Raw genomic sequence first — 72,089 nt, 5'->3', positions numbered from 1 at the left:
AAAAAAAATTTTAAAGATCACAGACACAAGTAATAATCTTAAATTTTGCTTCTTACTTCTCTATTCTCCCTAAAGTTTGGTAACTCTTACTTAGCACTGCCTCTCCCCATTGGAGACTCGCCCACACACAGGAGATTCTAGCTGTCTGTCTGTCCCATTTCCAGGGCCTTGTCCTTTCCCCACCTTGTCTACCTGCACTACCAACGGTGAGTCTCAACAGAATGGCTGGGACCCACCCAGCTCCCTGTGGAGGAAAAGGGCAGAGCCCCAAGAAGCAACCTTCTGCCCATGTGTTACACATGTAAGTACCGAGAGCAAGCATGCCAGGACCTTATGCCCTCTCCAAGGAGCTGTTTACCTGGGTGAAGTACTGTTAACTGTTGAGTATTTTTAACTCACAGGTGGCCAGGTATGTAGAGATCCGAAACTTCTCTTTCTTCAAAACTCTAGTTTGAGAACCTTGATCTTTGATGGCAGGGGATGTGTAGTATTCTGAGTCACTGAAGAGAAAAACAGAGTCAAACTCTGGCATACATAATATGGAATTTTCATATGAGTGAGTGAATGAGTGATTAGGAGAGTGAGTGAGTGAGTGTGTATGTGTGTGTAGGCCAGAGGTCAGCTATGGATCTCTTCTTTGCCTGTTCTCCACCTTATATATTAGACAAGGTCTCTCTCTGTCTCTGTGTCTGTCCCTCTGTCGTCTCTGTCTCTGTGTTTGTCTCTCTGTCTCTGTCTCTGAACTTGAAGCTCACTGTAAGCATTCATCTGACGGACAGCCCATAGGTGACAGGACCTTCGGACTTCTACCCTTGAACCAGGGTGGTTAGGAGCCGTGATTAAGAGAGAGAGAGAGAGAAGGAAAGAAAACCAAGAGTAAGTGTTCCATTGTCAAACATTAGAGACTCACAGAACATGACAGGGTCAGCTATCAGGTCACAAATGTGCAATATGTCCCCATTTAGGCACAAGGGTTCTGATGCTAATCACACAAGTCATATGGCTGCTGAGAATGGGTTAGAAAGATGGCTCAGTCAGGAAAGTGTTTGTCACTCAAGCATGAGGACCTGCGTTCAGATCCCTCGTGCCATTGTGAAAAGCTGAGAGCACTGTGGCACGTGCCTATAATCCTAGTACAGGGGATGCAGAGATAGGCAGAGCCCTGGAACTCATTGGCCAAATTTGGCTTAACCAAACCAGTGAGCTTCAAGTTCAGTGAGAGAGAGAGAGAGAGAGAGAGAGAGAGAGAGAGAGAGAGAGAGAGACCGTGTCTCAAAAATAAGGGCTGGAGAGATGGCTCAGTGGTTAAGAGCACCGATTGCCCTTCCGAAGGTCCTGAGTTTGAATCCCAGCAACCACGTGGTGGCTCACAACCATCCGTAATGAGATCTGATGCCCTCTTCTGGTATGTCTGAAGACAGCTATAGTGTACTTAGATATAATAATAAATAAATATTTTAAAAAAATAAGATGAATGACTAGAGAAGAGACCCACTGTTAGCTTCTGGCCTAAACACACAAACACACAGACACACACACACACATACATACACGCACACACACATGCACTGCTGATAAAACAAATTCCTTCTTTGGGCTAGAGTTCCGACCTAGCATGTTGGAGGTTTGATCCCCAGCACCACAGAGAAAAGCAATCTTCTTTGGTGAAAGTCATCATGAGATTTGGAGGAAAGTTAAGCCTCCAGGTAAGTTCACTCACTCATTCACTCTCTCCTTCTTTTAGTCACTCTCTCCAGCCACAAGTCTTTTTCAGGGCATGGTCCAATGCTCTCCTCCAGCTCTTCTGAACCTATTCATTCCACACCTGTCTGTGGTCAGCTCTGAAGAGAAACTTTAAGAGCTATGATCTACTTGCATGAGACATAGATTGTTAAGCCCAGGAAAAGTTGAACAACCAAGACAAAAATCATAGTGTCTTGAAAAATGAAAGTATCTATCTCTGGCCAGTTTTATTATTATTTCCTAGGTCTCTTGGCAGCCTACTCAAGATTCCAGGATTCCACAGAGCGCAATTTAAAATCCTTTGTCCTCTGTCAAGCTGACCTTCCAAAAACAGAGGTGAGCACACTTCTATCCTCCAGGCAGCAGTAGCGGTGAGGTACATCAGAGTGAAGGGAACTGGGTTTCATTATAGGTGCTCTGAGCCCGAAATGTGTCTCCCAGAGGGTCCATGCAGACTTATAAATAGTTGCAGTAAAAGAGTAAATAATGAATTTGTGCAATTGGAGGGAAAGCAGGGAAGCATTTCTGGTGATGGGGTGACAAGCATTTTAAAGACGGCCCACGCCTGGACCTGCGCCTGCATCTCACCCTACAGATGTAATAGCTTCATATACATTCATGAGCTCTGGCCTCCCAACCCTTCTTCCTCTTTTTCCATCACAATCGTAAAAGACAAAAGAAAAGTGAAGAGCGGCAAGAAAGATAAACTTTAAGGGTCCGAATTGCAAACATAACCTGCAGTTTGTAATTGCTTGGAGACCTTTGCAGGGAGAATGAAGAAAATGAAGAGGAGAACATACAGGAATATTGCTGTTTAGGGGAAAGCCCCGTGCTCTGGGCATAAAGCCTTGTCTGGAGAATGGTTTCGAGACACTGACTGAGATGTGAGATTGCTTTGAAGAAAGGACGGGCCTGATTCTCCACTCGCCATTCTTTCCACCCGTCTCCAGTGGCCACCTCCAAGGTCATTCACTCGTGGAAGCTCGGAGAGTCTATGGCTTTAGTTATATTAAAAAAAACCAGGGGCCTCCGGAGTCCTTGCTATGTTTGCTGGCCTCTGTTGCCCCCAAACCCTCCCAGGTAGATCTTCCAGGAGTCTAACCCACAGCAAAGTCAGAGGTCCTCACACTTCTTTAGTGCGAGTCCCATTTCAGCCATTTTTATATAACCTACATTTTCTTCCAAAAAGGATTTATAGTCAACTGCAAAAAAAAAAAAAAAAAAAAAAAAAAAAAAAAAAAAAAAAGGCTTTTGGATTCTCTGCATGTGTGCATGAATTGCTTTGTAATTTAGGTAGGGAGATTTATTGGTTGTAGACATAAACCTAAACACAGAGAAAAAGAGAGAGAGAGAGAGAGAGAGAGAGAGCGCTGGCTGCCAGTAACATGATGTCAAGTGAGCCTTACACGCTGGGGTCCTTGTTCTGAAAGGCAAGCGCATGTTGCTAGCTCCAGCCAGAAGGAAAGCTGCAGTACAGCTGCAAAAAGAGGGAAAGATCACAGGCTGCCGCTCCCGCACCCGCACCCGGCTGTATGCTTCCACCAAAGGGGATGGGAGGTCAACTCGCCAGCTCAGCCAGGTCATCGGGCTGTGCTGCCTCTTTCCTGTGAGTGACCCCAGGCCCTAGCAAGCTGTTAGGGGGGCTCAGCGCCGCCAGAGGAGCCAGCCTTACATCAGAAGGGATGTAAGATGAAGGTCGTACCCATTCACGGTTAGCCCTGGCCTCGAGGTGGTTCTGCGAGTCCTTGGCTCAGGGCCAGTGTGGATAATTACATTTCACCTGCCCGAAGCCTCCTGCGCTTTCCCTCGGAGACCAATTCCTCTTCCGCGGCTGCTGTGATCCGGAACATAAATACTCTCTCACAGGCCGTAGTCTATGCCCCAGCAGCTGAGGCTTTGTTCCTTGCAAGGAAAACCCTCTCTCGGAGCCTTATTCCTTCAGCAAATGTTTATTATGCCCCCACTTAACAAGTGCTAAGCACCGTGCTGGACATGCAAAGATAAATAAGCAAGTCAGTCCATTCGGGGCCCTTGAGAAGCTCAGACTAGTAGGAACGTCATCAATAAGAGTAGTAAATGCCTCTTTTTTTTTCTTTTTAAGGTATATAGACTATTTATTAACAGCAAAGGCCCAGAGACTCGTTTCTTCTTGGATACACCTACAGTACGGCCCCTGCAGCCAGTGGTCTTGGTGTGCTGACTGCGGACGTGAAGGCCCCAAAAGTGATGCAGCCCCCTATGGGCTTGAATTTTCTTCAGCCGCTCCAGGCTCTCACGCAGCTTGCTGTCTATGCTGTTGGCCAGAACCTGGCTGTATTTCCCATCCTTCTGTCTGTTCAGGAACCAGTCTGGGATCTTGTACTGTCGTGGGTTCTGCATGATGGTGATCACTCGCTCCACCTCCTCCTCCGTGAGTTCTCCCACACTCTTGGTGAGGTCAATGTCTGCCTTCCTCAACACCACATGAGTATATCTCTGCCCCATGTCCTTAATGGCAGTGATGACGAAGGCTATTTTCCTCCGCCCATCGATGTTGGTGTTGAGTGCTCACCTCAACAGGAGGTAGGCCTCCCGTGGAAGAGTAAAGGCCTTTTAAAATGAAGCACTGGGAGGGTGTGAGGTCATGGCTCAGCTTATAAAGTATTTGCCAATCATAGGACATAAGTTCTGTCCCCTATAACTGGTTGCTGCTTCTGCTTCTTCTTCTTCTTCTTCTTCTTCTTCTTCTTCTTCTTCTTCTTCTTCTTCTTCTTCTTCTTCTTCTTCTTCTGCTTCTTCTTCTTCTTCTGCTTCTTCTTCTTCTTCTTCTTCTCCTCCTCCTCCTCCTTCTCCTTCTCCTTCTCCTTCTCCTTCTCCTTCTCCTTCTCCTCCTTCTCCTTCTCCTTCTCCTTCTGCTTCCGCTTCCGCTTCCGATTCTTCTGCTTCTTCTGCTTCTTCGTCTTCCTCTTCCTCTCCTTCTCCTTCTCCTCCTCCTTCTCCTTTTCTCCTTCTCCTTCTCTTTCTCCTTCTCCTTCTTCTTCTTCCTCTTCTTTATCTTTATCATCAACCAAAACCAAAACAATAGTATGCACAAATCCCTGGAGCTCCCAGGTGAGTCAACCTAGCCTACTTGGTGAACCCTAGGCCAATGAGAGACTCTGTCTCAGAAAACAAAGTGTGCAGCACCTGAGGAACAACAGCTGAGGTTATCCTCTGGCTTCCACGTGCACACATGCAGGTGAGCATGCGTGTTGCACACACGCACAGATGTACAAACACACAGAGAGACACACACACTTGCATGTACACACAAATAAAATAGAACATATCTGGGAAATACTAAGATATTCTAAGTTTTCTTTCGAACAAGTGAGTTTCCCCCCAGGGCTTTGTGATGTTGCAGCTGAAGTATAAACCGAACCCCAAGAAGCAGAGATGGGGAAGAACATCAAAGCATTGGGCAGCTCCGGAGCAAGAACACGTGAGAGTGTGGAAAAGGGTGGAAGGCTGGAGGCATCCTCGCTGGGGAGGTTGGACCATAGCCGGAACACCTTGGGCAGAAAGGTGTTTATAGCAGAGCGTGGTTTCCGGGATCCAAGTGGAACGACTGACCCTCCACTACCAGTCCATCCACTGTCGCTGTGTGGAGCGATCAGACAAACTGTGGAAACCCAAAGCCAACAGACTAAGCATTGGGAAACGGAAGAAAGCAGGCTCTCAGTGAGAAGGAAAAGAGTCTACAAGACCGGATGTTGGGAGTAAAACCAAGACGGTCCGAAGAACGCAGAGTGAAGGAAGGGGGGACTCAGATGAAGCCTCCAGCAGGCAACTGGAGATAAAGGACTGGATCGTGAACTTCCACACACGTCTTCTGCAGTGACCACAGACCGCAGCTTTTCAGTCATCTCTGGTGGCTCTAGGCCAGTGGTCCTCAACACACGCCTAAAATACCATTGAAGGGCTCGTCTATGGGGCTTCCTGATCCTCAGCATCTATGACTCAGTGAGTCTAAGGGATTTCTAACAAGTTCTCTGATGGTAGGGTGTAGTCAGTGCCGCCCAATGGCAATAGATTGAGCCATTTTCTCCACATGAGCTGTGAGTTTTCTCATAGTGACTGACAAAAAGGGCCAATGCTGGAAGACATCATCAAAAGAACACTTTTACCCATAGATTCCAAACATTCTGTTCTAACCATTAAAAACAAGTGTTTGAGTCAAACGACAAGTTAAAAACAAACAAACAAACGCAACTTAGGCTCAGTAAGTGCTCGACAACAAACCTAAAGTTCAATTCCCAGGTCCCATGTGTGGGAAGGGGAGAACTGATTCCATCTGTGGTGTTATACATACACAAAGAAATGTATCTTTAAAAATATTTTTAAACCCTAATCCTATAAATATAGGGGCAGGTACTTTGTCCTTCCTAGTTGTATCACTAATCCTATGGGAGTGGATACTATACTTTTGTCATCTCCATTTCTCATATGAGGAGACCTGGTCACTAAGCAGCTAACGTAACTGAAGGTGCAGGCATGCTGGCACATGCCTTTAATCCCAGCACTTGGAAGGCAAAAGCAGGCAGATCTCTGATATCAAGGCCAACCTGATCTACAGAGAGAGAATTACAGAACAGTCAAGGCTACACAGAGAAAAAAAGCAAAAACAAACCAATCAAACAAACAACAACAACCAAAAAATATATATATCTTAGTCAGATGTAATAGCACACACCTTTGATCGCAGCACGAGGGACAGGTGGATCTCTGTGAGTTCCAGGATAGCCTGGACTACATAAAGAGAACGTGTCAAAAAAGAAAGAAAGAAAGAAAGAAAGAAAGAAAGAAAGAAAGAAAGAAAGGAAGGAAGGAAGGAAGAAAGGAAGAAAAGAAGGAAGGAAGGAAGAAAGAAAGGAAGAAAGGAAGGAAGGAAGGAAGGAAGGAAGGAAGGAAGAAAGAAAGAAAGAAAGAAAGAAAGAAAGAAAGAAAGAAAGAAAGAAAGAAAGAAAGAAAGAAAGAAAGGAAGGAAGGAAGAAAGAAAGAAAGAGAAAATAAAAAGTGAAGGTCAGATTGCCTGTAAATGGATGCTCCACACACAGACTATGCTCATGTTCTGCAGTGCACTGCTCCTTTTATCATCTCAGCTTTCTCTCTATAAAATAGCCTCATCTATTCAAAGACGAAAATCTCCCTCATCCCATTATATCATTAACCTACGATAGTTTCCTGAATCTGTTTGCAAAAATCTGCCAGCACATAGCTGGCATCCACAATGGAGCGTAATAATCATCTTTCAGCTTCTTAATAACCCTCGTGCATTGAACAATCAGAAGAAGGAAAGGGTCAAGTGGAAGGCAACGCCCTGTAGTGCTATGAATGTGTTTGAGGCTTCTCTGCGGCGATGTCAGGGGGATACATGGGCATTCTTGGCATATGAGCATGTAAGAGCCCCGCAACATCTGTTCCAACAACATCTCCAGATAGTACACGCAGTATCCTCCTTAAAAGACAATTTTCAGAAAGCCCTAAACAATTGTTAAGGTTTTTTGTTCCACCTCCAAAGAGAAAAGCAAACAAAGCATACGATTTACGATCCAGTTCTCTCTGTGCAGCCTACCGGTGGTTACTCAGCTCCTGGCTACACGTCTGAGGAGGGCTGTATCCTGTGTGAGCACAGGACATTGAAAGTATTGACCTGCATCCTAACCCCATTTTATTGTAAAGTCCTAAAAGCTGGGAAATGTGACTGAGGTTGCATGAGAAAGACCTGGGTACCAAAAGCCTGCCTGCCCATTCACCAGCCCACTTCTGCAAGAGTAAGCTCTATAAAAGACAGAATGGCATGCCCTCTATGAAAGCTCGAGATTGTTTTAAAAGCATATTATCAAGAGAAACATCCCCTCAACTTATCTCTGAGCCATTCCTGGCCCTAGTCACCCTATGCCCGCAACAGAAGAAACCTGGTATCAAGTATGGCTGTGAAGCCAAGGTCTTACTTTTTATACTAATGGCCTTTCTTGCTTTTGTAGATTTGTTAAATTGATTCTTGTGAACAGATGTGGAAGTTACCTTTTTATAATAATTAGAAATGCCTGAAACTAGGCAGTTAACCTAGTTTGAAAATGTTATATAGGGAGTCCTGAGACGCATCTGGTATGTGCTCTTCCTACAAAATTTATGAGATGTTTGAAACTTAGGCCTATGGACCAGCTGAACTCAAAGGAGAAGATATAAGAGGGGAACATGGAATATACATCCTGTGGTCATGGCTTATTGCTATATTTGATTCTGTATGGAATAGGTTCCTTGATCAGAATCAGTGCTAGCTAGAGGGAATACCATGATGGCATAAGGCATTCTATATGCCTATGTATGGGTATGAGTTTTGTTAGAAGTACTATATGCAAAGATGTCAAATCTGTATCTAGAGAAAATATCTATTCTGCTAAGAGCACAATGCTGCCCCTTCCATAACAGATGTGGCCTAGTGTGATTACCTAATGTAAATATCTGATAACGCTGAGAAATGGATTTGGGGACTTAGTACTGGCAGATCCAGCACTTATTAGTGGTGAAAGCAGATCAGCCTCTGAGATATCCATGTGGTTGAGCTCATCACACAGCCTCCATATGAATTTAAGACTGATTTTACCATTACTGTAAAAATAAATTATTGTTATTTTAATTGGGATTATATTAAGTCTCTATATTGCTTTGGGAAGTCTGGCTATCCTAGCAATAGGAAACTGCCACACTCACTCCAGTGAAGTCTGCATGCCAAGCCCAAAAGCTTGGACGCAGTCCTGAGACAAAGTGTTTCATGGAAACTTTTCTCCTGAAGACTCAGCATCCCATAGCATGAATGCTCCAGATTTGTCCTCATGATAGTCGGTGTTATATTATAGGTAATGCTACTCATGCAGACGTAATGCCTTCAGTGTTGATAGACAGTGAAAGAGATCAGACGTTGCAGTTTACTGGGTAAGAGCTAGAAATCTCAGGGCAAGTTCTACAAAGTAAACTTAGAATTACAGCAGAGTTACTCCCATATGCAGGAATTCACGACCTAGGAAGAAGGAGGGTTGTGGTTTAAGGAGGAACTACAGTATTGCATTATTCATGAAAAGGTTAGCAAGAGCAGAACCCCCTGGTGCAAGCTTTCACAAGCTTTCACGGTGTGAAATCCTCACCTGGCTCCCTAATGGCTGACTTTAGAAAGGGACGCCGTTTGTTTGTTTGTTTGTTTGTTTTGTTTTTTCGAGACAGGGTTTCTCTGTGTAGTCCTGGCTGTCCTGGAGCTCACTCTGTAGACCAGGCTGGCCTCAAACTCAGAAATCCCAAGTGCTGGGATTAAAGTCATGCCCCACCACGCCCGGCAAGGGACACCTTATATCTCAGTTATAACCACTGCCTAGTTCCTGCCAGTCTTTATGTATGCATTTCTCTGTTTTGTGTCAGATAACTTCAATGTACCTCATCTGATGTGTCATCTAACTTCCTTGTTTTCTTCTGTATTATAAGTCTGATGCTTGCCTTGAGACATTACATTCAGATACAGCACTCTCCCTGTGCCAGTATGTTTGTCACTTTTCACCGACTTCTTGCCCACCTGAGTACTGAAATCCTGGTTCCCCGCAGGTTGAGGAACCGACTGAGTCCAGTCCACTGCAGGAAACATGCCATCACATGAACATGGGATATCCTTTTATGTCTCTAAATCTTTTTATGTATGTTAGTGTGTTTTGTTCACAAGTCTTTTATAGTATTGATTAAATTTATTTCTCACAATTCTATTCTTCTTGATTAGTAAATGAGGGTGTACTGAGGATAAAAACAAACATATGCACAGAGAGATATTTATTTTAAGGAATTGCCTATACTTTTATGGAGTTGGCATGTTCAAAATAGCAAGATAGACTGGAAACTCTGGAAGTGGTTCATATGTAATCTTGAGGAAGAAGCTTTTGTTCCCTAGATGAACTAGTTCAGTTCTTAAGCCTCAAAACTGATTGGATAAGGTCAACCTCATTATGAAAGGTAATACCTTTTGTGTAAAGTCAACTGGTTAGGCTAGACTCTGATGGCTACAATGACGGTATTGGTCAGAAGGCAGTAATATCTATGAATATCAATCCCAACATAAAATGTGTGTGTTAATCTTCAGTGCTAGGTTACTATGTATAGAGAGCTATTTGGGAGTTACAGTTCAAAGTAGAACAATGTTCAGAACAGAGGAATTTAGATGAGTCACAATAAGTATACGTAAGAGTTAACTTCGACTTCAAGGTAAGCTAGACCAGAAATTCCCTCAATATACTATATATATAGTGTTGCAAGCATAGAAAAATGAAGAACTTCAGAAATTTGCTAAGGCAGTGTGATGGTTAGTGTTCATTGTCAACTTACAAATTCTAGAATCTCTAGAAGATGGTCCTCTGGGCATATCTAAGAGACATCACATTGATTACATTAATCATGGTTGGAAAGCTCACTCACTGTAGGTGACACCATTCCCTAATCAGGAGAACCTGGACTATGAGAATGGAAAAAGTAAGCTGGACACAAGCATTCATATGTTCATCCCTGTCTTCTGACCGCAGGCTGAATGTGCCAAGTTGCTTGGAGATTTTGGTGCTTTCACTTTCCCACCATGATAGATCATCTTGGAATGTATGCTAAAATAACCCTTCCTTTCTTAAGTTGCTCCCCTCCCCCCAAAAAAAGTATTTTATAACAGCAACAAGAAAAGAAGCTAAGGAAGGCAATGACAGGATACCTTGCAGCTATAGAGAAAGAGATAGGTAATGCATAGAAAGGAAGCCAAGTTTAACACAGCTTCAGTTTTATGAGTCCTCAAAGTGGAGAGAAGAAGCAGAAGACTCTTCCAAGTGTGCTAGAAACTGAACCTTCCAGAGTAGACAGTTCAATGAAAAGATCCCCCACCAAAACTGAGACTGCCTAACCCATAGATGAGCAAAAATCTTCATCCATGGACTGGGATAGGCAAAATACTGCATAAAGGATCACAAAGGTTTACTAATGAAATAATCAATGACCTCACAGAAGACACAAATAAGCTAATGAAATCAATCAACGACCTGGAAAAGAGAGTTAGCAGCACAGAAGAAAAATTCAAGATGGTAGTTGAGATTTCTTAAAATTTGGGGTGTGTGTAATGAGATCTGATGCTCTCTTCTGTTGTGTCTGAAGACAGAGACAGTGTACTCACATATATAAAAAAAATAAATCTTTTTAAAAAGGAAGGAAGGAAGGAAGGAAGGAAGGAAGGAAGGAAGGAAGGAAGTTAAATACAATTATCTACGTTCTCTAAGAAACACATCTCACTAGTAAACTCAACTCACCTAAGATATTTACCTCTAGCTACAAAATATATGTACAACACCTATATTAACATTTGGTTAAATAAATGAATGCTCTATTCTAATCAAGTTGTCACATAAAATTGTTCATCATCACAGTTGAATTGTTTGAACATTAAGCTTGAGGATCAATGAATATGCAGTTACCATTATTTAATATTGTTCTGAAATTTTGGGATTTTCTTCCCTATAATGGTAAAACTAAAATCAATAAGAAAACAAAAGATACCCCAAGGCCCACCTGCTGTGTGATTCTAGATTCTATGAAGTTGACAATTAACAGAAATCATCTCGATCCAAAACACATAGTGTGCATGTGTGTGTGTGTGTGTGTGTGTGTGTGTGTAATTTTAAAATTAACAATCAAAGAAAAGGCCTCATGATCAAACTTGGAACATAGAAGAAAAGCCTGTGAAATGGCTATTGGCTTTTGTTGTTAGGGAATTACAAGTTAAAATAAGTTACCGCTGCACACCTGTCAGAATGGCTTCCATCCAAAACCAGACAATGCCAACTGCTGCTGAGAATGAAGAATATCAAGAACTTTCATTTATTGCTGATGGGTTGTAAAAATAGTATGGCCATTTTAGAAGACAGCTTGGCAGGTTCCCATAAATCTAAGCTTAGTCTTGCCATACAATACAGCAATTAGCAGGTATTTACCCAACGGACCTAAAAATGTGCACCCTGTATAAAAACCTGCACATAAGTATCTATAGCAGCTTAAAGTAAACAGACTGTGGTATGTCTAAACAGTAGAACAGTATTGAGAGATGAAATCAGCCATTAAAACTATGGAAATGTACAGATAAATATAAATGAGTATGACCTACATGAAAGAAGCCAGCTGAGAACGGCTACAAATGGCCAGTTCCAACCTCAGAAAAAAAAAAAAAAAAAAAACAAATCCTAGCAATGATATAGGAAGGCGATATAGGATGTCAGGAATGCAAGGGCCACAGAGCTGAATAAGTGAAGCTCAGAGGTTCAGGAAGGACTGGTGACAGAAAAACCATTTTGTAGGATACTATAATGGTGGATATGCAACACTATACACTTGTTAAATCTGTGCAAACTTACAGTACAAAGAGTGAGCCCTCATGTCAGCAAATTTTATAAACCATAATTGAGGTCAGCAGACTCTGAAATTGTATTAATGAAAAACTAACATTTTGGTGGTAGGAGAAATAATTGAAACCAGAATTATCCTGATTCCCAAACTTAGCCAATGAAAGATGTCATGTAGGAAGTTCATGAAAATACAGATCTGTTTGTTTCCCTAAAAACACACGGGCAAGTCCCCTAATGTTGGAGAAACAACAGCATAAAATAGTGAGTTCTACAGTCTCTGGTGATGGAGACATCATCACAGTGAATTTTCTGAAGTTTTGCAGAAAATGTGCACTTGGGAGAGAGTGCTTCCAGGAGAGATTGGCTGGCCTAGTTCCCAGTGGGCCTCACAGGTGGCGTTAAAATGATTAATTTATCACGGTCCTAAGTATGCCTCTCAGTCTTACAGGCCTATAAATCTGACTGAATCCATTTAGAGGCAGTCTCACACAAACCAAGATGCTTGATAAAACCAGTCAGCAAGTTTACCAATTAAAAATTTAAATTATGAGCATTACAATCGACACTATGCAAAGTGGCTTAACTAGTTCATTTTCTTCCTTTAGGCATCCGTATAGAGGGAATAAATTGTTATCAGAAGTTGACTTGGCAAACAATAAATTAAATAAGATAGCAAGCAACAAATTAAAGAAGAGTCAACTGGATTGCATTCACAAGTTCACTTTGTGCGATATTCCTCTGGGTATACTTACCCACCATAGTTACTGCCCAGCAAAAAATAGTAGCATTCAGACTAAGGTGAAGCAGCAGTAACTCACAACTTAGACTCAAATCTTCACTAGAGGCTCTGATCTAATATGCTTCAGTGAGTCAAGAAAAAAATATAGGAAGTGCATAAAAAAAATAAATGAGCTTTACTTGTGAACAACATACTTATAAATCAGGACATTCTAAGACTACACTAATGCCCTTCATCATACAGTACGATACGAAGTAACTCAGAGTGTGTCAAATGCTTAAATATAGGAGCTAGAACGTGGAAGCTATTCTTTAGAAGGAGGCATAAGTAAAGACTCTCATAATTTTGGATTTAGGAAAGTTGTCCAATAAAATACCCCAAAATATACACAATCTAAGAAAAAATAAATTGATCCTCATCACAGTTTTAAAATCTTTGCTCTACAGGTGTAATAAAGAGAAGGGGGGGTGGTGACAGGAGGGACTTTTACATGAGGAGAGGACTGAGAGGGCAAGACAGGAGAGGCTAGGAGGGCATTAACAATGCTAAAGATGTTTGAAACTCATACACATGCATATGAGTTTATTTGGGTTGTCCTACAAGGGATTATGCTCATCCCAGAAGAAATACATTGACCATAAAAACACCCAGAGCCAGCATCTGATACCTCTCCACCTAGTTGTTGGTCAGAGTGCCAGAGACCCCAAAAAAAAAATTAAAAAAAAAAAACAAAAACAATACATGCTATGGCTATGGCTCTTGGTTGCCCACACGAATTTGATGGTAAGACACTATTGCTGAAGCCGAGAACTCAAGTTGGTAGATGGTGGTGACCAGGAAGCTTCCTTCCTGCTGGCTAGCTTTCATACTACTGGAAGGTTCTAGGTAAGATGCTGGAGCAAACGGTCCTCATCTGGTTTACCCAGCTCTGAGTCCTGTGAAAGACAATAATAACCAGTGTGGCTGTGGCAAGACATACCCACGGGTGCAGTTAGGACTTAACACAAATGTTATGGAGCAAACCAACCACATAATGATTCAGCAGCCATATAAAAGGCTACTGGCTGCTCTTCCAAAGGACCCAGGTTTGATTCACCCAGCACCCTCTTGGTGGATCACAACCAGCTGTAAATCGTGTTCCAGGGCATCCAGTGCTCTCTTCGGGATTCCATGGGCACATGCAGGCAATAAAATCCATAACTCTAAAAAAATACATTCTCTGTGATGTTTAATTTTTCCTATTGTGTACGTGTATATAATTGAATTTTGGCCATTTTCACACACACACACACACACACACACACACACACACACACAGAGATGATACCATCTGTCATCCACCTCCCTCTCCCACTAAATCCTCTTTTTCCCAAATATTTCTGTGTTTTTACAAGTTTTTCTTTCAGGATTTGGTTGTTTTGTTTTGTGTATGCTTTGATTCTATGACCCATTGAGTTGAATTAACTCACGTGCACGAGCTTGAGTAGCAAGTGTTTACTAGAACACCGGTAGCTATCAACAGCTTTACCACTAAAGAGAGCCTTGCCTCCTCCATCCTCAGGAAGGGCTGTGGCCTTAAAAGCCCCTCCCCTATCTGGGATGAAAGGCTGATGGTCCCAGTGTTGTCTAGGTCTTATGTGGGTATCTCTGTGATTATTTAACCAGACAAATACTTTTGAACTGTGCACTAGTCAGAATGTTAGATACCCATTACAAATTCATAATGCAGATGTGATAAAGGTTCCTTTGAAGATATGATACCCTTTCTAGAAGAGAATGCTTGCCTTGATTTTCTCTCATTCTTGCCTGAATTGATCTCCTTTCGCTTCCAGGAACAGGGTGGTGTTCTTTGAGGGGTGTGCCCTGACAATTCTGTAGGTGATTTTGTGTCTATTCTTAGTGATCTGTCAGTTGCATTTTGAGATAGTCAGGCTGCTGTGAATTTGTTCTTCCCTTTTCTGAGAAGGCTCTCAAGTTTGTTCGTGTTCCCTAAAAGTAAGAAATCTGGGAGTAAAAAGTAGTATTTCAGAAAGGTAGAGGGTGTGACTAGAAACCCTGAGGTAGGAATGATGAGTATGGCCAGTACAAGGAGAGGAGGCTGAGGTGAGCAGGGTTGCAGACCAAATACTCTATTAGAGTGAAACTAAATACTCTATTAGCAAACAAAATTGACAGTGGTTTCATGGCCTTACAAATTATCTCCTGTTGCTGGAGTCACGGAGGATGAAGATGAGCTAATGCGGATTCTGGGTGTGTACCCTGGAGGCTGCTGTTAAGTGAAGCAGCCAGTTGCTGAGAAGTGCAGGGAAATCAAGGCCCCTCCATCGCCCCTGACTCAGTGAGTGAGAAAACACCCTGGCACTCTAGCAGCAACTGAAGTACAGGAGGAGGCCTTTAACACCTCTACTGGTACCAGATCCAGTACTTACAGGTAACTGCCAGCTGAGGGAACAGCTGTCCTCTTGGAGACTTCCTGGCATTGTCCTAGAAAACTCTGTGTTGTTCCTGCCTCTCATATCCTGTCCCAACATTTCTCAACTCCTTTATTCCACCAGCTATTTCTTCAAAACCTACTGGCACAAGCCAATGCCACCTTTACAGAGTAATCATTGCTTGTGAAATCATTCTAGCCTCCCATGGGTTTGGCTGGTTGGAACTTCTGAAGTTTTAATCAGAAGATTCTGGTGTTTATCCTTCACTGTGAGAAACATAAAAAACATCAGTCAGGTCAAGGAGACTGGACTAACCCTGAAGTTCCTGGACTATACAAACCATACAGATCAGAGGGAGGGAGAAGAGAGCTTTCTGTTTAATAGGTTTAATTACCACAAAATCCATGGCTATATATATTGAACAATTACAGGGAAGAATAATGTAGGCTCTTGAGACTCATATCCAACTGAGAAGGTGAAAGATCAGACATGGGACGTGAACCCAAGAGTAACACATGTGATTAAAATGATAGAATTATTGAATTCCCTTATCAGAATACCCTACTGAGGGCTTCTATTAGCAGACCATCCCCACAGCACCATTAGAATAATCATAATACATGAAATGGTATAACGAGGAACACTAACTTCTCAAGCTCCCACCCCTCTTGTGAAATTCAAGTATCTGTTGCCATAGATGTGCCCAGGACACATGTGTATATGACCTTACATACAAGATTTCAACTGTTGGTTAAATTAACCTTTCACTATAAAATCCTGTTTCTAAAACCTGTCCACCTTTTCAAAGTATGCTATAAATTACAAAGTTCACAGCCCAATTATGCATAACTCAAGGTCCTGAGATGCCAGACATCCCACTGGGACCTAAGGTCAAGCTGAGGGAGTCGCTCCAAGGTCACTATCTCATATTAATGAAAATTGAAGATGTGGACTCTCACTGGGTATACAAAAAGTATAGGCAAGCTTTTTAAGATTTCTTTAAAAACTGAGAACTTAGCCGGACATGGTAGCGTACGCCTTTAATCCCAGCACTTGGGAGGCAGAGGAAGGCGAATTTCTGAGTTCGAGGCCAGCCTGGTCTACAGAGTGAGTTCCAGGGCAGCCAGGAAGAGAGAAACCCTGTCTCAAAAAAAAAAAAAAAAAAAAAAAAAAACAACAAAAAACCAACCAACCAACCAACCAAACAAACAAACAAAAACCTGAGAACTTGAACTTGAAAAGTGAGAAACTAGGAAAAAGTGGGAGAAACCCCCACAAGTAGGTAGGAGAGACTTCTAAAAGAGGACCAAGCCATTGAGCTTGTCCTGTGATACAAGCCTACAGCACAAGCACGGGAAAGGTGGCCACTTACATAGGTCTGCAGAGCCATCAGGAAGGCATGAGTGACTTCCTGAGTAATAAAGCAGTTCCTCGCGTTGTGGTGAACTCGAACCATAAAATTATTTTGTTGCTACTTCATAATGGTAATTGTGCTACTGTTATGAACTATATGTAAATAGCTGATATGGAGGATATGTGATATGCAGCCCCCAGGGGGGTTGCCACTCCCGGGTGAACAGCTGTTCTAGAGACTGTTATTTGGGGTTCCTCAGACTGGCATGTGTCTTCTTAGCATGAATCAAAAAGGAGCAATAACAATAAAAAGAAAATGTGTAAAAATTAAATGTCTTTAAAAATTTGAAGTCTGGAGCTGGATGCACGTCTTTAATCCCAGCACTTGGGAGGCAGAAGCAGGAAGATCTCTGTGAGTTCGAGGCTAACTGGTCCACAAAAAGAGTTCCAGGACAGCCGGGACTACATATAGAAACCCCGCCTTGAGATACCACCCCCACAAAAAAAATTGTTCATGAAAATATATTAAAATATGTTAGTGCCATACGCATTCTGCCTCTCCACCGTGGGTGCCCAGGCGCCACGGCACATTGCTGAGTGACAGAAACCAGAATCCATGCCTCCCCTTAGATCGTCCACCCTCCAGGTGGAGAGCGGAGGCAGAGCCTGGGAGAAGCAGACACACTCTGACTCAGTGGCCAAGAATCCTGGAGGGGCTGGAGGGAAGAAAGCCTTCCTCAGGAGTCAGGTCCAGCTCTTTAGTCAAGGAACTTCCCCGGAGAGATCCATTAAGGGGGCAGTTCCCTGAGACGGTCCTTACTTGTTCAGACTGATTTATTTGATGGTGGATGTACACGGATACATTTTTGTAGTCTCCCCTCCCCCAGCCTGAAACCTGCTTGCTCAGGGGTGGAGCTTCCCGCTCAATCGTTCTGCCACGCCCACTGAGCCATACACGTGGTCACCCTGCAACTGGACTCCAAGATTATTTGGCGGGAATCCGGTCCCTCCCCATTCTTCATAAATGAGTGTCGGAAATAAAAAGTTGAGCTTTGATCAGAATGCCTGTTTTAGCTGCATCATTTTCTTGCCCACCTAGCCCTTCTTCTCTTCCAGGTTTCCAAAATGCCTTTCCAGCCTAGAACCCAAACATGTAGTCGGCTGGCCAGACACAACACACTTTATTCAGGGTGAACCAGGGATTAATACCCAGTAAGGGAAGCTCATTGGCTGAAGGCGTGGAGCTATCCCAGTCCGCAGTGGGGTGTCATGGTTCCGGAGAAGGTGCACAGACAGGCAGGAAGCGGCTCCACTCCTACCGGTCTCAGATTCCCGGGGTCTGAGCTCACTCAACCTGTCCAGTTCTCACGTCTATCTGGTAACATGGTTCCACATGGGCGCAGATAATTCAGAGGAAGGCAGTCAGATGGTCAACAGACACTAAGTGTTCAGAATCATTAGCCGGAGTAACGAAAGCCTCAGGCCCCAAAAAGCATCCCCTAGAAATGGGCAAAATTAAAACGTTGACAATACTGAGACTCTGGCTAAGGACACAGATCAACTAGAACATTCAAGACACTGTCCTGGAGCATTAAATGGTACAATCACTTTGGGAGGAAGAAAACACACAAGTTGCTTTGTTTTTATAAAATCAAGCATGATCCACCATATCTTCTACCATTTGTCAAAAAGAACATAATTAACAAAAGCTGCACAAAAGTGTTCATAATTGTTTATTTGAAACACCCCAAGTTAGAAACAGCCTGATGTTCATCAGCAGGGTGACTGAATGGTGGAACTTAAGTAGACTATGAGCTTTGGATAAACACAAGTTACAAGCGTCTAAAAATACGTTAAGTTTCTAAGATAGCTACATGAGCTAAGATTCCTTTTATATTATGTCCCTTGGGAGAAGGAATTGACTGGATATTAATTCCCTGGAGTCCTTGTAATATTCACGTTCTGGTCAGGAGTTCACAGCCATTGGTGTTTGTTTAAACTCAATTTCTGAGGTGAGGGTAGAGTGGTAGGTATAGTGTTTGCAGTGAGAACCCATGTTCAGATCCCCATCACCTATGGAGAGAGCTATGATACCAGTCCAGGGATCGCAGGGCTTGCTGCTTAGTGTAGTCGGCCTGGTGAGCTCCAGGTTAACTGAGACCTCATCTCAAAAAGAGGATTAGGGAATCGAGACAGCTCAGGGGGTAAAGGAACTTACTGCCAAGCCTGAACCCAAGTTCACTCCTGGTCACCCACCTGGTGAAAAAGAATAGACTCCTGGGGGTGGGGGTGCTGGAGAGATGGCTCAGAGGTTATGAGCACTGACTGCTCTTCTGAAGGTCCTGAGTTCAAATCCCAGCAACCACATGGTGGCTCACAACCATCTGTAAAGAGATCGGATGCCCTCTTCTGGTGTGTCTGAAGACAGCTACAGTGAACTTAGATATAATAATAAATAAATATTTAAAAAAAAAAAGAATAGACTCCTGGAAGTTGTCCTCTGTCCTCCATACACACGCCATGGCACACCCATGCCCACACATGCACACCCCCAACCGTGACCTCTACCCTCCATCTGCACACCTGCACAGACACAGGGAGGAATCCTGAGGTGCACAGGCACTTACCAACTTTACTTCATGTAAAAGATGGACAGTAAGAATAAGTTGTGTTAGCTAAGCAGTCCCAGCACACCGTAAACCAGGACGGGGAAGCCTGGAGTTCCAAACAGTCTGTACTACATTCAAAGTTCCAGGCCCTGTGCACACCGACAGTCTCTGAATTCAGTCCTGTTAGGTCAGGAAGACATGTACCCTGTCATCCATCCCCTCCTGAGGGGACCTTACAGTCTTTCTACCTCTTCTTCCAAAACATCTTAAACACGGTTCAGTTTTTAACATTCTTCTCTATTGCAATCAACTTGTGACTTGAAGTAGATATTTTCCCTTAAGTCCGTTTTAATTAGAAAGTCACGGTGTGCTGAAAGAAACAGATTGCACCCAGTGAGGTGTGCACCCTTCACTCCCTCACTGCTCTCAGTCTGGAAAGGCCACTGGTCCGAGTTCCCAGTGAAATCCACCTAACACATACCTGGTCTCTCTCTCTCTCTCTCTTACTGAAAACTGTCAGCAAGGAAGAATGAAGAATCTGGTGACCTGGGTTGAAAGTATTTAGGCACATTCTGCTAGGGGCTCCATCACTGCCCCCAGGGGGCCATGGTCCAGCAGCTTCCGAGCTCCCCTAGGTGAGACTGGGCTGTGTGAAGCTGGCCTATGGACCACATCTAGGATTCCCGGTAGGGAAGGAATAAAGAGCTGGTCTCTGAGAGTCGACTGCCTGCGCAGATCCAGGGTAGGAGGTCTTAAGCCTAATCCATTCTCAAGTGCCATGTCCCCTTCAGACTGTGAGTCACGAGTATCAAAATAACACAGAACTCTGAACTTCTTCCTCAAAACAATACCAAAAAAAAAAAAAAAAAAAGAAGAAGAATACCCCTTGCATACTAAAATACTTATTTTAATGAATTTGTTTTTAATACAAATGAAAAACAAGATTCTTACCATTTTAACTACAGTTAAAACCAGAACTGGTCAATAACATATTAATTTTGCAAAGTTTTTAACTACAGATTGTCAAATATATAATAGAAAATGCAATTTAGTGCTTTTTTGTCACAATATCAAAAATAAGCATTTTTCTCGTACGTAGGTTATCAAAAGTGCCACTCAAAATCTTTTTCTTAATCAAGTAAAGTATCTGCAAGTGTGCAAGTTTGCTAAAAATTAAAAAAGGAACCGTCAGTGCTATTATATAGAAAAACCCTGTTCTGAAAAACAAAACAAACACAAAAAAAAAAAACAAAAAAGGAAAACTTTATATATTGAATATCACTTAAGTGCTTCTTAACCAACCAAAAATGCCTAACACAGACGGCAGGCCCACGTCCTTAGGATGAAAGTCATCCTACAGAACTGTAATGTTGTAACATGGCAGTTATGCACCAAATCGAGCAAATAGAATCTATCACTTAGTATGTTTGCTTGCTTGCTTTTTACTTTGTCCACGAGACAGCAGGTTTAATGTTGTATTGTCTCAGTCAAGTAGTCTGCCACATAAGGTTAGGTTCTGTGGTTTACATCAAATGTGGGAAGACAGTCCTCAGGAGAGCTGAGCATTTTCACAGGAAAACAACTTTCATTTCAGATAAAACTAGAAATACACGCACATATCTATTGAGCAGAGATACCAAATGCAAACTTGCAAGAAGAGACAGTCAAATAAACTCGTGAAGCAATGATCGCCGGAAGAGGTGCAGGACACCGTTTCAGCCATGACAGTACTTTTTGTTCAGTCACAGAGACATGCCACCAGCCTGTTCAGACCAACTGAGTCAGGAGAAACATACAACATGTGAAGACTATCTCTCTCCAGCTGGTGACACAAAACAGCCCAGGTTCCAACCACAGGATTATTAACAATAAAAACTACACCGCTAGCCTGGCACGGTGGCCCGGACCCATAATCCCAGCACTTTGGAAGCTGAGGTAGAAGGTCTGTGGCCAGCCTGGGCTACAGAGTGAGACTCCTGTTGCAAAAAGAAAACAATACACACAAATTGTAACCCTGCTTTTCTAAGGAAAAAGTAGTTTTTAAAACAAGGGCAAGAAATAAACTTCAAACTGAGACTCATATTAAAAATAATGAAAAATAATACTTGAAACTAAAATAAATTTCAGGTTTTTTTTTTCAAGCCTACAGCACCCGGTATTCCCAGGCGGTCTCCCATCCAAGTACTAACCAGGCCCGACCCTGCTTAGCTCCAGAGATCAGACAAGATCGGGCGTGTTCAGGGTGGTATGGCTGTAGACAATTTCAGGTATTTTTAATGTGTGCAAGATATATAAAATAAATAACTGTATACACCAAATGTACACTATTAGTTTATTTTAGGTTAAAAAGTATTTAGGAAAAGTTCTCCATGTTCAAAATTAAATAGGAATCGTCTTCTATATACAGGAATTATACTGGAAATATGAAGTAAAAGTTTAATTCTGCAGAATTAAAACACAATTATAGTCATTCAAAAGGTAAAAAAAAATACTGAATTTTTTGTTAAATTCTTAGAATTTTGCAGTAACAAGTGAACTTTTTGTAACATTTAAAAAATTATTCTTTTATCAATATAAAACTATCCAAATAATTATGAGAATCTCTTACACCAGAAAAATAAATTCACATGATACACTCGTGACCCCAAGAGCTACGACCAGCAGAGCGAGCGGTGTCCCTGAACCAAAGCACTTCCTCTTTTGTCTCCTCCACCCTTACACATAAGCGCTCTCTCACATCATTCACAGAACCACGGGCACACTCTGAGAGAAGTAACTCCTCCTCCTGCCTCCGACGCCCAGGGCGACCCTCAGTCTTCTTTCTTGGCGTGTCTCTTAGCACCACCCGAAGGCTCTGCTCCCCGCTTCGATGCACTTGAGGCAGAACCATTGGAAGACGGTTTGACTTCAGTTTTCTTTTCACTCGATGAAAACTGCTGCTGCTGCCGCCGGCCAAAAAGCATCCGAGTCAGGGTGTCCTCAAAGGGAGTGAGAGTCACAGCAGTATCCTTTGTCATCATCATGGTTACCTAGGGGGAAAAATTAACTTTGAATTTCAGTACAAACACTTTTTGTTTCTTAAAACCGAGAGAGAAAAATAGTGGGCAAAGGGATTCAAATGTATTTTTCATTTAATCTGTAGGAGAAAAAAATATGGTAAATTCTGGGAAAAATCTCAGATCGCTAAGAATTTAAAGATTATTCATTAAAAATGTACCTGATACTGGTACACCAAATGAAGTATAACCATTACTACCAAAACTTAAAAAGAAAAAATAACAAGAGAGAGAGAAATAGACAGATGATAGACAGACAGACAGATAAGGAAGTCAAGGGAAATGAGATATAATCTTTTTTTTAGATGAGATATAATCTTATCTAGCATCTACACATACAGCCAATACAGCTATCATTACTATATGTCTGGCATGGGTCAGAATTGTAAATACTTTATACTCCTCTCTACTTTGAACTTAATGCAACAATTAATGTTGCCTTCATCACAGAGAGGAATAGTCACAGCTCTGACAGGTTAAGTAACTTGCCCCAAAATAAAAAGCAAATTGAATGGAAAGCAAGACACAATACAGACTTGGGTTCAACTACTACTTAACAACACACTCTGGCCAATGGTGCAGGCTTTCAGGAGCTGCAGAATATATCCCAAAAAGACACTACAGAAAGCATCCTCCCACCAATCTTTTCTGCTTGAATTACTTAAGTATAGACTAACAAAGACATCAGAATTTGGACTGAAAAGTGGTTCCAATCCTTTACCTCATAAATCACACTGCTCAGCAATGTCCAGACTTGATCTAGAAATGAGACTAATCCCCTAGTGGATATGCAGAGAGAACTCAGGATCTAGCTTAGTTTCAAAGCCCTAAGACTCTGTAACAGTCAGCTCTTCCAGATCACAGGGAAAAAAAAAAAAAGAATCAAACTAGAAACGTTTGCAATGACATCCCTAAAGGAGGCCCCTACACAACCCACTTGCTTGGGGTGCCTGATATCAAGAATAATGTATCATTCAGTGTGACATCATCTAGGGGCTGCGAAGTTACAAAGAGTGTGTGCCATGCAAGTTAAAGTAGCCAGAAATAATGGTAAATAATTTAGACCACGTCAGATGAAAAGGGCACAATATAATCTACAGGATACTAACACTACCACATATATAAAGCAAAGCTCACTTACACAGAACTTTGTGACGGTCAGACGGTCTGAAATGTGTACTATGAAACAGCTACTTTAATAAAAACAAACCCACCTTGTCTTATTTTTTTAACTTTATTTTATGAGTATTAGTGTTTTGTCCGCATTTGTCTGTATTTCACATGAACCAGTTACAGATAGTTGTGAGCACCATGTGGGTGCTGGGAATTGAACCTGGGTCCTCAGAAGAATAGTCAATGCTCTTAACCATTGAGCCATCTCTTCAGCCCCAAAGCAGCTACTTTTATAACATATGTGATGTCTGACTGGAAGAAGAACCCTGGGAGTAAAAATGTTGATGGAAGGAGGAGAGTAAGACAAGGGATGGAGGTTGTATGCAATTTTATGAGTAAAATTAATATAGACTTTGAAAGTACTCTATGTGGGTAAATAAAGCTGTTTCCTGAGCCACAGGGTAAGTGCAAATTCCAGTGTCTGGGGTGGGCTATTTCCCTACAAGCTGGTGGTCAGAAGTGTCTGAAGTTCCTCCCTACCACATCTCCTGACAAAAATACAAGCTAGTGCCCCTGCTGTTGGTTGCCTCTAAAAACTAGATGGTGAGACCCAATTGCTAAAGACACCATAGACTCTGGTCACAGAACATGAAGAAAGCAAGCTTGAACCAGCCATGAGTTTTCTTGATGCTTGCTAGTCCTCATGGTGCCAGAAGGTATCACAAAGGCTAATGAGAGAGTCTGACATCAAGTCCTACTCAGCTGTGGAGTCTCGAGATATATTACTGAATGGTAAGGCAAACTGTGCCCACTGGGCAATCCAGGGGCAAACAGCAGCTTTCTCATTAAATCTGAGACCCACTCCACAGGAGGGGATTTATTGACATCTCATACTATAAAACCTGATCAGAAGCCGTTGGCCACAGAGGTCATAAGACCTAATGGGGAGGCTACTGCTTTGGTTTTGCTAAATAGACAAGGTGTGCTTATCACAATAGCTGTTATAACCACAATTAGTGCTGCTGTGAGCTTCAGTCTGAAGCTTCCTTTTCCAAAGGGAAGTATTAAGTGCAGGGACTCATAACTGGTCATAGTAATGACAATAAGTGACTGTTAAATGTTCAGAAAAACTGGGGCATCAATCCTATGCCAAGACTTAGAAAACCTCCGAAAAGAAATATCAGAAGGAATGTAAGAAACAGAAAAAGAGGGGGAATGGTCTGGCGTGTTGGCATGACGTGTGATATGGCTGCTGCAGTCTTGAACCCACAGCATCTGGGATGGATTGCACAAGATTTACGTAAGACTGGACCTGCCAGCATCCTGCAGTGGAAGAGGTAGGTGCTCACTATGTCCCACAATTCCCCGAGGATTTATATGTAGTTAATGGTTACTGGAAGAGGGAGAGACATTTACTTCAGTGGTATAGTCACTGGTAAGGCACCTGTATTCTTTTAAAATTTTTTAAATTTATTTACTTTATTTTATTTTTTTACATATGAGTGTTTTATCTGCATACATGTGTGTGTTTGATGTCTAAGGAGGCCAGGAGAGGATATAAGTTATCTGGGACTGGAACTGCAGAAGGCTGTGAGCTGTTACATGGTTGCTAAGAACGGAACTTGGATCTTCTGGAAGAGCAGCCAGGGATCTTAATATAAATATGTACTCCCTGAATTGAGCAGACCTTAGTACACATAAATTATTCTACTAAAAAAACTGATTTTTAAAAAATGTAGAAGTACTCATTCCTAAGGATCATGTAAAAACACACTGATCAGTACTTTGAAATGACCTTGAAAAGCTGGTGTCTATGCCACACCTGGGGTCTGGGTTGTACCAACAGTGGAAGTAACAGGCCACAGGACAGTTGAAGCTGCTCTCCCAGGACTGCTCCTGTTTCCACTCCCCACGTCCCTTTAATCCTGTACACTCCTCGTCCTCACTTTTATTTACCTCAATTAGCTAAAACCATTTTACAGTTCTACCGGTCTTTGAAACTGCTTTTACCACAGTCATCATACGTGGCTTAATTTTTAAAACACACAGTTTCTTCATAGTTCTTTTTTTTTAATTAGATATTTTCTTTATTTACATTTCAAATGCTATCCCGAAAGTTCCCTATACCCTTCCCCCACCTTGCTCCCCTACCCACCCACTCCCACTTCTTGGCCCTGGCATTCCCCTGTACTGGGGCATATAAAGTTTGCAAGACCAAGGGGCCTCTCTTCCCAGTGATGGCCAACTAGGCCATCTTCTGCTACATATACAGCTAGAGACACGAGTTCGGGGGCACTGATTAGTTCATATTGTTGTTCCACCTATAGGGTTGCAGACCCCTTCAGTTCCTTGGGTACCTTCTCTAGCTTGGGGGCCCTGTGTTCCATCCTATAGATGACTGTGAGCATCCACTTCTGTATTTGCCAGACACTGGCATAACCTCACTCGAGACAGCTATATCAGGGTCCTTTCAGCAAAATCTTGCTGGCATATGCAATAGTGTCTGGGTTTGGTGGGTGATTGTGGGATGGATCCCCAGGTGGGGCAGTCTCTGGATGGTCCATCCTTTCATCTTAGCTCCAAAATTTGTCTCTGTAACTCCTTCCATGGGAGTTTTGTTCCCTATTCTAAAGAGGAATGAAGTATACACATGTTGGTCTTCCCTCTACTTGATTTTCTTGTGTTTTGCAAACTGTATCTTGGGTATTCTAAGTTTCTGGGCTAATATCCACTTATCAGTGAGTGCATATCAAGTGACTTCTTTTGTGATTGGGTTACCTCACTAAGGATGATATCCTCCAGATACATCCATTTGCCCAAGAATTTCATTAATTCATTGTTTTTAATAGCTGAGTAGTACTCCATTGTGTAAATGTACCACATTTTTTGTATCCATTCCTCTGTTGAGGGGCATCTGGGTTCTTTCCAGCTTCTGGCTATTATAAATAAAGCTGCTATAAACATAGTGGAGCATGTGTTCTTCATAGTTCTAATCATTATTGGTCAGCACCTTTGCTCTATTTCATAGTAACTAGTTCACTGTAGTTTCTTCAAGTGAACAGCCAATACCTAATACATGTTTCTCAGAGTTCTTCCAAGTATCCACTGATGGAAGAAGGGATCCAAATTTGACACAGTTCAAAACAGACAAAAGATTTATCTTAAAACTTTTTTCTCATGTCAGAAGGCTGCGGAGATGGTTCAGCAGTTAAGAGGGCTGGCTGCTCTTCTAGAGGACCTGGGTTCATTTTCCAAAATCCACACGGCACAATTACTGTAACTCCAACTCCAAAGAATCCAACACCTTCTTCTGGCCTCACTGGGCACCAAACATATACAAGGTGTACAAAGATCGATACAGACCAAACACCAATACGCGCAAAATAAAATAATAAAAAAATAAAGTATATGTGAATTTTACCCAATAATGCATTTAACATATTTAAAGTTAATTACCATTGAGATCAACTAACGGTCAAAAATATGTCACATTTGTAATATGATTTTATACAGAAAATTCCAGAAGCCACATATCCCTTGGGGCATGTGTAAACCTAGGTCACGAAACACAGACTTGCTTGAAATTGCAAAGCGTCCATTTCAACATAAGTCTATGTATCAACAATACCAAACGGCTTTCTCCTCTACTGATAAGCTTCCCCATTTATTTTGTTTCCCTGTGGCTTGAGTTTTATCAATCATAAAGTACTTGAGAGAATTATAACAATAAATAATTTCCTCTTTAATGAATCTGGCTAAACATAGCTGAACATGTGATGAGTTCTAGGTTAAAAAGAAGAAAAGGAAATTGTAGAGGAGAGATGGAAGAAGGAAAGGAGGAAAGGCAGATGCTGAATATATTTCTCTCGAGGAAGAAGAGAACCACAGGTAGAGGCAGAACACCAACACCACCAGCTGTCTACTTGACCCAGAATGAAGAAGCAGGTCTGTAAATACATGTGGCTCCTCTACCTGCAAACTTAATGTACTTACCTTTGACAACAACCAAAAGCAGTGCTAACTTCAAACTCTACCCTAGCTTTAAGAATGAAGCGGACCTATCTGGGCTGCTTCTGACCTTCCTCCCTACGACTCTCTGACTTCCAAGACACTGCCTGCCTATCCTGTCCAACATAAGCATCTCCTGATGGCAGTGAAAAACCACAGAGGAGCTTCAGGAAATCCTGATGCACTGAGCAAACTCTCCCAGAACCATCTTTTCACATTCAACAATAAAAACACAAATGTTCTTGCATTAGCTCTGCCTGGAGGATTAGTAGTGCAGGCTGGTGGACACCTGGGACTCTCTCACCTTTATGGTCACGAGGAAGATAGTGTAAAGGAACATGAGATCATGCTTTGAGATCGCCAGGTGCCTGGTGTGCTGGAAGGTGAACATAATTGACCCCAGCAGGGTTATCTTGCAAGGGCTGAAAGGAAATAACATTTTTAAGTCAGTGACAAACAAAACCACTGCTCTGTCTACAATCTTCTCAGAGTGCTCTGTAAACACCAATTTAATGGACTCTTAACATATATTAACACAAAATGAGCTATGTAAATATACTTTTAAAGTTTCAGAAATACTGAATTATTTAAACTTAAAAATCTTTTCTCACAGCATAAAGTACTAGAGATTCTTATAGACTTTGTGTGTATGTGCACACCCCCCACACACACACAGCCACACCCCCACATACATACACACACACACCCCCACACACAGCCACACCCCCACATACATACACACACACCCCCACACACACAGCCACACCCCCCACACACACAGCCACACACCCCCACACCCACACCCACACACAGCCACACCCCCCCCACACACACCCACACACAGCCACACCCCCACACACATACACACACACCCCCACACAGCCACACCCCCACACACATACACACACACACACACACCTCACATGCACACACACACACACACACACACACACACACACACACACACACACAGAGGCATCAGATCAGAGTTGCAGGCAGTTGTGAGCTGCCTGACTCGGATGCTGGGAACCAAACTTGGCTCCTCTGGAAGAGCACAGTGCTGCCTGTCTGTCACACAGCTAGACTTCTCTGGAAGGAAAGACCCTCAGGAGAGAAAATGCCTCCATAAGATCCAGCAGGAGGGCATTTTCTTAGTGATTGATGGGGAAGGGCCCAGCCCACTGTGGGTGGTGCCACCTTAGGCTAGTGGGCTTGAGTTACATAAGAAAGCAGACAGAGCAAGCTAGTATGCAGCACCCCTCTGTGGCCTCTGCATCAGTTCCTGCCTCCACCTGCCTGCCCTATTTGAGCTCCTGACCTGACTTCATTTGCTGATGAAAACCAATGGAGAGATGTAAGCCAAATAAACCCTTTCATCCCCAAGTTTCTTTGGCCATGGTGTTTCCTCACAGCGACAGGAACCCTAACTAAGACAAGCTCCAAGTGCTCTTGACCACTGAGCTAACAACTCCTCAGGCACAAAACTTTTTAGAGTGTCCATTATGCTTCTATATTACAGCATTGCAGAAACATATTTATCCATCATACACCTGTTTAAAGGACTTGAAAAACCTGTGATAAACAAGACAAATGAGAGAAATGGAGAAACATCTTTCCTGTTCTGAGGTGTAAATGCCACCACTGGACAACCTCAGGCTGCCGTAAAGAATGGAGAGTAAGATCACACACACAGTTACTCTCAGAAAGCAGTATGGTGGCACCCATATACCCAGTACGTGGGGAGCCAAGGCAAGTGGATCGCTGTAAGTTCAAGGCCAGCAAAGCTACACAGCGAGACCCTTTATCTTAGAGTGCAGCATGAGCCATCTACCCTAGTATAGCACGTAGCATGGCAAGTCAGCGTTTGCAACATCATAGGTACTAATGCTGAAATTATGAACCCACTGTACCCCCTAACCTACATAGGCTACAGGGGTTTCCTTACACACTTGTGACATGCTTAAAGTATCTCGGTAGAAGATCTCCATCCAGCTTTGCTATGCCTTCAGAGGATAAATTATAAACTATGAGAATGCCACACTGCAAAAATGACAAATGGACTTTTTTATAAGTCCATTTACTTTTAAAGGTTACTCAAGTGTTTATAAACTAAGGAATGGGTTCAAACAGCATAAGGTCTGGACTTCACATATTAATGTAACTGAATGACAATCATGACTTGGAAAAGGATTTCTAAACTTTTCTTGTATATTCCTATGTTTTAAAAATATTTTAGCCAGGCGTGGTGGCGCACGCCTTTAATCCCAGCACTCGGGAGGCAGAGGCAGGCGGATTTCTAAATTAAAGACCAGCCTGGTCTACAGAGTGAGTTCCAGGACAGCCAGAGCTATACAGAGAAACCCTGTCTCAAAAAAACAAAAAAAAAAAAAAATTAAGACAACTTTTAACATACTTATCAGTTTATAACTGTATAACATGTTATAAAATGTACACAAATTAACATTTAAAAGTATAAAGGGCAAAAGAGGGGCTGTGAAGATGGTTAGTGGGTAAAGCGCTTGCTGTACAGAATGAAAGCCTACTGGGTGCCCAGAGCCATAAGAGCCCACCAGTAATGCCAGGGCACAGGAGGCCCAGACAACAAGCCAGGAGCAGGCTGGCTACTCAGGAGAACTCAACAGTGGGCTCCATGTGCTCTGTAAGACCTCACTTCAAGATAGACGGTGGAAACGTATCAGTGAAAACATCCCATTCCAGCCCGGGGCGGCCATTGGCACAAGCATGCACTAGGACACACCTGTGAACATGCTTACACACATATATACATACATACATATGACCTCTGCCCAATGGAATATGATTTATTTTGATGTTATTTTGTTACTCTCATTGTTTCGTTCCTATGCTAAAGTAGCTCCTTAAGGAAATGGTTTTGACATACACACTGCCCATTTTGGATTATGTTTTCTTAAAGACTGACTCTAAAAAATAAGCAGTTTGTAGATAACTGGGAAAGGGCACTGGAGAAGGACTTAAAGGAGATTTAAATCAGAGTTAGACCTGTTATGAAGACTGAGATGAACTGGAAAATTCTATCGCTGCTTCCTATGAAACAGGAAGTCAGAGTCTCCTTCCAAATCACAATGGTGGAACAGACTGTAGCAGTAGCAGATGCTCCTCTTCCAAAAAGGGAAAGGAGAGAGCCCTGGCACCAAGACGGTTCAAACTCCAGCACATCAGTTCCATGGGGATCCTGGGCTTCAGGCTCTATGCTTTAACTGTGTACACCATGGCCCTGGCCTCTGCACTTCAACTCCAGCCTGTGCCCCTGGACCATCACACTCCCCATCCTTCCTCAAAACCAGTCCTGCTTATCTTGGTCGCTTCCTAGCTCTAGGACTCATCCCCTACTCATGGCCACACATCGTATATGCTAAAAGCTAGGATCCACACATAAGACATGTCCACATCATTGTCTGATAGGGTTTGTTGGTGGTGGTGTTATGTGTATGGGTGTTTTGCATGCATGTGTATATACTGCATACCACATATGGCTGGTGTGACAGAGGTCAGAAGAGAACATCAGATCCAGTGGTGCTGGAGTTGCAGAGTTATGAGGCGTCGTGTGGGGTCCTCTGTAAGTGTAGCACTGAGCCTTCCCTTCAGCTTCCAAGCTGGGTTGTTTTTTCATTAATTTATTTGCTCACTTTATATCCCAATCGCAGCCCCCACCTTTCCTTCCAGCTCCTCCCCACACAGCACCTGCCTCCCCTTCTCCCTACTCTGTCTTCTGTGACGAGGAAGACATCCACGCCCCATATCACACCACTCTGGCACATAAGTCACTACAGAACTATGTACATCCTTTCCCACTGAGGCCAGACAAGGCAGCCCAGGTAGGGGAATAGTAGCCCCCGCTCCAGTTGTTGGGGGACCCACATGAAGACCAAGCTGTTCTTCTGATACATATTGGGGGGGGGTAGGTCCAGTCCATGCCAAGCTGTTCTTATAAAGAAGAGGAATCCAAAGAAAACTGATGTTTCCTTTGAGAGTTCATCTGAATTAATGAATTTGCTGGTTTTCTTCCCAATGTGACTGTTATTTGTTCCTTGGGTATGTCTCAGTCATATACATAGTTTCAAGCATTTTAAAGCAACTAGATGGCATCTAAGGCTGAAAGTCCACATCTCAGTATAATACAGACCACTTACAAGGACATCTTCAGCCATTCATCACCTTCTGGTTTCCAGTCTCCTTTTAACAACTGTTCACAAGCTGTGACGACAGCACCACCTGCACCTAAAGACAAAATAAAAAAGAAACAAGGAATTTATGGTAGGAGAAGTCAGAATTTCCCCTCCTAGTCCAAAATTCAAGATTACCAAAACAAAATTCTCAAGGGGAAGAAAAAAATGTGTCTTCTTACACTGAGATCTGAGATGAGTGCATTTCCCTCCTCAGAATGTCAATGTCTGCCTTACTGTGACCTAAGGTTAAAGCTGGGCTCTCAAGCAGAGACATGTATATGTAGAATTGTTTTAGGAAAAACAAGATCCTCTCTTTACATTTCTTTCCTTGATATGGCTAATTTTAGGTGTAGTACACCATAGCAAAGGTTACAGAAACTTGTCAACTCCTACATATAAAACAGCAGGATTAGTGACATTGTTAGAAGCACTTCCCTAACATATATCAGTCCTCAACAATGCATAAACCAGGCATGGCAGCACTTGCCTGTGATCTCAGCACTCAGGAGGTAGAGGCAGGATGTTCAGAAGGTCAAGGTCATCCTCAACTACACAGTTAACAGGGGCCCAGCCTAAACTACTTGAAATACGGACAAAGAAAAAGGAGAGAAAAGGGAAGGGGAGGGGAGGGGAGGGGAGGGGGAGGGGGAGGGGAGGGGAGGGGGAAGGGAGGGGGGAGGGGAGGGGAGGTGGGGAGGGGAGGGAGAGAGAAAAAGAGAGAGAGAGAGATGGGAGGGAGGGAGGCTATAGAATAAACAGAAAGCGATTCGACCAATGTGATTATGAATATCTGCTATTTGCAACAACTGACAAGAAAGGAAAGAATATAAAGCAATTTGTTTTCATTTTTAGACAGGGTCTTTCTATTCTAGAATTCTCTGTGTAGCTCAAGTTGGCTTCAAACTTGTGATCCTCCTGCCTCAGTCTTCCAAGTATTCAGATTATAGGTATGCCTCACCCCGCCCAGCCTCAGCCATTTTTTTAAATTTACATTAGACAAAGTTTCATATAAAACATATTTCATATATGGTAAAATAATTACTTATGATTCTATCTGGTTCTGAAACAACAAAAGAAATTACTCATAAGAAACTTTACAAGGCCACCAGGCTCAAAATAATGGCTGGAGTGATAGCTCAGAGGTTAAGAGCACTGGCTGTTCTTATAGAGATCCTGAGTTCAATTCCCAGCAACCACATGATGGCTCATAACTATTTATAATGAGATCTGGTGCCCTCTTCTTCCACAAAAGCATACAGGCAGAACACTGTATATATGCTAAATAAGATCTTAAAAGAATAATGGCTGATCACCAATACTGATGTAAGTAACTTTTACATTAACTTTACGAGTTAAAAAACTAGACAAGGCTCCCACTTTCCAAAAAGATTTTTACAGTATGTCATCCCCATCCCTGTAAGCAAAGAAGTATTCATGGGCTACAGTACATCAGGAACACAATTTGTCAATCTCACCTCGGGCCCATCCAACAACTATCATGACTATCCAGGCATTTCTGTAATAGCTATTAGCATCCGAGACTCCGCCTACTATTTTCCACGTCCGGGTCACTTCCTTCATTCCCGCAGCCAGGAACTGAATAGGTTGATATGAATAACCCTGGGAAACTAGGTCACGAGGGCAAAAGAATACAATATACCTGAAATTAAAATTTAAATATTTCAATATGTAAATAATATCAGAGGAATAGAAGTGAAAATCTAATTCACCACCACTAAGAACATGGCGTAACACAACCAAAGCAATCATCCGTAAAAACCTGGAAAAAGCAGACTGGATACTAAATTGCTTTTTACGTTACACAATATATATATAAGTCTGTAGCATGAGGAGGAGAAGCCACGTACTTTGCAATGCTCTATACAATTTTTTCATTCATCCATACACTATGAGAAGAAAATTAGGTACATAATTAATTAAGAGAAAGAAGCAAGTGCCTTACCAGTTCCAGCAGGTATGGACTATGCGCATACGATGTCTTTGTTCTTAGGGAAAAGGAGTTAGACAAACCAGCCTTTGGGCAAAAAAGCAAGGGCAGCATTTCTACTCCTACCACTATCTTGACCTGTGTCCCTTAGCTTAGAGTGTAAGTTAGAAATCTATACAAAGACAGAGAGAACTCCCAAGGAAATAGGCTGATGTTGTGGAGAATGTATGTTCATGCATCTGAAAGAATATTGAGCTCAATCTTTAATTTGATTGAAGAAGCTTAGTTATAGCCAGTGAAGTTGTTGCTAATTTAACAGTAATACAGCTGTTCTCTGGTGATCCAGAGTTTTAAACTTTGTTCTTCAGCATCTCCTCAAATACTACCAACATTATTTACTAGAAAATACAGGTTTTCCCCTCCATTCCTAATAGACAGTTTGGTATGTAGAGCACAATACATCTTCTAATGGAGTGATACAGAAAACAGGGCACAGAAAAAAATGTTTGGGCCGGGCGTGGTGGCGCACGCCTTTAATCCCAGCACTTGGGAGGCAGAGGCAGGAGGATTTCTGAGTTTGAGGCCAGCCTGGTCTACAGAGTGAGTTCCAGAACATCCAGGGCTACACAGAGAAACCCTGTCTCGAAAAAAAAAAAAAATGAAAAAAATGCCTGGTTTTTTTTTTTTAATCAAGTGTTAATTTTATTCTAATTCATGAGTCATAAACACAAAAACCTCACATGCATTCACCAAATATAAAATATTTGCCAACACTGCTCCCGAGACCAAATATGGAAGCAAAGGTCAGCCGCTACATTCTTCTTACTCAAGGTCCCACTCACTGCACCACAGTCCACAGAATGTCTGTTTCATTTCATCTCAACACAAGACAGGCGGTGGCTCTGTACAGCTGAAGCAGTTGCTTCTTACACCTCAAAGTGGCTCTCATACACTGCTCCTTACTACATAAAGTAAAGGCTACAGTGCTCATCATTGGATTCCACTGGTTGCTGGATGGCAGGAATCAACTTATCAATCTTATCAACTGTTCTCGAACCAAAAACTCAGCACAGTGAAAAATAGCTCTAAGCTGAATTCAATCTGGAGGCAAAATACAAAACATATCAAAGAATCAATTAATTACAGAGTAAGGAATGAAATATCTGGAGACAATTTTAAGTAAACTGAAGTAAGATGGTTTAAATTTTTTTTACATTGACATATGATATTTTGAAAGTTTTAAATGTAGAAATGATTTCTAGGAAGTTGGACAATGGAGAAAAAAATCATATACACTTAAATAATGAATTGTCTATATATTCTTAATAAAATGAGACAATACTTTGGTATCTCTTATAGATTAGATAAAGAACAGATGCTATAGTTTTCCTTCAGTAGTAACTCACATTAAAAATGGCATGCTCAAAAGAACAAAACCAGTATTACAACAGCTCCATTTGCCTTCCCTAATTCCATCTGTAACATGTGCTCAAACTTATTACACAACAGCAGCTTTTACATTCAACTATGCCATATAACAACACACCATCTATAAGTTATAATTGTTGCTTTTTTAATAAGATATTTGTTTTTTTTTCTTTTGGTTTTTCTTTTCTTTTTTTAAGATTTACTTGTTTATTTTATGCATGTGAGTACACTGTAGCTGTACAGATGGTTGTGAGCCTTCATGTGGTTGTTGGGAATTGAATTTTTAGGGCCTCTGTTTGCTCCGGTCAACCCCACTTGCTCCAGTCAACCCCCGCTCACTCAGGTCAACTCTGCTCACTCAGGCCCAAAGATTTATTTATTATTATACATAAGTACATTGTAGTTGTCTTCTGACACACCAGAAGAGGGCGTCAGATCTCATTATGGGTGGTTGTGGGCCACCATATGGTTGCTGGGATTTGAACTCATGACCTTCATAAGAGCAGTCAGTGTTCTTACCCACTGAGCTATCTCACCAGCCCTCTCCTTTTGGTTTTTTCAAGACAGGTTTCTTTTGTAGTCCTGGCTATCCTGAATCAGCTCTATAGACCAGGCTAGCCTCAAATTTACAGAGATCTACCTGCCTCTACCTCCTGGGTGCTGGGATTAAAAGCACATGCCACCATTGCCCTGCATCAGATATTTCTAAAGTACACATAAAACCTTACATATTAGTGAAACCTCTGTGCCCACCTGAGTTGCCATGGAGCAAAAGGAACAACTCTGTCATGTCCAACAGACTTATGAATGAGCGTGAAAGACAAATGACTGCAGACAAAATCACTCTTGTTCTACAATATAAGTTAGCTATATAATGTTCCGCTGATGAATTACTGGGAAATGTCATTAATTAAACAGCACATCTCTTCTGTAAAGATTGTAATTTCACCTTAAGTTTGTAATATCCAAAAAACCTTTACCTTGTAAGTACCTAAAACATACACATAGATACATATACATATGTATACATACAGGAAAGGAAAAAGAAATGGAATGAGAAGATAATAATGGATTTCTCAGATACTTTTAAGTTCTGTGGGTCAGATTAATAAAAAGAGAAAAATGACAAAGGGTAGAAATTAGTGTAAAATAGGATACAACCAACATAAACCAGTGTAAACAGGTTTTAAGATGGGAGCTGAATTTAGGTTAAAACCAGGGGTTAAGCAGAAGGCGCTTTGCTGGGCTCATCACTGAGAACACTCCCTCTCTTACCATCAACTCTCCCTGTCTACCTAAGGCAGTATCCTTAGGCCAAAACTGGGCCAAACAGAACACAAACCACACCCATGTTAGTCTACTGCAATAGCCCTGGCCTCTGGTTAGGACACCAAAGAAATTTCATGGATATATCTTGAAAAAGATTATAAAACTGTGACTCTTATATTTCCCTCATTTAAATGTAATCTCCTTAAAGAATGCCTGGAAGTTTAAGGAAAACATTATGAGACATAAAATCATTAGATAGAAAAATTATAAATTATGTACTGCCCGCATAAATAAATGGCTTTTTAAAAAGACAACACAAATGAAAGTATATGGAGTTTTCAGACAACAGCTGTATACAGACAGAAGCAAGCTCTTGTCTGTCTTTACCAGTAGATGGTGCTAACCCCCAGGCATGCTACCGTTCTGAAGCTGACCTCACTTGAATATATAATTCCCCAGATCATTTGACTCTCAAAATCAGAAGCAAAGACTGACATGTTATTCTAAATGTTAAAACTTTTCTAATTAAACAATAAGATACACTGTCTTGACTCTAGCATCATTTCTCATATTGAAGAGACTGTAAGGACAACATTTCTATTTCAGAGTTCAAAGCAATTTACTGCTTATGCACCAACTAACAGATGAAATAACCATGGTTTAAATCTGGGCTCTGGATACTCAGGGTCTCCAATTCCTTGGCTAAGTCATTAATTTCTTTGTGCCTTGCGTCACGCTCTGTTAAGGCTAAAGCAGTACTCACCACAGCTTCAAAAACCCAGAATTACAGGGCCCAGATATAACTAGTGACCTGCATCCAGTACAGAGCAAGCAAAATCCGAGTGTGAAGACTAACCAGAGAAGCATGGCACTGTGGCCATGAAACTCTGGCAGCACACACACACCCTGGTTTAAAGATGAGAAAGGTTAAATATAGGCGAGCAAAGAACAGAACAAAATTAATTAACAATGTCAGAATATTCTGATTTTGTAATATCCTTTGTCCAACAAATAACAAAATTCTTTATATCTAGGTAAATTCCAAGTATTACATATATAACAGAGACATGTTAAATAATAATAAATAGGCTTGAATTTGAATTAGAGATAAATATTAGTATGAACTCAAGTCATTTTCTCTTTCTTTACCCTAGCTCATTTCAATAGATGCCTTAGCAGTGTCTCCAATGCTCTGAGTGAACCTTGAAAAAACTATTTCTCCTTAAATGAAACTAAAACTAATTCCAGAAGAAAGGTATAAGAATCTTAAAATACCAAGAGGCATGAAAGCTGAAAAGGCTCCCACTGGCCAAAGATGGAACAGATTCAAATAATGACAAAAAATGCACTCTGTATAATCTCACAAATCATCCTTTAATCTGAGTTCATACACAGGTTTGTTGCTGTTGTTGCTGTTGCTGCTGCTGCTGTTGTTGTTGTTGTTGAACTGACCATCTTTGCAGGATGACCAGCAAACAAATAACCAAGCAACAGCCCTGCCTCTCTCTGAGAAGTACAACAAGCTAAATAAAGATCGGGCAAGTCAGAGTGTTGATAAATGCACGTGTGTGGCGGGAAAGGAAGGAGTATCAGGAGCAGTGGCCATACATCACAGCAAAGAGGACAGAGGGAGGGAGACTCTGTAGGGATGGACAGTAGGTCATGAGAAAGCTCAGGCTGTTGTTCCTGAAAAGACATTATTGCACGCAGGAGTGGCACACTATAACTTATTTTAAGATAATCACTTCATCATTATGTGAAGAATATCTAGGGGGTAATGAATAAAGCAACTAGCCCACCTAGGAAGTTACTGAAAGTCCAGGCCAGAAGTGGGAGGACTAGTACTTAACACTAGAAACAGGAGAGATAGGACGGTAACAGAATCTGGCTATCTTCCTTTTTATATAGTCTCAGCATTTATACAACATTAAAATAATCCAAAATGCTAGTATCTCTGTAAACGACCACTATAGACTGGAAGTCCTTTACAGTGCTTCTGGAGGACGATGCTAGGAGATGAGTCAGTCAGTCTAAGACACAGGGCAGCTGTCATGCGCGGAGGCTCTACAGTCACACTTGTTCTGACTCTAGCCTACTCAGAAATTATGGCAACTGTTCCCTGGTCTCAATTTCCTCGCTGTCAAGTGGAAGTAGTAACAACAGCTGCCTCTTGTGGAGGGTGAACAGAACGCACTGGAAGGCAGGCTGAAGACTGGGGAGGGTAGCGCAGGAGAGAGCAGGGAGCTTGGGAAGGATGGGGAGTCGGCCAAAACTAAGCATGTATGAAAATGCCATAAGGAAACCTGTCACATGTAATCCAATGCTTTTAATTCTTAAAGGGTTGGAGAGGTGGCTCAGCAGGTAAGAATAGTGGCTGCTCTCACAGAATACCTGGCTTCCTTTTTCAACATCATAATTGTGGCTCACAATTATGTGTAATTTCAGTTCCAGGGTATTCAATGTCCTCTTCTGGCTCCTGAGGGACCAGGCACATACATACATTCGTGTTATATATACATACATACATACATATGTACATACAGACATTCAAGCAAAACACCCATACACATAAAACAAAAATAAATAAATCAGCCCGGCGTGGTGGCACACGCCTTTAATCCCAGCACTCGGGAGGCAGAGGCAGGCGGATTTCTGAGTTCAAGGACAGCCTGGTCTACAGTTAGTTCTAGGACAGCCAGGGCTATACAGAGAAACCCTGTCTCGAAAAACCAAAATAAATAAATAAATAAATAAATAAATAAATAAATCTTTAAAAACATAATTATAGTAGCTACTTCACAGGACTCATAGTATGAAAATAAATATAAAGAATTTACCTAATATCTCGTTCAATACATACTAGCTATCGAATGATTAACTCCACTCCACCCACCTTCCACAGCCAAAAAATATAAACTACTAAGAGAAAGAAAGTAGTGATTTTACTGAAAGCAAGCAACACCCTGTGAAATCTTTGAAGACTTTCCTGTGTAAGTCTGGTAGTATAGTCTCTTTCATTCTCATTTGATAGAGTGAGTTATGATTTAGATACCAACTACTTGAGAGAGAAATTTGTAATTGTTGTTAGTAAAAAAAAAAATCCTAATTTAACACCAGATTAGATTAAAAAACAAAACACAGTAAAACTTGGAGGAGGCTTAGCCTGCAGAACAATTCGATGGAGTCAGCCATTCCATACCTGATTGTATAGCTTACACATTTATTGGATGTTTAGAACAGTTATAGATGAATTTAACATTTAGCTACAAATCAGAGAAATGCAACATATAGTTCCATAGTATTTAAGTAATTTTTTTCTCTTAAAGTCACCAGGAAAAGATTTTGTCAGGAAAAAAATTATAATAGCTACTTGTGGTGGTTTGAATATAGTGGCACTATTTGCAGATGTAGCCTTGTTGAAATAGGTGTGGCCTTGTTAGAGGAAGTGTGTTACTGTGGACGTGGGCATGAAGATCTTCATCCTAGCTTCCTGGAAGTTAGTATTCTCCCGTTGTCCTTCAGAACAAGAAACAGAACTCTCAACTCCTCCAGCCCCACATCTGCCTAGACACTGCCAGGCTCCCATCTCGATGATACTGGATCTCTGACCCTATAAGCCAGCCCCAATTAAATGTTGTCCTTTATAAGACTTGCCTTGGTCATGGTGTCTGTTCACAGCAGTAAAACCCTAACTAATAATATACTACTTCACAGGACTCGTGATGTAACATGAAAATGAGTCTTAGCTGGTACATAATTCTAATTCAATAATTACTAGCTATCAAGTGAGTAATTCCACCCACCCTTCCACAGTGATAGGTTTCCTCTACTACTTTACCATTACCACTATTATTTGTAACATCCATACCTGTTTGTAACGACTTAAACATTCACAATTATTATAATAAAATGAATTTTTGGTTATTTTTCTCACTGAGTTGTATGTGCATGATGCGCAAAAGGCTGCATGCTATAGTGAACGTGTGGAAGCCAAGAGGCTTCTCTGGGCGGCCGATTCTCTCCTTCAGCTTTGTGTGAGTTCAAGAACTAGAATGTAGGCTGCCAGGCTTAAACGGCTAGCTCCTTTACCTACTGCGCCCTCTCACCAACCCCAGGAAAAATGAATTCCAAATGTTCCTTATATATTAAATTGATAGTGTTTTTAAATTGAAAGCATAGTTTACTTTAAATAAAACAAAGCATGTTGATTAGAATCAATATATTTTAACTTAATTAATCAATCTTGTTAAGAACCATCTAAATCTGTATGAAGAAGAATCCAAGCCAATTCCTACTATCATTTTCCCAATTCATGTTTAAAGATGTCAGAAGCTTGGGGCTGGAGAGATGGCTCAGAGGTTAAGAGCACTGACTGCTCTTCTGAAGGTCCTGAGTTCAATTCCCAGCAACCACATGGTGGCTCACAACCACCTGTAATGAGATCTGACGCCCTCTTTTGGAGTGTCTGAAGACAGCTACAGTGTACTTACATATAGAATAAATAAATCTAAAAAAAAATGTCAGAAGCCTTTACATAATCCAATAGCCAGATGTGGTGCAAAGCTGTAACCCCAGCACTGGGGAGGCAGAGGCAGGTAGATCTCTATGAGTTGGAAGACAGCCTGATGAACATACTGAGTTTCAGGACAGCTACACAGTGAAACTCTGAACTTATCTGTCTGTCTGTCTGTCTGTCTGTCTGTCTACAAATAAACAAGCAAATGATGAAGCCAACAAAGAAGAAGAGACAAGAAAAGCTTGGACTTTTTGTTTAGTTGTTCACATTTACATTTTTTAGGATGTCATAATTCTATCTAAGTTTATTTCACAAAACAAAATATTTGGGCTAATATTTGATGTTCTCTAATGTTAAAATGTTCCCACAAACACTAAAAACAATTTCCACTGGAAGAAGATAAGAGGAGGAAGGGGAAGAGGCAAACTTTGCACTTAAAGTCTTTGGCACTATTCGGGTTCGTTCATTGCACATGCATTAACTTAAGGACATAAAAAAGGTTAAAGGAAAAAGATCCATTTTACTGCAATCTATTAAACAATTCTTTAAAGATCTCATAGTGCAGCCTAAGGGCAACTTACCAGATTGAAGATGCCAGTAAAATATTAGTGTGGTTTGTAAGAAACTTCAATGGAGACTCTGCAAGCAGCATACAGGATAAAATTCCTCCACCAAAGCAATGGAGCATGGCACTCAGCCAGCTAGCCAGGGGGTTATTCCAGGCCGCCGCCACTGCTCCTGAAAGGACGGAGTAAAACACGCTCTGAGACCACTGCATAGGTGCCAGGAAGCGCTAAGCACCCAATACACTAGAGAAATAAAGCGTTTGTTGATTTATTTCCCGAAAATTATATTCACAAGTGTGCTCATCATGGCCATTTGAATCAGTATTCTCTTTAGTCACGGGTTTTACTGTGTGGGGTGTGGGAGATGGGAGAATGTGGGTGTGGCTGCAGGTATATGCGGTGGGTGTGGCTGCAGGTATATGCGGTGGGTGTGGCTGCAGGTATGCGGTGGGTGTGGCTGCAGGTATGCGGGAGGTATGTTGGGAGGGTATTCTCCAATGCAGGCACATGGAGGTCAGCGGTGATGTCAGGATCTTTCCTTGATCGTGTCTCCACATTCTCTTTTGAAACAGGGACTTGCCTGCACCTAAAGCTTGCTGCCTCAGTTAGACTGACAGAGCAGTGAGCCTCCGAGATCTGCTGGGTTCTGGGCATGTGTTACTTTAATTGGCTTTTATTTGTGTTACAGAGATCCAAAGTCAGCTCTCCGTGCTTGTGCAGCAAGTGCTTTATCCACTGAGTCCTCTAACCCCCAAACAACAGAGTTTTCTTAAAAAACTGTGGGGTTTTTTGAGGTGGGGAAGAAAGTAAGAGCTAGTGTGCATATCTATGTGCTTGAGCAATGGTGCAATTGCCTATGCACGCACATAAGGAAGCAGGGTTTCTTCCTCTACTGCTCTCTTTTCATTTTTTTAGCCAGGACACAATATAACCTTGGCTGGCCTAGAACTCGCTACATAGGCAAGGCTAGTCTCATACTAGAAACTGGAGATCAATCCATCTATCTCGTCCATCCTTCTGAACGCTGGAATGAAAGGTATATATCACTCTGCCTGGTTCTCTACCTTGTTTTTAGAGACAAGGTCACTCACTGGCTGGTGAGCAAGTCCCTCGATCTCCCTGCTTCCATCCTTCCAGATCCTGTGTCACAGGAGCAAACAGCTCCATGCCCAGCTTTAATAGGGGCTAGGGACATGAACTCAGGTCTCCACACCCACAAAGCAGGCACCTGACCCACTCAGCATCTCACAGCCCCCGACGTATTGTTTAATGGCTGATTCTGACATCCTATTTTTTTGGAGGGGGCGCTTTCTGGGACAGGGTTTCTCTGTGTAGCCCTGGCTGTCCTGGAACTCATTCTGTAGACCAGGCTGGCCTCGAACTCAGAATCCACCTGCCTCTGCCTCCCAAGTGCTGGGATTAAAGGCTTGCACCACCACTGCCCCGCTGATTCTGACATCCTTAAAATATCATCCAAGTTTCTTTTACCAGTCCCCTAGTAATAGATGGCTCATTTAAAATGGGTCCCACTTAGTGTACTGGCTAGTTTTGTGTCAACTTGACACAGCTGGAGTTATCACAGAAAAAGGAGCTTCAGTTGAGGAAATGCATCCATGAGATCCAACTGTAAAGCATTTTCTCAATTAGTGATCCAGGGGGAAAGACCCCTTGTGGGTAGGACCATCTCTGGGCTGGTAATCTTGGTTCTGTAAGAGAGCAGGCTGAGCAAGCCAGGGGAAGCAAGCCAGTAAAGAACATCCCTCCATGGCCTCTGCATCAGCTCCTGCTTTCTTACCTGCTTGAGTTCCAGTCCTGACTTCCTTGGTGATGAACAACAGTATGGAAGTGTAAGCTGAATAAACCCTTTCCTCCCCAACTTGCTTCTTTGTCATGATGTTTGTGCAGGAATAGAAACCCTAACTAAGACACTTAGTGTTTCCTTTTACCACAAATCTTACTGTGAGCACTCCAAAACAATGTGTTAATGGAATATATTAAGAAAGGTGGGAGACCAGTGAAATGGCTCAGCGGGTAAAGATTTGCTACCAAGCCTGACAAACTAAGTTTGATCCCTAGGACAGACATTGTGGATGAAGAGAGTCAAATCCTCTGAACAACACAGAAAGAAAGAAAGAAAGAAAGAAAGAAAGAAAGAAAGAAAGAAAGAAAGAAAGAAAGAAAGAAAGAAAGAAAGAAAGGAGAGAAGAGAAGAGAAGAGAAGAGAAGAGAAGAGAAGAGAAGAGAAGAGAAGAGAAGAGAAGAGAAGAGAAGAGAAATTATTTTTTTAAAAGAAAAGTTGGGCCCAGTCAGATGGCTCAGTGGGTAAAGGATCTTGTACAAGTCTGACAATCTGAGTTCAGCCCCAGAATCCATGTAAAGATGTTAAGGAGAGAATCAACTCCGCAAAGCTCCTCTCTGACCTCCATACATCTGCTGTGCGGTACCCTACCACTACAAATAATGAAATTGATTTTTTTGGTGTTTTGTTTTGTTAAGGAAATATTTATAACCTTAACTACTTTAGAAAACATAAGTGGCTACAGTAAGCAAACTAAGCTTTCAACATATCAGGCTGGAAATAAGGAACAAACTCAAATGTCAAAAATCCTGGGGAGGGAGGATTGATAGCTAAGAGCACATACTGCTTCTAATGGCTAAACTTGGCTGTCAACCTGACTACAGCACCAATCAACTAAAGCCCAAGCGGCCGGGCCTGCCTGTGAGAAATGTTCCTGATTGGACCATCTGAAGTGAAATGATCCATCCTAAGCATGATACTATTGTACCTTCAAATGTGTGCGTGTGTGTGTGTGCGTGTGTGTGTGTGTGTGTGTGTGTATATATGTATATGTGTGTGTGTGTGTATGTATGTATGTGTGTGTGTGTGTGTGTGTGTGTGTGTATGTGTGTGTATATATGATCTATAAAAGGTAAGAAGGTGGGTAGATTGACAGCTAGTTAATGTATAGATAATCTATCTTAAAGAGCATACAGACCTGTTCAGTATCTCCTCTTGCAGTGGGGATTGATCACCACGCTGATCAGTCAGCACAATAAATAAGTGTGTCCGTTCATTTGTTCCTTTTGGTCAGTGAGCACTCACTAACCAATGAATAATGCTACACTGAAACACCTAGGGCTAAAAGCAGTATAGACAGCTTAAGCATGCGGAGCACAGAACTTAGGTACCTAGAAACACTCTGGCTCTAGCACCTTCTCCTGTGTTAACACTTAATTGAGAGCTTTCCACCTCTGAAATATGAGAGCCTCTATTGCCCAGCTACATGGGGGGATGTGTGTATTAAGGAGAAGACCCCACCTCACAGCAGCATTGTAAGGATCAACAGCAAAAGAACATTTCGAGTGCTTTATGAGAGAGTCTGAGTCTGGCACATAGTAAGCAATAGGTTATTTTATCATCACACAAGAAAATTAGGAGAAAAGAGCAAAACTGCCCTTTTCCATGTCCCTACTATTCAGTCAGTAACACTTGTCCCCTAGGGAGTGACTTTATCTATTCTTCTAGGCTATTTATAAAGTCGTTCTATATACATTGCTGAGTGCGGTCCTGTGTGCACTCACGCCCTCCTTTCCCCTTCCTCTCCTCCCTCCCCTCCTCTTCCCACCCTTTGTACTGCCTCACGTGCACAGGCATACCCTGCTCAGCAAGCAGGAGAGATGAGTTCTCAGAATGGAAGCTCTATCTGAATGAGAGTTAAAGAATGGCGTGAGGTCCTCACCATGAAGATATATTCCTAAAGTAACTGACTACTTCTGATAAGCTTACATTTAGAGTGTTTTTCTAACAAAAAATTAGCATTACCTTTACCCTGCACTCAGCATTCACAGGCTAATAAGAGGACGGAGAATTTTTTCTCTACCTTCTAAATGTATGCTAAAAACGAAGTAATTTGGTGCTAAGCAAGTGTGCACAAAGTGTGCAAAAAGCATATCAAGGATTTTGCATTCCCAGAGCCCATGTAAAAGCCAGGCAGGAGGCTAGCAAGCCTCCGAGATCCCCAGCCCCAGCACTGGGGTTAATGTGGCCAGCACACCTGCCTGGCTTTTACATGGGCTCTGGGAATGCAAACTCCTTGATATGCTTTTATTGCATTACTTTATGCACACTTGCCTAGCACCAAATTACTTCATTTTTAGCATACAATTAGAAGCTAGAGAAAAAAATTCTCCATCCTACCTTAAGATATTTCAAATATGCTATCAACAGAATTATTTTCCCATAAATTCTTTGCAAAAGCTGTCACACCACAACCTAAATAGAATTTCAAGTACAAGATGGCTGAAATACAAATAATCACAGCCCCCAGCCCCCTCCCCCCGCCCCCAGCCCCAGCTTAGGTCACTTCTGATACATCCTTTCTCGCTCCACACTAGATAGAGCCTATTCTAGTTTTTTAAATCATACAACAAAGGGTACTTCTGAAGATCATGGATGCTCTCCTCTTATCTAGATATTAATTACATGGACTGATACATTTTGAGCATTCCCAGGCTGTAATTTAAGACTTTTGTCCTTCTTCATGCATAGATAAGCAGCCATAAAAACTGCAAGGTATGCGCTGTCACTTTCCACCTGTCCTTAACACCAAGTCTGAAAAATTCTTAACAATTAACCTCTCATCTCCCACAAACTAGGTGGCATCCTTTGTTTCTGGATTTAATTATAAAATAGTGGAGAAATTGCTTTGTGGTGTGGAAATGACAAAAATCACAGAGGGAAAAAAAAAAAAGACATGACAAATGACAGCTTATTGATTGAGACTTGTAAATCCTGAAAACCAAGAACATTAAATAGGGATGCAAAGAGAAAGCACACAGTGAACGGTAAGAAACTGGAGCTAGCAAGACCCGAAGCCAAGACCAAGTTCTATAATTTACTACCCATGTGCCCTAGGAAGGATACTTCATTCCCCCAAACTCCACATCTGTCAAATGAGTGCACCAATACAGAAGTGCATAGTGATTATAAATATCCCGCTGAAATTGTCTTCGTGGAGCTGAATTCAATAACTATTATTATTGTGTAAGAATGACAGTGCTTCTTATGAGACAGTACTAAAAGGGAAGAAAGAGCTAAGCTTATTTAGGGCTATAACTATCTTTTGTTTTTGGAGCCTCAATGTCTAACGTAGTTCCTGAAAGAGAATGCTGTTCAGTAACAATGTGATTTAATGAAGCACACATGACTTGAAAGTTAGGAAAATAGTTGTTGAAGACTTCAGACTAAAATAAAGATGCCTTGGATAGAAGAAATAATTGCAGATTAAATTTCAGAAGGCTGGGGGTGTAGCTCAGTTGCTGAAGTGCCTGTTTATCATGCAGGAGGTACTAAGTTCAATTCCAAGCACTTCAAAAGAAACCATGCTGAGTGCTTGTGATGCCAGCACTCGGGAGGTGGAGGCAATATGACATGAATGTCAAGGTTCTTTTCTGGTTCAAGCCTGGGGTACGTGAGACCTTGAGGGGAGAGTCTTAGAGAATAGACAACTGGATGCAAATGAAGACTTAAAGACCTGTGTTTGAGGTGGGGTTTTCCGAGGGGAAGGGGACTGGATGGTTATTTTTGTTGTGTTTTTGAGAAAGGATCTTCATGCACAGCCTCCGTTGGCCTGGAACTTAGGATCACCCCTTGTCAGCGTCCTGAGAACTGAGACTTCAAACTTTCACCATAGCACATGCCACCATGGCCAAATGCTTTTCTTGAAGATTTATGAAAATAACAGTGGCATAAGTCCCTAAGCCTGGACCCCTAAGCCAGTGCTTGTCACCCTTCCTAATTAATGCTTGGGACCCTTTAATACAGCTCCTCATGCTGTGCTGACCCCAATTATAAAACAGTTTTCATTGCTACCTTATAACTCTTATTTTGCTACTGGTACAAATCTAATGAAAATATTTTTGGAGATGGAGGGTTGTCAAAGGGATCGGAACCCAGAGGTTGAGAAGCGCTGCTCTGAGATGAGGTCAGGGCCATCCTGGGTTATATAAATCTCTTTCTCAAACAAACAAACAAACAAACAAACAAAAACTTTCAAAACAAAAACAAAACAAAAGTCTAAAGGAGAGAATGTCCTAACTACAAAATAAGATAGAATAAAACCGACGCTGTAGCCAAGAGTGGTGGTGCCCACCTTCACTCCCAGCACCTGACAGCTCAGCTAGCCAGCCTGGTCTGGAATTCCAAGCCACACAGAGCTAGCTACATGGTGAGACCTTGTCTCATAAAAATTAAATTAAATTAAATAAACAAACAAACAAACAAACAAAACCAGCCAGGTGTGGTGGCACACACACCCTAATCCCAGCACTCTGGAAGCAGGGGAAGGATGGTCTCTGAGTTCAGGACAGTTAGGGCTACACAGAGAGAGAGAGAGAGAGAGAGAGAGAGAGAGAGAGAGAGAGAGAGAGAGACAGACAGACAGATGGACAGACAGATGGACAGACAGATCTTACACTATAAGCTGCAGTCCTAAACTGCAGACAATCGGATGCCAAGAATCTAGAAGTAACTGTAAGACAAATGGAGGTAAAGGTGAAAAAATCCAATTCCCATTAATACAGTGATGCTTTTGTCTTTGATTATGACGCACAAGTCACCTAGAAAGACGAAAGATGCTACCCTTTCCTTGGGTTTGAGTAACTATGACTATTGGGCTGCAGAGATGGCCTAGTAGTTAAGAACCCAAGTTCAATTGTCAGCACCCAGGCTGGGTGGCTCACAACTCGGACAAGTCCAGTTCCAGGGGATCCGCTGTTTCCCTGGGACCTCTGGCTTCCCTTGGCACCTGCACTCATGTACACAAGCCCCTACAGACACACGCTCATATACATACTTTAAAACGTAATAAAAACAAATCTAAAGAAAAAAGAACCCTCCAATCTCAGAGACTCCAAACTGTTGGGAAAGAATATTCTTATTGCCACACAAAGAAACACAGCAACAATACAAAAGTAATCCAGCAAGACAACGTCTTTTTAGGGGGCAAGCAAGTACACCAAGCAGGAAATCTGCTACATTTTTAATCCTCACAGAGTCTAAAACCTCTCCCACTGGCTGGGTAACATCCTCACAGTCTTCCATGTTGGCTGGTTGTAAAAGAACTGAGGCGTCCGAAAGAAGAAATGATGAGCCAGTCTGGGGATGCAGTGGGCCTCCCTTAACAAAAGTGTTATCAGGTAAAAGAGATTAAAGGTTTGCATAAAGAGTTTTACAGTGTAGGGGATGGTAAGAGATTTGGGGTTCTTGGCTTAAAAGTCTCACAAGCTGGGGAAGGTTCTGTTGGTCATGGCCACCTTTGAGAGAAAAACAGTTTCTCACAAAACTTTTTATTCTCTAACTACACTGGCATTTCATAAAACCTACACAGATTACACAGGAGAGAATACAAATGGGCCGCAGGCTCCGAGGAGTGACACATTGGCAGAGATGGGAAAATAAAACAGGGTCTGAATAACAAGTCTGAAAACGGAGAAGAGAAGAACCAGCTAGCGTCAGAGTTCACTCAGCTCGTGCAGGGTTTGCTGTGCATGTGGCATGAATCCCTGGATGCCCAGTACCACATGAAATCAGTGGGCTGACGAAACCTGCAATCCCAGCACTCAACCAGGAAGGAGGAGGCAGAAGAACTAGAAACGCAAGGCCATCCTCAGACACACAGCAAGCTCAAAGCTGGCCTGGAGTGCATAAGACCCTGTCTCAAAAGAAGTGAGCAAGGCGCTGGAGCAAGCATCTCACTGTCTTTTCTCCATGAGCAGCCCTAGACCCTGCAAAAACTGGTTTGCTTGTGTGCTTGTTTTCTGTGCTAAGGGCTGAACCCAGACATTAGTGCATGCTAGCCAAGTACTCTACTTCTAAGCTATGTCCCCAGCCCCGGGTCTCAGTTCTAATTTTATTTTTATTTTAATCACCAGTTGGAGAACCTTCCTGCTAGTGTCTCTGACTCTTCTAAATGATCCAGAACCAATAGTATTTTAGTATCTGCTATAATCCAGTGGACTATTCTGGAAACAGCTTACCAGTTGTTGCTAAATAAAATGCCAATCTAAACTCTCCTTTCCCACCCACTTACTGTGAGAAGCATGAAGACGTCTTTGTGTCTCTCCTCAAGAACATTTCAAGATCACCAAGTCTTGAACACCTCTGTTCACAGGCACAGCTAATGGCTGCCCCTGAGCCATCTCTGAGCAAGTTGATGGAGATCTGCCTGCACTGCGGGCTGCACACAGCTGTCACTGAGTGTGGAAAGGAACTTACCATGTGTCAGCCACACCAGCAGGAGCCTGTCATAGCTTCCTCTGGTGGGGGATGGTCAAGCTAGAAAGAACAATGGTAACAGAACTAAAACCACCCACGTTCCCTCCATCACAAGAACAATAGTGTTCTTTCCTGCATTTGCTGCCAAGGTCTAGATGCAGAGCTCATTTTTTTATGAATGTATTTATTTTTATTGGATATTTTCTTCATTTACATTTCAAATGCTATCCCAAAAGTCCCCTATACCCTCCCCCACCCCGCCCTGCTCCCCTACCCACTCACTCCCACTTCTTGGCCCTGGCTTTCCTCTGTACTGGGGCATATAAAGTTTGCAAGACTAAGAGTCCTCTCTTCACAACGATGGCCGACTAGGCCATCTTCTACTACATATGCAGCTAAAGACACGAGCTCTGGGGGTACTGATTAGTTCATATTGTTGTTCCACCTATAGGGTTGCAGACCCTTCAGCTCTTGGGTACTTTCTCTAGCTCCAGATGTCGCTGAACAGAGGAATGAATACAGAAAATGTGGTACATTTACACAATGGAGTACTACTCAGCTATTAAAAACAATGAATTTATGAAATTCTTGGGCAAATGGATGTATCTGGAGGATATCATCCTGAGTGAGGTAACCCAATCACAAAAGAAGTCACTTGATATGCACTCACTGATAAGTGGATATTAGCCCAGAAACCTAGAATACCGAAGATATAACTTCCAAAACACAAGAAAATCAAGAAGGAAGACCATCTCGTGGATACTTTATTCCTCCCTAGAATAGGGAATAAAATATCCATGGAAGGAGTTGCAGAGACAAAGTTTAGAGCTAAGATGAAAGGATGGACCATCCAGAGACTGTCCCACCTGGGGGTCCATCCCATAATCAGCCACCAAATGCAGACACTATTGCATACGGCAGCAAGATTTCGCTGAAAGGAACCTGATATAGCTATCTCCTGTGAGGCTTTGCCAGTGCCTGGCAAATACAGAAATGGATGCTTACAGTCATCTACAGGAGGGAACACAGGGCCGAGTTCATTTTTATAGCACATACTTAAGGTAGATTTGTATGGTTTGTGTGTTGTCATATTGTGTTGTGTGCACACACTCAAGTATATTCCAATGTACTCTAATGATGTGTCATTTTAAAACTGCCTGAATTATTTTAATGGCTGGAGAAATACTATCTTGAAAGAAGACAATGGCTACCCAATAGTCCTCTAATGTTAGTCAGATGAGCTATTTTCAGTTTGCTGGGAGGACAAGGGTGTTGAGACATTGCCTCTTGTTGCCCAGGATGACCTTGAACTCATGTATAGCTCAGGCTAGCCTTGAGTTCCTAGGGCCCTATAGTAGTGAGGGAGGGAGGGAGGGAAAGACTATGCTATCTGCACATGCATGCATTGTTGCTTTACTGTACTACAGGTTCTAGAGCTCTGGAAAACTCAACATTGGGGGAATTGAAAAGACCACCAGATTCAATTAAGATTATAATTAGCCAAATTTATTAAAATTGTTAGCAGGGCTGCAGGTTTTAATCTACATCAGAGGCATGCTGCCCAGAAGCAGGTGAAGGAAGGGCTTTGAAAGGCAAAATGCACAAATACTTCCTCTCTGTGGAATTTACAGGCATGTGAGCAACTGCCTTACTCTCCATGCACATAGCAATAAGCAAGCTTACAGAAGTCAGAGCAAGCAGTTAATCATTTCACAACAGTTACACAACCCTTGGGAAGGGACAAGAAGTCAGGGTTGGTGGGAACTTATCTTTCAGGAATTTAGGCCAGCGACAAATGGCTAACATGGGTGCCAAGCACCAAGTAGAGCTTTCCTTGGCCATCACAAAGCACTGTCTACTGGTAAAGCATGGATATATACTAAGCGATGATCTAATTAAACTTTGGATGAGACACACACATACCAGGGCTTCTGTTCTAAATTAAGGGAAAGAAATGCTGACCACACAGGTAAAGAACACAAGCTAATCATTGTATCTACAGACAGAGTCTGGACAAATGTATTTTAACCAAAATGAAAACAGAAAAGATACATGAAAATCTATTAAAAAAAAAAATATATATATATATATGGCATAAGACAGATGCACAAAATTCAAAGAGACACTTAAGAATAAACAACTAGGTGGGGTAGGGAGATGTCTCCACTGGTAAAGTGCTGGCCACATGAGCATGAGGACCTGAGTCTGATCCTAGGCCCACAGGAAAGCTGGGAGTAGCAGTGCATCCCTAAGCCACCATTTGGTAAGCACAAAGAGGCAGATGTCTGCAACCCACAGGCCAGCTAGCCCGACAGCCAGTGAGCTCCAGATTCACTGAGAAAACACATCTCAGCTAGGAGGACCAGGATCCAGGAAGCTATCCAACACTGACTTTTGTCTCATCGTGCACCGGCACCTACAAACATGCATGTACACATCTCCATAAACATATGCATATACCATATACACAGACAGTAAGTCTGAACTACTCAAAGACCTAGACACGACGTGCACATGTGCTCTGACAGACTTGAAAATCTAAGTCCTCAGAAAAGTGTACATTACCAAGCAACCTACAGTTAATGAGAAAAGAAGGAAACATCTACCCACCAGAACATCTTTTCTTCATGAATATGAAGAAAACAAGTTTAGATCAAGAATTAGCAAATCAAATCACTACACTGAAATAATATATAATGCAAATCAACTTTGTTCCAAGAATGGAAGAATGAGTCATAATTCTTCAATTCGGTCATTGCATTCATGTAATCTACATTATATTTCCACAGGAAAAGCAATATGTATAATTATATATCTCAATATATGTCTTCTATTTTGGTTTTTGAAACAGGGTCTTGCTATGTAGCCCAAGCTTGTCTTGAACTTTCTCCTCCTGCCTTTGCTTCCCAAGTATTAGAATTATAGACATTACTCACCAATCCTGGATCAATAGATTCTGATCTTAAAAGAAAGAAAGAGAGAGAGAAAGAGAGAAAGGAAGGAAGAAAAAGAAGGAAAGAAAGAAAGAAAGAAAGAAAGAAAGAAAGAAAGAAAGAAGAAACAAACAACAACTTGATAAAATTTGTCACCTATTTGGGTGGTAAATAAGGAGGGACAGCCTAGAAAGTTAACAAATACAATAGAGCTTTCTTACAAGACACCTCCAGAAAGCCTACGGGAAACATCACATTTCATTAAACTTTAGACGCATCCTCACTAAATTCAGAAGTCAAGCAGAACTACAGTCAGTGTTCTTACTGGTCACTCTGCATCAGCACAGTTTCACATGAGGCTAGAAAAGGAAATGTGCTTCTTGGCTACAAGCAATACGACAAACTTAAGCCAAAAAGAATTTACTGGAAGAATTTCAGCAACTCCCCAAAGAAATTCGAAGCTAAAGATAGCAAGTAAATGCTAGGGACCTGCAAATGGCCATAGAGAAAGTGATCTCTGTAACAGGACAAGACCAACTATTCCGTTCAGTTAGCCACTCTGCCAAGATCACTGAGTTCCAAGTGTTCTCTGTAGTAATTCATCACTGAGATGCAAAGGCTTGCAAAGAAACACCCACCTACCACCAAACTGTTACAGAAAGGGGTGTGTGTGTGTGTGTGTGTGTGTGAGTGTGTGTGTGTACACTCGAATTCATGGAAACCAGAGGAAATCATCAGGTGTCCAACTCTATCGTGGTCTATCTTATTCTTCCCAAACAGGATCTCCAGCTGACACTAAGGTAGGCTAGCAGTCAGCAAGACCCAGCAAGCCTGCCTCTCTCAAACCCCATAGAGCCCAGGTTACAAGCATGTAGCTACTCTCAGCTTCTTACGTGGGTCCTGGGGATTTGATCTCAAGTCCTCAGGCTTGTGCATACAGCTGTCTTACCCACTAAGCCATCTATCTATTCTCCAGCCCCAAGAGCTTCCTTTTGTAACCATACACTTAGCTCTGTCTTTCAGAGCAGAAATCTACAAAACAAAAAAAGACATGCACATAAGGAGTTGGAGATATGGGTCAAAGGTTAAGAGCACTTACTACTCTTATAGACAACCTGGTTCTGCTTCCAGCACCCTCAATGGATGGCTCAGAAACACTTCTAACTGTAATATAACTTCAGCTGCAAGGAAAGCTGACCCAGTGGCCTCCGCAGGTACCTGAACTGGTATGCACACAAACACTCAAAAATAATAAAAAATAAATATATTTGTAAAATAGCATAAATCAGTATTTCTATAGTCTTTGGTATGGGACCAAACTTCCTGAAACAATATATAAATCCTGAAAGTCATAAAGTCTGTCTATTAAAAACAGATCTGTCTGTACAAACAAGGAAATAGATTTAACCATAAACTTTTTTAAAAGATTTATTACCATACATAAGTACGCTGTAGCTGTCTTCAGACACACCAGAAGAGGGCGCCAGACATCATTACAGATGGTTGTGAGCCACCATGTGGGTGCTGGGATTTGAACTGAGGACCTCCAGAAGAGCAGTCTGCGCTCTTAACCGCTGAGCCATCTCTCCAGCCCTAACCATAAACTTTTTAAAACTTCTGCACTAAAAGCTAAAATTTAACGAGTGTGGGGGGGGGGGGGGAGGGAAGCTTCAGCACTTACAATGAAAGGTCCATGATGCATAAAGAGAATCAATAAAATGAGACAACAATCTACATCCTGATAAACAGGCAAAAGAGACTTGGCATTCACAGGAATTAAATACAAATGACCCATAAACCAAGGAAGCATGTACATTAATAACCATGAAAAATGCAAATGAAAATGGTTCTCTATGAAAATGGCAAGATGGTGAGGACTGAAAATAATTACTACTCTTAAAGTTACTAGGTCCTCTAACACACTCCCTGGATGCTGGCGCAGGCATTCTCCTCTGAATACTATCATTTCCTAGTACTGGGAGAAAAACATGTTTCCCTCCTTGGTAATTAGCATTCAATTATCCAAGTGATTCTCAAATTTTAGACCCATACTGACCCCTAAAATTTAAAGAGGGCATGAATGGGATGCCAGAATTTAGGGGAAGAGACTACAGAGGGATAAAGTGCTTTGGAATATAAAATACTTTATATTTTTATCATATAACTTTGTGATAAAAAAATAGCGAATATATTTATGTAGATCATACCTTTAAAAATATTTTTAAAATTTCTTGGCCTGGGGCTCTACTCAGTGGGTGGGTACTTCAGTAGCTTCTATCTCCAGTAACAAGGAAGGACCTAGAGTTGGTGTTTATATTTAGCATTTGGAAACGTTAACAGTTTTTAAAGCAGTTACATATGGATTTTAAAATAATGCATTAAATGTAAATAATGTGTTCTTTACTAAAATAACTATTCTCAAAATCAAAAAAGTATTTCGTGAGAAAAGGCACATTGCTATCTAATTAGGCAAATCTCCTTAATGTCTAGCCTCAAACAGAAATGCTTGGACTCATCAGCTGTTTCATTATCTCTTACAACACTGTTAAGTCACACGGCCATTGGGAAACTTCGCTGTACACTCATAAAGGCAAGAACGGATAAATAACCTCTGAAGATACATTATGAAAATAATGAACTTTACAGTGTGTGACAGGGAAGAACCTGGGAAGTGAGCCACACTTTGAAAACGTCTGATTTAGTCAATACAAGATACTATCGGATTCTAGATATGGAGCAGTAACGAAACTGTAGTTCTCTTTAATCAGAGAAACAGTCTCCCACGAGGATGACCTGTTCCTCCACGAGTTAGACACAGAAAACTCTCAAAAACGTATGAGGCAAGGATTTAAAGAATTAGTGGTCCAGAAAAGGTAAGACAACCCTTAAACTTTCACCCTTCACCTCCCGGACAAGGAAGGCAGAGAAATGCCTGAACTCAAAGACAGACTCAGAAAAATAATGGGAAAATGGGGAACTTTAAAAGGAAACCCACTACATTCAATGTCAAAGACAGGAGTACAAACACTGCTTTTTGGTCACATGGTTCATGGAACTCAACGTTGTGAAAATCCCATCCCATCCCACATGTTTCACAGAGGGCTGAACTACATGCCAAGCGACTGTTACCCGGACCGTGCCTCCAGTGGCTGACTGAGAAACCGCAAAGCCACCCCCTCTCCTGGTTCAACACGCTAGCAAGGTGCTAGGTCCCACCTGAGACGTCCCGCTCAGGGGTCTACATGACCTTCCTCAGCCTACGTCTGAGTCCCGTGCTCGGTACTGAGGGGTGGGCCGCAGGGCATCCCGGCGTCCCTGCCTCCCGCAGTGAGGACGCGGAACCGGGAGCGCGTCGGGCCCCTTCACTCACCTGGCCGCTGCTTCAGCGCCATCACCGACACCAGGTAGTGGGCGATATCAAAAAAGGGAAACATGGACGTGCGGGAAAAGGCCAGAGTCAGATCATCCCACGGGTACTCCATGACGACTACCGACGCCGCCGGCCCCAGCAGCCGCGGCAGCCGGTTCCCCTCCGGCGGAGGGGGTGGGGGAGGGGACGGCCGCGCCAGCTTCAGCCCTGCGCGTGCGCCCTGGAGCCTAGGGGGGCGGGGTCCGGAACGGGGGCGGGGCCGGAGCCGGAACGAGGGGCGGGGCCCTGGCCCTGGTTCTCCTAAAAAAGGTATGACATTTTCTCAGTGTTGCAGTCAGTGCCAGCTGACCCAAGGGGCAACGGGCAACGCTCAAAGTCAGATTCTATGTAAACGGATGCCATTCCTCTTTTTCTGAACAGCCACGATGTAACTCATTTATTACTTAGTGAAGATATGAAAGATAATAAAACGGTAATGTTTTATCCATATCCCCATGAAACTTGAATTTTCCCAGAGGGAAAAAAAAATTTTAAGGACTCACGGAATTTCACAAAGCATAAAAAGTATGGATGCCACGCCAAAGCAGATGGTTAGAGAAGACCATTGCAGGGAAATGCACACGGTATTAAAAGCAAGTCTGTAAATATTAGAAGTTATTTTGGCTAGACTACAACCTGAAAAATGAAGTTGTAAAAGAAATAAAAGTCTTTCGCAGTGAAACCAGGTGGTTTAAGCTCTTGATCAGTCGCTACATTGTCCTCAGTCTTGTTTATCAAAAGCATGTGCTGAATTGGTAGTTGGGGTGAAGAAGATGGGCAGGTCTCTGAAGTTGCAATCCAGCACCAAAGATTCATGAGAAGAGACTAGGGAAATCAGAAATGCATTCACTAATCCAAGACAAAAGGTAGTAGTAGTAGATGCAGGTCTTAAGGACAAAGCCACAGATAGAGAAAGACTGCCAAGCAGACTAAAGTGGATACAAACACCACCTGTAATGACAGCAAAAGGAGCCAGGTTTTGAAAAACAAGAAAAGGAGCTATCTGCTGAAATTGGTTGCAAAAAGAACTAAAAGTAAAGGGAAAAAGTGAGACTGGATTTTAAGAAAAAAAAGGTAAATTTGGCACATTTTTATTTGACATGTCAACAGATCATGTTGTTACTTGGCATGGGTACACACAAGCTATTGAGGGAGCAGGTAGGTGACTGTTATATTGCTGCAAAGGGCAATCGCCTTTTCCTCCTGAGGTTAGCCTCGGTATTAACTCACTTAGCAAATGTTATTTACACCCGTGCTTTGTACCGAGCATTTTACTGGCTGCCAGAGGCACCACTGTCCTAAACACCAGGTTTCAAATGTAAGAAAGTGGTAGCAACATTCTTCATTTCATAACTTGTCAAGAAACAATAGCCTTGATTAAATACTTTTTGATCTGCTTTTCTAAGCAAACACTTTTTACAGGGAAACATTTCTTTTTAGCTTCTGGCACACTTTGTTTATTATAAATATAATAAAATAAACAGTCAAGGCTTTATTAGCTCTGCTCAGAGATATTGCAGGCTCCCTGACATTTGACTCACCACATGAGTGCAAAACGAAGTGTGCTCACATCTGCCTACTGCCTAAAGACAATATTTATAAGATCTAAAAGAAATGAACTAGGAAGATCACACACACAGAAAAGCTCTATCCATATTTTGTATGTGCTTATCATATTTGCTTCTGGCCACTACATAAACTACCTGGTCTAATGGAATGCTGTGTAGTTGAGGAAAACCGGAGTGAACCGAGGGAAGACTTAGAAGAGGAAAGAAGAAAGGAGGGATTTGGGACAGTTCATCTTGGACTATTCAGCCTTTTCCTGATGTCTGAAAGTGATTTACAAAAGTTGCTGATAAAATAAATCTAAGGTATACACCTTAGAAAACAAAACTGGGCTAATCAGATTATCAGCTAAGGAGCTGTGACCCAAGCTCTTTAATGCATTTTGTTGTTGTTGTTGTTTGTTGTTGTTTAGAAGCACGTGAAACTAGTATTTTTCTAAACCAAGTTCCTCAACAGTAGAACCATTGGCATTTGAACTGAACAAATCTTTTTGGACTACCCTAGGTATTGTAGGATATTCAATAGTATCCCTTGTGCATGCACACATGCACACACACACACACACACACACACACACCAGTTGTAATGATCAAAAATATCTCGTTATTTCGAAATGTTCCCAGGGTGGGGAGGATTACAAAATCCTGCACAGTCCAGAGCTATGCTGGTAAATGAATCAAGGGCAGTGGCTCTATTAATACAAACATTGGGGCCACGCCAGACGGTTAGTTCTTATAACACATGTCAGTTTCTGCTTGTTCACGTCTCTCCCTGACTCCATGTCTGAGATACTCAGCTTCACAAAAGGCATTTCCTTTCTTTCCTGCAATACTGCTTCCTAGCCACGGAGTGGCATGTCTTTAACTTTGACAGATCTATTATAATAATTTTTTTAAGAACCATGAAGAAAGAGTTCAAGAACAAAAAAAAAAAAAAGGTTTCATTTTAACGGGAACAATCTTATTTTTAAACTTTAGTATTCTGGATAGGCATTTTTTATCTGAAGTTATTTTCTTAAATTAATTACACTTAGTTATCACACGATAACTAAGTGTATGTGGAGGTTACGTGTATGTGATTCAATATACTTCTGCAGGTCAGAGAATAACTCAATGGAGGTCAGTTCTCTCCTTCCACCAAGTGGGTCTCCCAGGTATCAAACTCTGATTCTCAGGCTTGGTTACAGATGACTTTATCCACTTGAGCCATCGGACAACCTCACCTAATATAATATTAATAGCCTATTTATAGCCACTTAATAGCTTGTCGACATCAAATTATATTACACACAAAACACATGGGCTTCAATTTAACCCCTATTTGAGGAGGGGGAGGGAGGAGACAGACAGAGTGTTTCTGTGTAGCCCTGGCTATCCTGGAACTCTGCAGACCAGGCTGACTTCTAACTCAGAGCCACCTGCCTCTGTCTCCGATGAGCTAGGATTAAAGGTATGCCTGGCTTGAATTTAACCTGTTTTCATGTTCAGAATTAGAAAGGAGGGTTAACTAGGGAATGCTGGTCACACTCAGAATACTGACCATACCCAATCAGCACAGTGAGACTCTGCCTCACGAGGTTTCAGTGATTAAGTCAGTCTGAGAATCCACTCAACTCTACTTGCTGTGTATTTGGTAATAATAACACCTTTGGTGTTATGTCTGGGAACATATGACCTTAGCCCTTATTTCTTACATTTGAAATGAAAATCTTTTTCTCTAAGTATCAGCATCATTTATACTTCCAGTAAATATAAAACTATTAGACTGGAAAGATTCTCCAAGTATAAACGTACCTAAATAAAAACCTGATGTCCCCAAAGGAAGTATCTACTGGTCAGCAAAGGTAAACTGCCAGTCACCAGTATGGTAGCTGCCAGCTCTCTATGGCACATCTGTAGCAATATGTCTCTCTGGTCAAGAGTGATAGGGAAGTGGACCTAAAAGATTTGGGGGCCCCGAAGACATCTCAGTGAAAGTCCTTGCTACACAAACCTGATCGCCTGGGTTTAATCCTCAGAACCCACAGTGACAGAAAGAATAGCTCACACAGAAGTTGTCCCCGGGGGGCTGGAGAGATGGCTCAGTGGTTAAGAGGTTAAAGGTCCTGAGTTCAAATTCCAACAACCACATGATGGCTCACAACCATCCATAATGAGATCTGACGCCCACTTCTTGTGTTATGTCTGAAGACAGCTATAGTGTACTTACATATAATAATAAATAAATCTTTAAAAAAAAAAAAGTTGTCCTCTAACCATCTTCTGGTTGCCTTGGCAAGCATGTGACTATGTGTGCATGGCCCCCACTGACAATGGTGATGGTGGTGGTAATGATGTGGTGGTGGTTTGAATAGGCTTATAGGGTGTGGCATTATTAGGAGGTGTGCCCTTGTTCTGAGAAGTGTGTCACTGGGGGTGGCCTTTGAGGTTTCATATGCTCAAGGCAGACTCCATGTTGCTTTCTCTACCTGCTGCCTGGGGATCCAGATGTAGAACTCTCAACCACCTCTCAAGCACCTTGTCTGCCTGCATGCTGCCATGCTGCCCGCCATGAGGATAATGGACTAAGCCTCTGAAACTGTCAGCCAGTCACAATTACATGTTCTTCATTATAATTGTTGCCATAGTCATGGTGTTTGTTCACAGCAGTAGAACTTTGACTAAGACTAATAATAACAACAGTGATAATAATAGTAGTAGTAATAATAATAATAAATCATGATATGATACAAAAAATAAAATAATAAGTCATTCTGAGAAACTTAAGCAAAGTGAGGAAGTTACTGGATCCTGTAGAGGAATTTTAATCTAGCAACATGGCTGCTCTGGCAAGGAATCGCATCCAAAGACCTAGGTCATTATATTCTAGCTAGATTGGCACACCTTTAATCCCTCTGGCTAGAAAACAAACATGCCCTTAGTACATACCTTTAATTCTAAACAATGAAAGAAGGGTTTGTTTATAGAAGGAAAAGGCTATGTTTGAAAGTGACAAATCAGAGAAAGATTGCTCAGCTCTCATGAGAACAGTGCAGGAAAGAGAGGACTTAAGAGAACAGTTGGGGAGGAGGGGCAGTTTTAAAGACACAGGTTCCAGAGAGAAAAAACTTGACGCAGGTGAAGACATAAAGAGCTAGAGAATGAGCAGGAGCCAGAGAGTTAGAACAGATTGCCAACGTTCCTTTGAGGCTGAGCAGAGCAATTCAGTGAGAAGCCAGTTTGAATCGGTCACCTTGAAGAGGAGTTTTGAGCCAGAACAACTGAGTTGGAACAGCCAGGCAGAAGTCAGAAAGAGCAGAAAGGGCGAGTTTATTCAGCCGTAAGCCTCTGAGATGACAATTACATATGGCAAATAAAAGTCACTTTTATAGAGTCCTATGAAAGTGAAGGCGAGTTGAACATCAGACCCAAGAAGAAGAAGAAACAGAGGACATTTCTGGGCCCTACAACAACAGAGCATTCTCTCAGCTACTGACCGCACTCAGTACCAACATCCCTCACCCTGCACTCCTCTCCCCCCATTCAACATTGCTAGGAGACATAGCCTGCCTGGCATGGAGAATATATCCTATATCTTCTTCTAGCTAATAGCTCTTGGCAGGAGGCTGAATCACCTGGTTCAGATGTGAGACAGCTGTACATCTGAAACAATCTCTTGAAGAAAGAGATTCTCATTCTCTCTCTCTCTTTCTCTCTCTCTCTCTCTCTCTAATACAGCATCTCACTTATCAGAAAAACTCACTTTGTAGCTGAGGATAGCCTTGAACTTCTAATCATGATGCTTGGTTTTCCGTGGCCTTGGGGCTCAAGCCCAACTTCAGTGTATGTTAGCATACCTGAGAGCAAACACAGTCAATTTCAACTCCATCATAAATTAGCCTTTTCTTCAAATCATTTACTTTAGACTAGTGCTAGAGAAAAGACGAAAAGGCCATCAGTAGCCAACTGGAAATGTTTATCCTGATGCCATCAGTTCCTCTTACGTACCCTGTAATCACTGTTCTTTCTCCTGTTAGACAAAGCTCAAACACTACTAGGGGTTTTCTTTCCTGAGTGATACTGTGGCAGTCATCCTATCGTTTAACAGTATCCAAACAGAAACCATCACTTTCTCCTCATTTCAGATACTAAAGAATGCTGGTGGTGATGGCATATACTTTTTTTTTTCCTTAACTTTTTACTTATTCTCTGCTCACTGCCTACCTCCTGGTCATCCCTTCCCACAATCCTTCCTCTTTCCCCCATCCCTTTCTCCTCTGAGTGGATGGGACCCCCATGGTTATCCCACCCTCCCACCCTACTCCTCCACACACACCCCGGCCCCTAGCACTTCAAGTCTCTGCAAGGCTAGGCACTTCCTCTCCCACTGGGACCAGACAAGGCAGCCCAGCTAGAAGAACATATCCCACCTACAGGCAACAGATTTGGGGATAGCCCCTCTCCAGTTGTTCGGAACCCATGTAAAGACCAACCTGCACATCTGCTACATATGAGGCATAGGTCCAACCTGTGTATGTTCTTTGGTTGGTGGTTCAGTTTCTAAGAGCCCCAAGTGTCCAGGTTAGTTGACTCTGTTGGTCTTCCTGTGGAGTTCCTATCCCCTCTGGGGCCTGCACTCCTTCCTCCTATTTTCCATAGAGTACCCAAGCTCCATCCACTGTTTGGCTGTGGCTGTCACCACACACATCACTCTGAGTCACCTGCTCTGAGCCTAACAGATGATAGCCATGCTAGATTCCTGTCTGCAAGCATAACACAGTATCATTAATAGTGTCAAGCATTGGTGCTTGTCTATGGGATGAGTCTTAAGTTGGGCCAGTTATTGGTTGGCTAGTCCCTCAGTCTCTGTTCCATTTCTCATTCTTGCATTTTTTGTAGACAGGATAAGTTTTTGGTTCAAAAGTTTTGTGAGTAGGTTGGTGTCCCTATCGTTGATAGCACACACCTTTAATCCCAGCACTCAGGAGGCATAGGCAAGAGAATCTCTGTGAGTTTGCGGCCATCCTGGTCTACAGAGTCAGTTCTGTGACAGCCAGGGCTACACAGAGAAACCCTGTATCAAAAACAAAAAGAAAGAGAGAGATGACTAAAGAGAAAGTTCATTACAGTTAACAGTATCAATGTTCCACCCAATTCAGAGCCTCTCCTCTTCCAACAGCTCAGGCTTACCTCTCCAAGACAATCAATGAAGGAAGGACATCTGGTGACTCAACCTCCCATTTTCTCCTCTGTCTTCTATTCCTCTATGGTTAGGACACTCAGTGGACAGAGGAAGAGCCAAGTTAGAGAAAAGGAGTAAGACTTCCTAGCTGGTAAGTGTTGGTTATAGGTTTGGTTTGGGTTCTTTTCTGAGTCTTTATTTCCATTGTTGATAGGTTTCGATGGGGAGGGTCCCAGTGTTAACTCATTCACAGGTATATTTGTGGGTTTGCTCTTGATGCTGTAGACTTCCTTGCACCAAAGTTTCTTGACATATACAGTTATAGTAGATACCATACATGATTAATCCAACATGTGTATCCTCTGCCTATTAAATTAAAAATTAAGTGTGTCTCATGGGGCTGGAGAGATGGCTCAGTGGTTAAGAGCACTGACTGCTCTTCTGAAGGTCCTGAGTTCAAATCCCAGCAACCACATGGTGGCTCACGACCATCCGTAATGAGATCTGACGCTCTCTTCTGGGGTATCTGAAGACAGCTACAGTGTACTTACATATAATAAATAAATAAATATTTACAAAAATTAAATGTGTCTCATTGAGCCTCTTTGTAAGGAGTACATTTATTAAAATATCGGCAAATTAAATGAAAGGAGAATTCTGTTATCAGCTTCTGAGCCAAGTGAAGAAGAACAAAGGGGAAAGACTGAGACAGTCCACCCTCAAGATTTGCTTCAAAGCTGCAAGAATCAAACACGACCGTAATAATGGAAAGAGAGAAAAGTGGATCTTTGGCAGGGAGAAATGAAATCTCCCTGATAAGAAAGACCTGTGCTCTTGTCATGACCAGCTTTCAGCAGCCAACTTGAGACCAGGAAGGGGGGGGGGACCAGATAACCAACTTTATCAGTTATGCCTCTCTGACCTTCTGTTACGTGAGATAAAACAGTCCTTTATCTGTTTAAAGAGAGTCTGGATTGTGTGAGGGAGAGGAGCACGTGTTTCCTCATAGAGGACTAAGAAAGCAAGCACTCTTCCCTCTGAACTCCCTGCCATGAACATCCCTAAGCTTTCCCACTGCTTAGAAGGTTGGTCACGAAGATCCCAGGGCCAGTTGCTGACTTTTACTGATAAAAAAGCTCGTAGACTATCTAGCTTCTCATTTTTAGAATGTGGAAGTAATGTCTTCTGAGAGTTCTGTGGAGAATTCTCATTATTAATTAATTAACTAGCTAACGAGTTAACGACAGAAAAGTTCGGAAAGAAAATCTATAAATATGCATCCGACTACTCACGAGATGTCTGTAAGTTGTGTAGGTGTCTTGAAAGCCCAGCATGCCAGCAACATGAACAAAATGAGTACTTGATGCTCTGACATATAAAAAGAGCCCTATGTAGGAATTGGAAAAGGTGTCCGAATATAGGCAATTCTTCCAGCAAATGGAGAAGTCATGATGTCGGCTTTCAGCACCTGCTTCATTTTTTTTTTCAGACAGGATATCACCATGAAGACCAGGCTAGCCTGAAACTCACTGAGGCACACCTGCCTCTCCCCCCTGCATGGTGCACCATCAGCACCTGCCTTTTAACTACTGAGTCTCAAAACAGAAGAAAGCAGATCCACTTTGTGTAGCAGAAGGATGAAAGCAGAGACGAGCCTCTTACAATTCCCTCTAGGAGAACTGGATATCAGAGTCAATGGCACCCAGGAATAAATCCTGGGAAACTGCAAGTGGGTTCTGACCCCAACCAGTTACAGAAGGGAATCATTCCATTGCAAGCATAGTAATAAACATGAAGAACGGTGCCTCGCACGTAGGAAGCCCCCAGGGATAGCCAGTTATGGTGAACTAATGTTGATTTATCTGATAACATAAAGACTTTCTGAACAATTTTCCCTTGCCATGAGTAGACGACCGCACATAAGAGAATTCAAAGTTGTATTCTACTGCATTTGCCTCGATTCCCCACTCCACAGCCTGGGCACGGGGAAGGGAAATGGCATCACACTGGCTAGGCAGGTGCTCTGCCACCGAGTTTGATTCACAGCCTACTGCCTGCTTGTCCTAATGGAAATACAGATCAGCCTAACCCTTGCAGTACCTACACACTTTCCAGTGTTCAATGAAATTAACTGTCTAGGACAGAGTATAAAAAGGGCTCAGTGGGTAAAGGAGACGGCTGGAGAGCCCACATCAAAACCAGGCAGGTTTGGAGCTATGTATATTTTTTTCCCATTTTTTATTAGGTATTTAGCTCATTTACATTTCCAATACTATACCAAAAGTCCCCCATACCCACCCACTCCCACTCCCCTACCCACCCACTCCCCCTTTTTGGCCCTGGCGTTCCCCTGTACTGGGGCATATAAAGTTTGCCTGTCCAATGGGCCTCTCTTTCCAGTGATGGCCGACTAGGCCATCTTTTGATACATATGCAGCTAGAGTCAAGAGCTCCGGGGTACTGGTTAGTTCATAATGTTGTTCCACCTATAGGGTTGCAGATCCCTTTAGCTCCTTGGGTACTTTCTCTAGCTCCTCCATTGGGAGCCCTGTGATCCATCCATTAGCTGACTGTGAGCATCCACTTCTGTGTTTGCTAGGCCCTGGCATAGTCTCACAAGAGACAGCTACATCTGGGTCCTTTTGATAAAATCTCGCTAGTGTATGCAATGGTGTCAGCGTTTGGATGCTGATTATGGGGTGGATCCCTGGATATGGCAGTCTCTACATGGTCCATCCTTTCATCTCAGCTCCAAACTTTGTCTCTGTAACTCCTTCCATGGGTGTTTTGTTCCCAATTCTAAGGAGGGGCATAGTGTCCACACTTCAGTCTTCATTCTTCTTGAGTTTCATGTGTTTAGCAAATTGTATCTTATATCTTGTGTATCCTAGGTTTGGGGCTAATATCCACTTATCAGTGAGTACATATTGTGTGAGTTCCTTTGTGAATGTGTTACCTCACTCAGGATGATGCCCTCCAGGTCCATCCATTTGGCTAGGAATTTCATAAATTCATTCTTTTTAATAGCTGAGTAGTACTCCATTGTGTAGATGTACCACATTTTCTGTATCCATTCCTCTGTTGAGGGGCATCTGGGTTCTTTCCAGCTTCTGGCTATTATAAATAAGGCTGCTATGAACATAGTGGAGCATGTGTCCATCTTACCCGTTGGGGCATCTTCTGGATATATGCCCAGGAGAGGTATTGCTGGATCCTCCGGTAGTACTATGTCCAATTTTCTGAGGAACCGCCAGACTGATTTCCAGAGTGGTTGTACAAGCCTGCACTACCAGCAACAATGGAGGAGTGTTCCTCTTTCTCCACATCCACGCCAGCATCTGCTGTCACCTGAATTTTTGATCTTAGCCATTCTGACTGGTGTGAGGTGGAATCTCAGGGTTGTTTTGATTTGCATTTCCCTGATGATTAAGGATGTTGAACATTTTTTCAGGTGTTTCTCTGCCATTCGGTATTCCTCAGGTGAGAATTCTTTGTTCAGTTCTGAGCCCCATTTTTTAATGGGGTTATTTGATTTTCTGAAGTCCACCTTCTTGAGTTCTTTATATATGTTGGATATTAGTCCCCTATCTGATTTAGGATAGGTAAAGATCGTTTCCCAATCTGTTGGTGGTCTTTTTGTCTTATTGACGGTGTCTTTTGCCTTGCAGAAACTTTGGAGTTTCATTAGATCCCATTTGTCAATTCTCGATCTTACAATACAAGCCATTGCTGTTCTGTTCAGGAATTTTTCCCCTGTGCCCATATCTTCAAGGCTTTTCCCTACTTTCTCCTCTATAAGTTTCATTGTCTCTGGTTTTATGTGAAGTTCCTTGATCCACTTAGATTTGACCTTAGTACAAGGAGATAAGTATGGATTGATTCGCATTCTTCTACACGATAACAACCAGTTGTGCCAGCACCAATTGTTGAAAATGCTGTCTTTCTCCCACTGGATGGTTTTAGCTCCCTTGTCGAAGATCAAGTGACCATAGGTGTGTGGGTTCATTTCTGGGTCTTCAATTCTATCCCATTAGTCTACTTGTCTGTCTCTATACCAGTACCATGCAGTTTTTATCACAATTGCTCTGTAGTAAAGCTTTAGGTCAGGCATGGTGATTCCACCAGAGGTTCTTTTATCCTTGAGAAGACTTTTTGCTATCCTAGGTTTTTTGTTATTCCAGATGAATTTGCAAATTGCTCCTTCTAATTCGTTGAAGAATTGAGTTGGAATTTTGATGGGGATTGCATTGAATCTGTAGATTGCTTTTGGCAAGATACCCATTTTTACAATGTTGATCCTGCCAATCCATGAGCATGGGAGATCTTTCCATCTTCTGAGATCTTCTTTAATTTCTTTCTTCAGAGATTTGAAGTTTTTATCATACAGATCTTTCACTTCCTTAGTTAGAGTCACGCCAAGATATTTTATATTATTTGTGACTATTGAGAAGGGTGTTGTTTCCCTAATTTCTTTCTCAGCCTGTTTATTCTTTGTATAGAGAAAGGCCATTGACTTGTTTGAGTTTATTTTATATCCAGCTACTTCACAGAAGCTGTTTATCAGGTTTAGGAGTTCTCTGGTAGAATTTTTAGAGTCACTTATATATACTATCGTATCATCTGCAAAAAGTGATATTTTGACTTCCTCTTTTCCAATTTGTATCCCCTTGATCTCCTTCTGTTGTCGAATTGCTCTGGCTAATACTTCAAGTACTATGTTGAAAAGGTAGGGAGAAAGTGGGCAGCCTTGTCTAGTCCCTGATTTTAGTGGGATTGCTTCCAGCTTCTCTCCATTTACTTTGATGTTGGCTACTGGTTTGCTGTAGATTGCTTTTATCATGTTTAGGTATGGGCCTTGAATTCCTGATCTTTCCAAAACTTTTATCATGAATGGGTGTTGGATCTTGTCAAATGCTTTTTCTGCATCTAACGAGATGATCATGTGGTTTTTGTCTTTGAGTTTGTTTATATAATGGATTACATTGATGGATTTTCGTATATTAAACCATCCCTGCATCCCTGGAATAAAGCCTACTTGGTCAGGATGGATGATTGCTTTAATATGTTCTTGGATTTGGTTAGCGAGAATTTTATTGAGGATTTTTGCATCGATATTCATAAGAGAAATTGGTCTCAAATTCTCTATCTTTGTTGGGTCTTTCTGTGGTTTAGGTATCAGAGTAATAGTGGCTTCATAAAATGAGTTGGGTGGAGGACCTTCTACTTCTATTTTGTGAAATAGTTTGTGCAGAACTGGAATTAGATCTTCTTTGAAGGTCTGATAGAACTCTGCACTAAACCCGTCTGGTCCTGGGAGACTATTAATAACTGCTTCTATTTCTTTAGGTGATATGGGACTGTTTAGATGGTCAACTTGATCCTGATTCAACTTTGGTACCTGGTATCTGTCCAGAAATTTGTCCATTTCGCCCAGGTTTTCCAGTTTTGTTGAGTATAACCTTTTGTAGAAGGATCTGATGGTGTTTTGGATTTCTTCAGGATCTGTTGTTATGTCTCCCTTTTCATTTCTGATTTTGTTAATTAGGATTTTGTCCCTGTGCCCTTTAGTGAGTCTAGCTAAGGGTTTATCTATCTTGTTGATTTTCTCAAAGAACCAACTTCTCGTTTGGTTAATTCTTTGAATAGTTCTTCTTGTTTCCACTTGGTTGATTTCACCCCAGAGTTTGATTATTTCCTGCCATCTACTCCTCTTGGGTGAATTTGCTTCCTTTTTTTCTAGAGATTTTAGATGTGTTGTCAAGCTGCTAGTATGTGCTCTCTCCCGTTTCTTCTTGGAGGCACTCAGAGCTATGAGTTTCCCTCTTAGAAATGCTTTCATTGTGTCCATGGTTTGGGTACGTTGTGGCTTCATTTTCATTAAACTCTAAAAAGTCTTTAATTTCTTTCTTTATTCCTTCCTTGACCAAGGTATCATTGAGAAGAGTGTTGTTCAGTTTCCACATGAATGTTGGCATTCCATTATTTATGTTGTTATTGAAGATCAGTCTTAGGCCATGGTGGTCTGATAGGATACATGGGACAATTTCAATATTTTTGTATCTGTTGAGGCCTGTTTTGTGACCAATTATATGGTCAATTTTGGAGAAGGTCCCGTGAGGTGCTGAGAAGAAGGTATATTTAGTTTTAGGATAAAATGTTCTGTAGATATCTGTCAGGTCCATTTGTTTCATAACTTCTGTTAGTTTCACTGTGTCCCTGTTTAGTTTCTGTTTCCACGATCTGTCCATTGATGAAAGTGGTGTGTTGAAGTCTCCCACTATTATTGTGTGAGGTGCAACGTGTGCTTTTAGCTTTACTAAGGTGTCTTTAATGAATGTGGCTGCCCTTGCATTTGGAGCGTAGATATTCAGAATTGTGAGTTCCTCTTGGAGGATTTTACCTTTGATGAGTATGAAGTGTCCCTCCTTGTCTTTTTTGATAACTTTGGGTTGGAAGTCGATTTTATCCGATATTAAAATGGCTACTCCAGCTTGTTTCTTCAGACCATTTGCTTGGAAAATTGTTTTCCAGCCTTTCACTCTGAGGTAGTGTCTGTCTTTTTCCCTGAGATAGGTTTCCTGTAAGCAGCAGAATGTTGGGTCCTGTTTGTGTAGCCAGTCTGTTAGTCTATGTCTTTTTATTGGGGAGTTGAGACCATTGATATTAAGAGATATTAAGGAAAAGTAATTGTTGCTTCCTGTTATTTTTGTTGTTAAAGTTGGCATTCTGTTCCTGTGGCTGTCTTCTTTTAGTTTTGTTGAGGGATTATCTTCTTGTTTTTTCTAGGGCGTGGTTCCCGTCCTTGTATTGGTTTTTTTCTGTTATTATCCTTTGAAGGGCTGGATTCGTGGAGAGATAATGGGTGAATTTAGTTTTGTCGTGGAATACTTTGGTTTCTCCATCTATGGTAACTGAGAGTTTGGCTGGGTATAGTAGTCTGGGCTGGAATTTGTGTTCTCTTAGTGTCTGTATAACATCTGTCCAGGCTCTTCTGGCTTTCATAGTCTCTGGTGAAAAATCTGGTGTAATTCTGATAGGCTTGCCTTTATATGTTACTTGACCTTTTTCCCTTACTGCTTTTAGTATTCTATCTTTATTTAGTGCATTTGTTGCTCTGATTATTATGTGTCGGGAGGAATTTCTTTTCTGGTCCAGTCTATTTGGAGTTCTGTAGGCTTCTTGTATGTTCATGGGCATCTCTTTCTTTAGATTTGGGAAGTTTTCTTCAATAATTTTGTTGAAGATGTTTGCTGGTCCTTTGAGTTGAAAATCTTCAATCTCATCCACTCCTATTATGCGTAGGTTTGGTCTTCTCATTGTGTCCTGGATTTCCTGGATGTTTTGAGTTAGGATCTTTTTGCATTTTCCAATTTCTTTGATTGTTGTGCCGATGTTCTCTATGGAATCTTCTGCACCTGAGATTCTCTCTTCCATCTCTTGTATTCTGTTGCTGATGCTGGCATCTATGGTTCCAGATTTCTTTCCTAGGGTTTCTATCTCCAGCGTTGCCTCACTTTGGGTTTTCTTTATTGTGTCTACTTCCCTTTTTAGGTCTAGTATGGTTTTGTTCATTTCTATCACCTGTTTGGATGTGTTTTCCTGTTTTTCTATAAGGACTTCTACCTGTTTGGTTTTGTTTTCCTGTTTTTCTTTAAGGACTTGTAACTCTTTAGCAGTGTTCTCCTGTATTTCTTTAAGTGAGTTATTAAATTCCTTCTTTATGTCCTCTACCATCATCATGAGAAATGCTTTTAAATCCAGCTCTACCTTTTCAGGTGTGTTAAGAAGTCCTGGACTGGGTGAAGTGGGAGTGCTGGGTTCTGATGATGGTGAGTGGTCTTGGTTCCTGTTAGTGGGATTCTTACGTTTACCTTTCGCCATCTGGCAATCTCTGGAGTTAGTTGTTATAGTTTTCTTTGTTTAGAGATTGTTCCTCTGTTGATTTTGTTACCCTCTATCAGCAGACGTGGGAGACTAGCTCTCTCCTCTGAGTTTCAGTGGTCAGGGCAGTCTCTGCAGGCAAGCTCTCCTCTTTCAGGGAAGGTGCACAGTTATCTGGTGTTTGGACCTCCTCCTGGCTGAAGATGAAGGCCCAAAACAGGATCTTTCCCAGAAGCTGTGTTGCTTTGGCCAGGAAGGTGGCCGGTTGTCTGGAGCTGAAGATGGCACCACCTCAGAAGCTCTCTGGCTCTCGCCTGCCCCAGAAACGGCTGGCCTCTGTATTCCACACCTTCACCCATGCAGCCTGCCCTCCACGGAGTCCTGGAGCCAAGGAGGCTCCTGCCGCTGGGGCCTGAGGCACAAACCTCTCGGGCTGGCGGATCCCTGTGCACTCACCAGGAAGTTGGCCGGTTGTCAGGTAGGTGGTCGGTTGTCTGGAGCCGAAGATGGCGCCACCTCAGAAGCTCTCTGGCTCTCGCCTGTCCCAGAAATGGCTGGCCTCTGTATTCCACACCGTCACCCGTGCAGCCTGCCCTCCGCGGAGTCCTGGAGCCCCTTATTTTATTTTTAAAGTTAGTTAATGATAATTATGAATTCTCCAAAACAAGTAGCAATGATTCTTCCTGTAATACTGGGAGATAAAACAGTGGCTGTGAACATGGCACTTTCCCGAGCTTTTCTGGATCTCTCTTTCACATTCTCTCAGCTAGAAGTCATTTATGCTAAAATGTAACTTGTTTTGGTACAGAAAAAAAAATATTTAAGGTGGCCTTTAAAGCTCTCACTTCACCCAACCTTGACATGCCATTGTAAAAACCAGGATTAGCTAGGACATGTTCTAAATCAGGGGACACTCCTTTTCCAGCTAAGGTTAGAGCAACTGGTGAAGAGTTGTTGCAAATCTGTAACCAGGAGAGAGACTGAGGGTAAAATTAGACACAGGGATGTGAAGCCTGGCTCATTGGAATATGTGGCTGGCAAGTCTGGTCAGTTCAAACGGAGCTGAGACTAAGAAAGCCACCCTAAGCCACTCTGTGCACTGCCTATTGGCTTGAGTAGTCAAAAATCAAGCCAATAAAACAAGAAGACATCTCAGAGCCAAGGACATTTGGATGACTAGCTATATAAAACTACGTTAAACTAGAACAGAATTTCTTCTGAACAGGTAAATGAAAAAACAAACAACCACAATAAAAACATACACTTAACCTCTGAAAAGAATTTGCTGTCCAAAGGACAGATAACTTCTCACAAAATAAGAAAAAAAGAACAAAGTCTTGGCTATAGGCTATAGGATGTGAATAATGTAACAACAGTACTCATACATGAATTCTCAAAAAAGTAAAATAATTAAATCTTAAAAGGAAAGAAATTACATAAAAAATAACTA

At 42.0% G+C, this 72,089-nt stretch overlaps 1 protein-coding gene, 1 non-coding gene and 1 pseudogene across 3 annotated transcripts; all 3 read right to left on the bottom strand.

Moving 5' to 3' along the window:
* Gm12468 overlaps positions 1–5,627 on the bottom strand; it is a 9,482-nt pseudogene extending 3,855 nt beyond the window's left edge.
* A 14,567-nt stretch (positions 5,628–20,194) lies between these two features.
* Positions 20,195–56,226, bottom strand: Tmem38b (transmembrane protein 38B). Of its 2 annotated transcripts, NM_028053.2 has the most exons (6): positions 55,994–56,169; positions 41,431–41,587; positions 33,164–33,348; positions 31,653–31,740; positions 27,785–27,902; positions 20,196–22,332 (listed from the first exon to the last, which is right to left on the bottom strand). In NM_028053.2, the coding sequence occupies exons 1-6, from the start codon at positions 56,103–56,105 to the stop codon at positions 22,114–22,116; spliced, it is 879 nt and encodes a 292-aa protein (NP_082329.1). In that variant the 5' UTR covers positions 56,106–56,169; the 3' UTR covers positions 20,196–22,113. The 2 variants fall into 2 exon arrangements, with proteins under 2 accessions (XP_006538146.1, NP_082329.1); XM_006538083.2 differs by lacking the exon at positions 41,431–41,587 and having other exon boundaries at positions 20,195–22,332; positions 55,994–56,226.
* LOC115490001 lies at positions 21,444–21,562 on the bottom strand. The gene has a single exon (XR_003955433.1). It is a non-coding gene; the product is annotated as a 5S ribosomal RNA (ribosomal RNA).
* Positions 56,227–72,089: the final 15,863 nt, after the last annotated feature.

Source organism: Mus musculus, chromosome 4 (genome assembly GCF_000001635.26).
Source record: "Mus musculus strain C57BL/6J chromosome 4, GRCm38.p6 C57BL/6J".
Lineage (NCBI taxonomy): Eukaryota > Metazoa > Chordata > Mammalia > Rodentia > Muridae > Mus > Mus musculus.
The sequence above is the reverse complement of the archived record's forward strand: the minus strand, read 5'-3'. Positions and strand labels throughout refer to the sequence as shown.

Bases quoted from the DNA above. Each gene is read 5' to 3' on its own strand.
- Tmem38b (NM_028053.2), bottom strand. From the start codon at position 56,105: ATGGAGTACCCGTGGGATGATCTGACTCTGGCCTTTTCCCGCACGTCC. The intron at 41,588-55,993 runs GTGAGTGAAGGG...CCGTCCTTTCAG, and splicing joins GGCGCTGAAGCAGCGGCCAG to GAGCAGTGGCGGCGGCCTGG. The intron at 27,903-31,652 runs GTAAGTGGTCTG...ATTTCCTTTCAG, and splicing joins GAATGGCTGAAGATGTCCTT to CCCTTGCAAGATAACCCTGC.